A 72,089-nucleotide genomic window follows, 5' to 3' on the forward strand; every position below is an offset into this window, starting at 1 on the left:
CTCACACACACACAATCATAAAAAGACACATATTCATACGCATATAACATCTCATAAACACACATAATGTACACATAATGTACACATACAATCATACCACACAGACGGGGACTCAAATGCACACTCATACAAAACTCACACACATACTGTACATATACTGTACATGCACATCAGAACTTCTACTGGCAATAAATTAGTTGCTCCATCTGTTTTCTGTCAATCAAGAACGGCAGAAGTTTTTGGAATGCCCTTAAATAGCAGGAACAAAGAGAATAAAGGTCTATACAGTCATGTTCACGTTCTAAAAGTAACTCAAATTGTAAAAAACATGGATAATCTGTTATATATGAAACTATCCACTGCTTTTTGTCGGCTACTTGATGCATGTTTGTATCAAATGGAGAAAAACTTACACAGATTCTAAAAGCTGGATTCTTAAAAGTCAGTAACTTGCCCATTCTGCACGAGAGGCATAAAGATTGACTTGCCAATGGCGATGAATTGTAAACTCATATTTATGACTAAGGATTTTCGGGAAAACTCTATTTGATAGATTGATTCCATCATTCCCCTTGATTCCTGCACTCCCCTTGATTATAGCATTCCCCTTGATTATAGCATTCCCCTTGATTACAGCATTCCACTTGATTCTCTTCTCTTTTTTTCTGAGGACAGTGACTGCTCCCTGAAGTTGAAAATGTTAAGGCAAATGTCAAAGGAGATCAATGGTCGTCCATGATTCATAATGTGTAAATCCAATCCTCAATATATTTGCTGTAAGACAGAGTCTGGTATATCCGGTGGTATCTGGGGGTCAGTGCCCCTTTGGTCCTTCGATGCCCATCATGGTTGCAGGGGTGTGTGGGGTGGGGAGTTGTATCAGTATGTGCCTATTCTTATCCTATGTTTTAATATACCTTTGATATCACCATACCAAAACCTAAGTGCTCTGAGATGCCTTTATCCTAGTAAAGAGTCTCCGCTTACACTCGCATCAACAAGGTGATGGATTTTCATCCTGTAAAAAAACAGCTGTATTACTATAAACGTAATAAAAGTCCAAATAAGCCTGATTGTAAGAATGTCTTGGATATTGGGGGCGGGGGGGGGTTGATCTCCGGGAATGCGACAAGCCAGAGACCTGGCTCGACTGGCACCAAACCCAAATACCTTTGCCCACCCCTCATCCTGTCTCTCTCTCTCCCTCATCTATCCTGGGGGATATGGAGTGGGCCCAATTCCCCCCACTGCCCCTCCTCCCTTTCCATAGCCTATGAAATGGGAGAGCACCACTCTCCACTTCCTCCGACAGGATCAGCGCTCGGCTCGGCCCCCGGACGAGACTACATTCCTGCCCTCAGCATACTGTTGCTGTCCGGCTGTCACACCAGGCGGCCAGAATAGCCCTGTGACGTCCGCCCTGGTTACTAGAAAACCACCCTGTCCCGGGAACCGTGGGAGCAAGGATACACAAGACAACATCCCTGGCTCAGATGTATCCCTATCTAACGCTGAGGGGGTACAGTGGCACTCACTGACACAGATACATGACATACCCACGTAGACAGTAGACAGAAGTGCGCACACACACACACACTCTCTCTTTCTCTCTCCAGAGTTGTTATTGTGACTTGATGAACAGAAACAGTTTGCAAAGTGCATGCATTGCCAATTAAACAATGTGCAGCCATCAGTTCATAGAAGTGTTGAGTTGTATTTAAACAGAGTAATATGATTGGGGGGGGTGACCTGGTGACTGGGGCATGACCTCCAACTCCATTGAGTGGATCAGTACAGTACGTAATGTACAATAGCAGCAGCACCATGCTCCTAAAGACACTATGGCACGAGAGATACTGTCCAAGGTGGATCTGTTGTTAATTGCTTTTCCCCAGATGGCATCTACAGAAAGATCCGCTTAACACAGATTCTCAACTCTTCGTTCATATTGGAGTTATCAAAACAAATGAACAAGGGTTTTCCACCAGCAAACTGAGGCCTCTTGGGACTGGAAGGGAAGCGTCCGAGGCAGCGTGATGTCAGTTTGTTCTTGTTGCACATGATGCGAGTTGACTGCAGCCCTGCATTTGTCAGAGAAGGTGTCTACTCTGGAGTCAAAGTGCCACAGCCCAGATTGACACTCATTAGTGAGGGCCTCTAAGCAAGGGGCCTGTGGGGAGCATGAGGAGGGCAGCGGGGTGGGCAGGTGGCGAGGGGGGCGACAAGGGCGAGGGGCCACATCCCACTAAAAATAAATGATGCAAATGATTGATACAGAAAGCGGCAGACTGATAAAGACAGATGGATTGGGAGGTGGGCTGGGCAAGACCTCTGGTTGGCAAGCTGTTGTCAGTTGGAACGCCGCTTAAAGCCACCACCACATGCAGATCATCGTCCCAACATCCCCTCCTTACCCCTATGCGCTGGTTGTGTTAGACCACTCCCAAGCACAGCCCCCCTCTGTCTCTTGCCACTCACATACCACACACACACACCAACGCCTGCCCCAGCCGCAACCCAGGAGCAAGTGGAATGAGCAGGGCCCGCCAGACCTGAGGCAGAAACACACACATACTGTACACACACACAGCACTGTGTCCTGGACCCTTGTGCTCTAACCCTGCTGCACTTTCCATGGCTTCACAGCCAGAGCCACATGTCCATCATTGTATTTGTGCACCAGCTCAAGTCATTCATTACGCCTGTCTGCAACTGTCAATCATTCAATCAATCATAACATTATTTCAGTGATTGTAAAATCAGGCCCCCCAGCACAGGCTAATAGCAGGTTATGGAGAAGTGGGCAGCTTATTTTTATATTATGCTCAGAACTAATTTCCTTCAAAAGTAGCTAATTGTACAATTTATGGGATTGTTTTCAATGAGACAAATATGACAGTCAGAATAAATGCCTGGAATAACTGCATTGGGCAATTTTCAGAGAACAATGTATTTAAAAAAATAAATACAAAATTCCTCTTTTTCTCCCATGGTATCCAATTGGTAGTTACAGTCTTGTCTCAACGCTGCAACTCCCATACAGACTCGGGAGAGGCAAAGGTTGAGAGCCATGCTTCCTCTGAAACACAACCAAACCAAGCCGCACTGCTTCTTGACACAGTGCCCACTTAACCCAGAAGCCAGCCGCACCAATGTGTCGGAGGAAACACAGTACACCTGGCGACCGTGTCAGCGTGCACTGTGCGTGATGGGACAAGGACATCCCTGCCGGCCAAACCCTCCCCTAACCCGGATGACGCTGGGACAATTGTGCGCAGACCCCCCATGGGTCTCCCGGTCGCGGCCGGCTGTGACCGAGCCTGGACTCAGAATCCAGAATCTCTGGTGGCACAGCTAGCACTGTGATGCAATGCATTAGACCACAGAGAACGATGTTTTAACCATTATTGGACACTAAAAAGCTTTTTGAAAAATAAATCTCATGTATGACATGAAGACCACAGAGAACGATGTTTTAACCATTATTGGACACTAAAAAGCTTTTTGAAAAATAAATCTCATGTATGACATGAAACAAAATGTGGACATTTTTTGTTAGGGTTTGTTTCGTTGTTTTTGTTTTAAAGAATGGATACACAATCCAAACCCTTTATGGAAATGACACTGCACACCCTCATTTCCTATAGGGCTTTTAAGAACATCCTGAGATCCTCTCCTCTCGTGCCCTCAGTCCTCCATGACTCCCCAGTCTGCCAGCCAGGGCCACTGGGTCTGCTGCCAGCAGGGTCAGCCCTGTGTGACCCACCCAGGACTCTCACCCTCTCTACCCACCAGCACCACAAAAGGAGAGAAAAATATCAAAGCACAAGCGTATTAAGACGCAGTTTCATTACAGGATCTAGTCTCTGGTCCCCCTTCCTGGGCCCCTCAGAGCATGGCTCTCCCAGACTGTTTTCCCACAGTGATCCTTCCTGGGTCCCTCAAAGCATGGCTCGCCAAGGCTGTTTTCCTACAGTGATCCTTCGTGGCCTGGGGCTAAATATACCAGGCACTGGCAGGTTTGTGTCAGGGCCGTCTGAACTGGATCGAAGGGGAGAGTGAGTGTGGCAGGGTCAAGACCCTGTGCCATGTGTGTCACCACGAATGGATGGGTAAGGAGAGGGGGAGAAAAGGGAGGCGGGGAGGCAGGCAGGTCTGGAATCAGTGTTGTATATACAGGTTGAAATGGCTGATGTTGATGTTGCTCATAGTGTTTGATCCAAGTTTTGCTAGCTAACTGATATCCGCACTGAGATGAGAACAAAAAAATAATTTTGAAACATTTGAACCATTTTAGCCTCAGATTAGCATTTTATGCCTAATCATGTCACATGTTATGCTCTGAGATTTCATTAAAATTACTTTGGTAGACTGCATACATTTCCTTGTTCCCTTAGGCTCAACTATAGTTGAAGTCGGAAGTTTACATACACTTAGGTTGAAGTCATTAAAACTCGTTTTTCAACCACTCCACAAATTTCTGGTTAACAAACTATAGTTTTGGCAAGTCGGTTAGGACATCTACTTTGTGCATGACACAAGTAATTTTTCCAACAATTGTTTACAGACAGATTATTTCACTTATAATTCACTGTATCACAATTCCAGTGGATCAGAAGTTTACATACACTAAGTTGTATGCGCCTATAAACAGCTTGGAAAATTCCAGAAAATGATGTCATGGCTTTAGAAGCTTCTGATAGGCTAATTGACATCATTTTAGTCAATTGGAGGTGTACCTGTGTATGTATTTCAAGGCCTACCTTCAAACTCAGTGCCTCTTTGCTTGACATCATGGGAAAATCGAAAGAAATCAGCCAAGACCTCAAGAAAAAAGAATTGTAGACCTCCACAAGTCTGGTTCATCCTTGGGAGCAATTTCCAAACGCCTGAAGGTACCATGCTCATCTGTACAAACAATAGTACGCAAGTATAAACACCATGGGACCAGACAGCCGTCATTCCGCTCAGGAAGGAGACGCACTCTGTCTCCTAGAGATTAACGTACTTTGGTGCGAAAAGTGCAAATCAATCCCAGAACAACAGCAAAGGACCTTGTGAAGATGCTGGGGGAAACAGGTACAAGTATCTATATCCACAGTAAAACAAGTCCTATATCGACATAACCTGAAAGGCCGCTCAGCAAGGAAGAAGCCACTGCTGCAAAACAACCATAAAAAAGCCAGACTTCGGTTTGCAACTGCACATGGTGACAAAGATTGTACTTTTTGGAGAAATGTTCTCTGGTCTGATGAAACAAAAATAGAACTGTTTGGCCATAATGACCATCGTTATGTTTGGAGGAAAAAAGGTGAGGCTTGCAAGCCGTAGAACACCATCCCAACCGTGAAGCACGGGGGTGGCAGCATCATGTTGTGGGGGTGCTTTGTTGCAGGAGGGACTGGTGCACTTCACAAAATAGATGGCATCATGAGGGAGGGAAATGATGTGGATATATTGAAGCAACATCTCAAGACATCAGTCAGGAAGTTAAGCTTGGTCGCAAATGGGTCTTCCAAATGGACAATGACCCCAAGCATACTTCCAAAGTTGTGGCAAAATGGCCTAAGGACAACAAAGTCAAGGTATTGGAGTGGCCATCACAAAGCCCTGATCTCAATCCTATAGAGAATTTGTGGGCAGAACTGAAAAAGCGTGTGTGAGCAAGGAGGCCTAAAAAACCTGACTCAGTTACACCAGCTCTGTCAGGAGGAATGGGCCAAAATTCACCAAGATTATTGTGGGAAGCTTGTGGAAGGCTACCCGAAATGTTTGACCCAAGGTAAACAATTTAAAGGCAATGCTATCAAATACTAATTGAGTGTATGTGAACTTCTGACCCACTGGGAATGTGATGAAAGAAATAAAAGCTGAAGTAAATCATTCTCTCTACTATTATTCTGACATTTCACATTCTTAAAATAAAGTGGGGATCCTAACTGACCTAAGACAGGGAACTTTTACGAGGATTAAATGTCAGGAATTGTGAAAATGTATCTGTTTAAATGTATTTGGCTAAGGTGTATGTAAACTTCCGACTTCAACTGTATGTTTTTTGCGTAAATGAGCCTCTCATGCGAAATATGTCTCCTGCCTTAATTGCCGTTACATCTACTGAATCAAGCATTGACCATCATGGCATTATGCTATGCATCAAAATCAACATCAATCCACAATAAATGTGTCATCAATCAGTTTGTGAGTGTCAATGTGAGGAAATATGAGAGGATGGATGGATGAGGGGACAAATCAAATGTTGAGACTGGAAGGAAATAAGCATGTGGATTGTCTGAAAGCGTTGAACATGAGGGCTGGAGGAGAAAGGATGAATTATTGAGTGAACAGACAGACAGCGCCTTTGTCTGGAAGGGGAGGGGGGAAATGGAACCCTCCACAGTTTTCATCTGAACTGACAGCATCTAACACCTTGTCCACTGGGATTTATGACATGATAATTAGGCATTAGATCTATTCAAAATGGCAGCTATAGTGTACATCCCATAGCATTGAAAATGAAGTCAGACGTCCAGCTTGGCACTAGCCTCTGCCTGCCTTAGGTAAACTTACTGTATTACTCTGTTTGTATGGATGTAATTTCATGAAGTCAGCTTCGTCCACACCACTATGAAAGTGACTCCAGTGATGAGGATGCTATGAATTAGTGGCTCATCTCTTTGACTCCGCTTGTTTTCGGGGCTTCGAAAGCTGTTAACCTCGTTGTTTACTCTTTAATTGAAGCTGTCTTGAACTCGCTGTGAACTTACTGAAATATGCCGAATCAAGCTAAGTGACTAATGTGCCCTGCTTTTCTTTGCAGACTCTTGTTGCCCTGGGTGAATGGAAGGGAGAGGAGAGTGCAGAGACAACCCAACACTGGAGGCTGCTGGAGAACTCTGGGAGAGATACACTGCCTGGACTTAGTGTAAGGGGGCACAGGAGTTGTGTGGTTCATTCAGCTCTTCCTCCTCCAGATACAGTGGACGTGCTAGAAGCCATTGTGCAGGTAATAGGGTAGGGGCCAGTACTGTGTTCTGGACACATATCAGACACATTTAAACCTCTACCAGTGAATGACTCAATGAACAACATGAAATCAACAAACTCTCAGGATCCCAACATTTGACATACAAGAATATCCTCTTTTCAGTGTGTCTCCTCCATCAATGATAGTGCGGCCCTTCTTCTTCTGCATCACTCCTTTCGACACTCTCATGTCTTCATTTAGCAACGCGTCTCTTTTCTACCACCTCTCTGCTTCTTGCCCTGTCAGATTGAGACCGGCCAGATCTTCTTCATCTAGCTTTGTTTTGACTGCCGCACAAAAGTGTAGACAAACTGGAAAACTATTTTCCAGAGCTAGCGGCCAACCGCCATGCTTCCACAGCCACACTTCATTCTGTCACGCCTGCTCCCGCTCCCCCTCCCTGGCGCTCGAGGGCGCCAGGCTGCCCAGCACTACGCACTCCTGCCACCATCCTTACGCATCCCTGCTCCCCTCGTCACGCGCATCAGCGATTCATTGCACTCACCTGGACTCAATCACCTGTGTCATTACCTCCCCTATATCTGTCTGTTCCCCAGCTCTGTTCCCCATTTCAGCATTAATTGTCTATGTCTTTGTATTACCCGGTTCTGAAGCTGTTCCTGTCCTTTTCCATGTCTGTGTAAATGAAATGTTCACTCTCTGTACCTGCTTCTCATCTCCAGCGTCGGTTCTTACACATTCATGATTTCGATCGTATATTATGTATTTTGGGGGCAACTTAAGCATCCCTACTTGGTTTGCTATCATTCCAGATTCAGTGTTCTCTGGTTCACCTTAAATCAGTTACATGGTATTGTGAGTGTTCACCTTGGCCCGGCTGACCCCAGGCCTGTACTTAGGGGTCAGCGTGGACGACAGGGGCGATGATTTCTTAATGCAGTCAGTGGGCCCGGCTGGGTGAACTGTGGATGTACTGGGAGGGTCCATCTTTCTGTGCATTTGGGGGGTGCAGGGGAAGTGAGACGCATGGTCCCTGTAAGGGAAGACTGAGACTTACTGGCAGTGTTTTGGAATGGGGGTCGCTCTGTGCCCCCGGAGCAAGCCAGAGGAATGCGATGAAGTGCACAGCTGCCCCGTCCCATCAAACCACAGGCACTGTACTGTCTGAGGAGCAGGACCTTTCATGGATAGATTTTAGGGCCTGGGATGCATCATGCACAGTTCCGTATAGGAGCACTTCCCGGTGATAAACACTCAAGCCCCTCAAGGTGGGATACAATTCCTTGGCATTTGGAAACTAGGCTTGCTCATCTTACAGCATAACGTTTCTGATCCTGCAGGTGTATGGCATTTTTAGGGAGTAATGACTCTCTATATATCATGGTGTACCAGTCAAGCTTGCAATCAAGCCCTCGAGCAACCTCCAGGACATTGAATGAGATGCACTGTCTGAGAAAGAGGCATCACGTACTGTCTGCACCCCGGGAGCCATTTTTGGCCCACCACAACTTTTTTTTGCAGCCCTCTTTGGAACATTGGAACCTTTTTTTTTTTTATGATGATGAGGTGCTAATCATGCCTTGATGTTTTAGCACCTATAAATGGGATTAAGCCATCTAATCACAGACTGTGTGTTTAATCTTAGGTCAACTGATTTAGGTTGACTGGTCCTACAGCTGGGTCTGCTGAGTGTCCACGGCGAGCACAGAGGTCTTTGTGACTGATCTCTGAACAGTTTGCTCCAATGTTAGCATTTCCAGGCTGAAAGGTCACGTCTGGAGTCTGGGTGTGTGAGGGCAGCTCTGTGTGCTTGAGAAGGTGCAGGCAGATGTCTGTGGCTTAAAAACACTCTGGGTGTTTATGGGGGTGAGTCAGAGTTCACGGGCTGATCAGAGAATGAGCACTCTCCCACTAGCCATCACAACACTGCCCTCATCTTACGCAAGCGCTCTCTGATGGCAAATGTCAAAGGGCCGCTCCATAACAATGCTTTTAGAGGCCATGTCAATGGCCACTTTTCTCTGTGAAACCACTGGTGAAGCAAACATGGCCTCCAGCTTTCTTTAATTGAACTTATTTTCTAGGCTAGCCATGTGTGAATTCTTGAATCAGGACTTTCCAAAATTATTTTTTCGAGGCCAATCCATAAAGTATGCTTGTAAATACTTGTTAAGTCATGCCATAAAGACAACCTTTATTTCAAATACTGTGCCAAGAATGCGTGGAAAGTGTCTCTTATTTAATGTCAAAGAATTGTATGGATCGTCTGTCACAGTTGTCTGTTTGCAACTGCAGGGCCGGCATTGCCCAGCCATGGCTGGAGCTCGATTACTGAGGGAGAAACCAACCCGGCATTGATTACCATCTAATTATAAACTAAGGAAGTGGCAACTTGTTTGTTTCTAGGGTTGCAGTGAAATACATTTTCACTTCTCCAAGAGTTCATGTGATATTGGGTGTGAATGCCGCCGAGTACTAAGTGCTATCTTCTCCTCTCTCACTTCTTCTCGCTCTTTCTCCCTATCCTTCTACTCCCTTCACCACTTAATTTGGCCTCCCTCTGTTTTCACAGCCTCGGTAGGTGGTGCCTCCTGAAGCCTCCTTTCACACTCCGCATGGAGATTTAAATAAACATATGTTGCTTTAATTAGGGCCCCGTTGCCACGGCGCACCCAGAATGGAAGGTGGTTCTCCAGGAGCCGGTTGAGAAGCATGTGTTGCCGCTAAGTCCTTCTAATCAGAACCATTTGCAGAGCGATTACGAGGAGCTTCCCGCTTCTGCTTTCACACCTGCACCGCACCGCCTCAGCAGAATCAACACACCCAAACACAAACCGAGACTTCATCACATTCTCACAGCTGCCATGAAACACGCACCAATGTATCGGTTTATAACACAGTCATACGACGATGTGACACCTGTCGTAACGTTATCGACAGATTACAACAACATTCGTAAGATTTATGTCAATTGACATAACCCTGGGATTATTATCCATTTAATGTTGAACAAAGATTCTAATTCGTCATCCTTCGTAGGGATGGTGTGCCAGGTGTAATAACTACAGGGTTTTTATTTGCTCCATTCAAGGCTTTTGCAGGAGCTTCGAAACCAACTGCAAGTGTGGTGCACCACAAGTCAACATTATGATTCACACAGGCTACAACTGATTCATTGATTTGAGATCCATGTGGGTCATACTTGGGAGGCCCACCCACATTGGTGAAATGCCAAGGCACTAGCATTTATGACTGGAGGTTATGCACTCAGTGGAAAAAAGTTGACACCGAACACATGGATAACAACTATATTATAGAGTTTGACAGAATTCTGGAAAGCAGCGGTCAAAGCAAGTTTCTGTTTAACGCACATAAACTAGATTGTAAGCAAGTGTTGTCAACTGAGAAGCATGAATTATGGAGTACAGTTTGACATAGTGTACCGTGTTGTAGTCCTCCGTCTAGGCATCATACTGCCCATTCATGTTCAGTGGGGGTTGTGGGCACTTGTTCCCTTCCTCTCCGCACTGAGCCAATGGGGGCATGATACAGACGGAATCAATGTATCCGCCTGAAGGCATAAGGACCGTACTGTTGTCAACAGTTTTGTAAATGTAATTGCTGTGTCTTGTAACCTAGCTTTAATTCAGTCTTTAGTAACACGGTAGGCTTATACTACTATAAATGTTATGTTATGGGTAACAACCAAGCGTTCAACCAAGTTCATTGATCATTTGAGGTGTCGACTAATCTATCAGTAACTTTTACGGTCATGTAACCCTTTGGGTAGATATCTTCAGAGGCCACTCGCTAATGTCCGATGTGAGATATGTAATACTTTTCACAAAAATGTGTCACTGTTATGTCAAGGCGCTAGATGACAATCTTGATAAAGATCTGGATTAACCAGCTTACTCCACACCGGAGAGTAAATCATTCAGAGGTCTAGCACTTCTAATGTTAAATCTGTCAGCCCACGGAAGTCTTTAAAAGGCTTAAGGTCCATTCTAGCTTCTTCGATTGCCAGGTCAAAGACAGCTTTTAACTGCATTTTGACCAATATATAGTAAGTACATTTCTGGGAAATAGGGCCAAACAAATATCTGAAATAATTTGTCCACACATAAAATGTGAGGTTAGTGCCTTATAATTCTGTTGGTCTGTTTGCTCAGATCCAAAACCGATGAATATGTTGAGAACTAGCACGTGGCCTGTTTGTAATTGTTAGAGGATCAAATGAAAGCTGATTGTGCACACCAAGGTAATGTCCTGGGGCAACCTGCAGTAGGATGACATGAGAGCAATGCAGGAGAAATGGTGGCTCTGCCCCGGAGGCTCATGGGTACGCCTGGCTGGCCTGGCCGCTGTGTTGCTCAGACTGTGGCCCTCTCGCCATTCGTGTCAACAACGATGACTTCAGCGGCGTGCCCTTGTGAGCTCACCTTGCTAGGAGAGACACAGGAAGTTAAGATTAGAGCAATGACAGTGTGGAGTGGGAGAACTGTGTCATACCTGGACTTGGGGGATTTCGGTGTATTTGTGTGTGTGTGTGTGTGTGTGTGTGTGTGTGGAGGGGGGGGGTCAATACCCCTGGAGTTATCTGTTTTATCTGTGTTTAACATAAAGATCTTCTCTTCGAGCAGATTTAACAGAAGTTGTGTCTGTGTTCTTGGAACGCACAGGGACAGTTGCTGGAGTCAGTCATAGACAATATTTCAGTCATCTCAGTCTCTATTTCATCTTGTACACTATTCTCTAGTATTCTTCACTCTGCTACTGAGCTAATACATTTATTGTAGCGGTCAGATCCCATTATTTTCACTGAATTACTAGAAATAACTCCCTTCTTTGTGAAATCAATGCGTTTATGTGGTTCATTTGACAGCAAATGTCAGAGATTTGACCAATTTAAGTCCAAAAACAAAACTGTTAAACATTTTAAAAGTCAGAGTATGAAGAACCTCTGGACTATTATGTAATCAAATTTTATACATCCCTTTTCAAGCAATCAATAACTGATCATGATCAGGCTAATTTAAATGCATCACGGTGACAATGACTGGTATTAGATTACTGCAAATGTATTCCTCTACAAACAATATTTGTAAAATTTTCTAAATCATGATTGAGTCAATATATGAAATACATGTGATATGCATTAATTTACAAAACAAAAACATTTTAGAAATGTATTTTTTTTAAACATTACAAAACTCTGAAACTTTTGTTAAATTGAATCGTTCACACTCGTTCTGTTACCCGATTAGACTATTTTTCTAAATTAAATCCAAACCTTGTGGGTGTGCGGATGCTTTTATCAACCATCCCTCTGATGATGACTAAAACATTGAAGAAAAAAAATTGCGTTTAATTAAAATGTTGCATGTAGGCTAAGGTAAGAAAGTTGGTTTAAAGTCAGAGACGGAATTGAGAATGTATTAATCAGTCTGGTGTCAGTGCGGTACAGAACGTGTTGCGCACGCCAGTGCACGCTGTCTCAGTTAACCAATGCGTTGTAAATGGTTGATATTTCAACGTTTGAATTATGACAACATGAAGGCCAGAAATGTGCATTTGTTTATATCTAAAGGTTATTATTAAACGAAAGACTAACCATTAACTTGTTTTTGTTTGTTTATTTGTTTGTTCGTTTTTAAAACAAAAGGGCAAAAATATTGTGGGCCAAAATCAGAGAAGAGTAGGCTATCGAAGAATAGGCTCACAACAGTTAGGGTATGACTATCTTATGAAGTTATAGGAATAATTTACATCTGATTAACAATATGCCTATATATATTAATTATCTGTTTAATTTCTCTGTATGCTGTATTCAAAATGACTAATTTATCATTAGGCTATTAGACCTAGTACAGTAGCATTATAGTAGGTTACTACTAAGTAATCATAATAATATTGTTGATGTTGTTATTATTATAATAATTTTCATTATAGTATTATCATTGCCCACCTGCATCTGCCACTACAATAAAATATTGAGTTTATTTTGATCACATGCAATTCCAGTAATCAATGGACTGATGCACCTTATTATTTATATTTCCTAAAACGTGTTTATGACCTTAAGTAGCCTAAAGTGAGAAAACGTTGCACTCACAACCATTTCAGATAGTTTAACAATTGTTTATCGTGTTGTCCGCTTAGTTAGAATATATGAGCGCGCGAGCAAGTCCTTGGGAAATGGGGAGGGTCTTTGCGAAATTCAAGCCTATCACGTCCAGCTTCGGCATCAGACCCACCTCCAACCAATTACTAATCGCAAAATGTATATATCATAGGTTAGGAAGCAGGGCATGTGTTTGAGACACTGGTAGGGACTCTTGGAAAAAAAGACAAGACAATTATTTTCGAAGGATAAAGATAAAATCATTAACCCGTGACTTTTACTAAAGTATTACCTATTTCTTGATATATTGAAATTGAGGGTGCGTTTTCCAGAAGTCGATAGACCTATTGTTCTAGGAACTTTAGAACATGTTATTTAGTTATTGGGTGAACAAAAAACGGTAGGTGGACGAAATGTTGAATTTTGTGCCTTTATCTCAAAATCGTTAAACGCGCTTTCATTCCACTCGACTTGAAACAAAGGGGCACGGTGAACCTATGACATTGCGCATACACTGAGACTGGGGCTGCACATGGGCGGCATAGGTCCCAATCTTTATCTCAGTATGTTGAATGGGACTGATACGCAAACCTTCGGAAAAGACACCGATATCAACAATCACCTTCAACGCAGCAAGGATTTAGCGGAGTTCAAAATGGGAATTCAGGACACCAGGTTATATTACCAAGACGCAATTCAAAACGGACAAGACGGGTTGGTACTGCCATACCACACAGACCAAACTGTGGCAGGTTTCGGAGCACAACCCGGGAGGTTTTACTCACCAACTCCCCTCAATAGCTGCCACTTCAGCAGTGTCAGGTCGCCAACTAGAAACGGGATGGGACAGACTTATTTACCGACGGGAGGCGAAGGTTTCTCGACAACTAGCAAAGAAGTTTACCCTGCCTCTCCAGAGAGTTATTCCGCACCCTTTCAACACGGGTACCCTCGCACTCCACTCTACCCATTACCTGGGCTACAGGTGTGCGGGAAGACGCAGGCTCTCCTCAACAACTATCCTCTGTGGGCGAAGTTCCACAAATACCAAACGGAAATGATCATAACGAAACAGGGACGGTGAGTAAAAATGCAAATTCCCTCAGAGGGAAACGTAATTGCCGGTTTATTATAAGCCTATAACATCTTATGTAGACACCAAATGACAATAAACTGGGCAGACGTCAGTTCAAAATGTATTTTTTTGGTTGAGTTTTCAACTAACGTGAATTCAACATGACACCATGACAATGGATATAAGCTAAACGTTTATAAAGTAAAAAAATCCCATTGATGAACCCCCCCCCAAAAAAAAAAATCCCATTGATGATTTTTTGCAAATCCAATCAGTTTTCCATGTTGATACAACATCATGACACGTATTGTTTTCGGTTGAAATGAGGTGGTAACGATATTAATTCAACCAGCAAAATGTGTTAGTTCCATAGGTACTGTAGGCCTAGGTCAGTTCGGGGCTAAAAGTTTTTGACAGGTTTCAAGGCATGAGCACATGTGAGCTAATCATTGGTGAGAAGTTCAGGGAAAGTTGTTCCTTAGTGCATTGCTCATGTTTTCTTCAAACTCATTCCTAAACATTGTATGTGTAGGCTACATAATGTTGGCCATATCAGTGTGTGCCAAACTGCCAAAGCCGAGTATGTCACACGAAAATTCATTGGGCCTATAAGAATGAATCCAGACACGGCATGAGGGTATTGACCCGCTACAGACTAACAAAGTGCTCAAAAATATTCAGGCTTGTTTATTAGATATTAATTAATATGATGCACAAAACATAATCATTTACATGTTAAACTCGCTGGCTATTTTAGTTGTTGCTATTTGCCCATAATGAAATCTGCATGCTATTTAAGCTTAACTTTAAATAAACTCCAACATTGTGAGCTTCTCACATATTTTTCTAGTTTTCCTTTGCATATTTTTTTTATTGTATGTTCTAATTGATTTAACTTGTGCGACTTATCATGAACATTTTAGGCAAAGCAATCCAAGTTCTCATGCGCTGGTTTGAGTCCAATGTGCTATGATGAGGAGCTTAAATACTAGCCACAATATCATGGAAATATTGTTGCTGGAAAACATTATGATACTTCAGCCTGACTCCCTGAAGTGCATGCCGAGTGTATCACCACGCTGGCATAACCCCACCGTCTCTAATTTAACCATTTTCCTATTTGTTTCAAATGCAATTTTGTACTGCTACAATGGTAAATATGAAAATAAAACCTTATTCCAAATTAAAAGAACACCACCACCTCTCTGTCATGGTTTAAATCAGTGACAGTTGGTTCAGGTTCTTTCAATCGCATTCATCTCTCTACTCGAAACATTACTATCATGATTGTGTAGGCCTACAGTATGTTGGTGCTTGCCTCTGTGTTTGTCTGTGTGTGTGTGTGTGTGTTTGTCAGTTTTTGATATAACCTCTCCTGGCAGATAACCCTGTGGAAAATGACAGTCTGGTCATGGTCATCTCGGCTCATATAATTAAAGTAATTAATGCATATCTTAAAATACACATATTGCCGTGCCCCCCCCCCCCCCCCCCACACACACACACACACACACACACACACACACACACACACACACAAACACACAGAGGCACAGGCAACATACACGCCTACATAATCATGATTATTAATGATTACATGCACATTGAATTGAAATACTGTATGTGTAAACAGACTTACCACCAAATAGCTACTCTCATTATATAATTTTCCACTGATAGTGAAAGAAAAGTATTGGAGCCATTGGGTTCTGCAATGCTACTCACTTCCAATGGAACTTAAATGGAGCCAAGTGAAAGGGTGAGAGAGAGAGAGAGACATAGAGAGAAAGACATAGAGCCACAGAGAGAGACACAGAGAGAGAACTCATAAAGAGACATAGAGCGACCCAGAGAGACAGAGAGAGACATAGAGACTCAGAGACTCAGAGAGAGAGACTCATAAAGAGACAGAGAGACTCAGAGAGAGACATAGAGAGAGAGAGACTCATAGAGAGACTCATTATAGAGAGTGAGACATAGAGAGAGCGACATAGAGAGACTCAGAGAGACATACTGTAGAGAGAGAGACAGAGAGACTCAGAGAGACATACTGTAGAGAGACATAGAGAGACATACTGTAGAGAAAGAGACATATAGAGAGCACGCAAGTGCACGCAAGAAAGAGAGAGAGAGGGGTGTGGGGTGAAGGGCAGAGCAGGCACCAGCGAGGCTTCAGATGGCCATACACAGAACAGTGGTGCTAGGCACCTTTTGAAGTCCAGGAAGGAAGGCAAGCTGTTTTTTTTTCTCTTTCTTCACTCACACCTCTTCTCTGGTACAGTTAAGAGTATAGCGAGTGAGGATCCCATTCCCTCAGAAGAACAAGTCTGGCCTTTTGAAATGTGCAGCAATCCCTAGGCATGCAGCAGGGGCAAGGGTTCTCCTGCTCTTTTCAAGTGTTCCTGTAAGACAAGACCAATTAATTTAACATTGGCTTGGCCCAGCCTTCTCCACCACCACTGACTCTGTTTGACTCATGGCAGTGGCAATGGAACCGTATCTGTTGGTGAGATGTTTCTATTGATTGTGATAGTGGTCCACCATGCACTAAGATTGCTGATAGAAACATAACTGAGGAGATGATGTTAGGTGTTGGTTCTACATGATTGGAATTTAACCAAGACATGCATTTTTAGCAATAACTGCATTCAGCCATTGTTAGGTTTCAGAAACGTCTCTTGTGAAAGAAGACATGAGCATTATGTTGTTGTGTGCTTTTTGGATTGTTGTAGTGTTCCAATTTTGAATACTCTCTAATTTGATGACGTCTCTAGTTATTATTGATCTATAGCAAGGTGTGTTCTTGGACGGAGATATGATTGAGTAAGTTCTTACAGTGTAGGCAGCCCATTTCAGAGGAAGAGTTCTACCCTAACCCGAGACTCACAGGAACCATGGAAACCTGCTCAGAGAGAAAATACATCTCTGTCTCTCTGGTTCAATGAATCTATGTAATGTTGTGAGAAACACATCAAGTGTATATTTCTCACTTAATATGTTCCAAAAAAAACATTTAAACATACAAAATTGTAACTATGATCAATCAATCACAATGTAATTAAACCATTGTGTTTTGACTGTTTATAACCCATTTATAAATAAACAAGTAATGAACACGCCTCGAATAGAGTACGACGACGAAGGATAAAGTAGAGTTTTTGTTGATTGGTTTTAAGTGTCTTTGGTCCTATAAAAGTACTATATAAATCCAATGTTTGTAAAAAATAAAATAAAATACAATTCAAGTTCATGGAGTAATACTATGTTGGCCATTGACACTGTAGCAGAAAGGGTTGGACGTTTTAGGCTTTTTGGTTTATTTACTGTAGCTGTCGAGGTGTTTCTGAAAACTGGGGTTAAATAGAAATGCACATAAGCGTTTGTCGAGATATAGCAATCAGTGTCTGTCAACATCAAGTGCAACCTAGTCTGTGTCTGGGTAATGCATATATGCTCCACCTCTCTCTCTCTCCAGTGAAGCAGAAGTAGGACTGTTTCAAGGTTTTGGTGTCATAGGCTTTTTAAACAACTTGTCACATCCTGTACAGATGTTGGTGTGTGCATACATAAAATATGCAGTGTCTTGCAGAAACCTCTAATACCAACTTTTCAGAAGGAACTAACCCAAGTACTTCCTATATGCTCTGATGTTTAGGTTCTCATCGCCTCTTGACAGATGTCGAGAATGGGGAGCATGTCAGGCCTCTACAGTGTGACCATTTTACTCACACTGTAGTAAAATAGTTTAGGAGCACTAGTGCGCCAATACATTTTTTATATCCAAAATAATTTTCATTGTGCTTCTAAATTTCTTTGTGTGCGACTCAATTTTAAAATTTCGGCGCACACGTGCTACTTGTAAAAAAAAATATTTAAAAAAGTCAGCGTAGCCGTAGAGCCCTGCATGTATGGTGGCATCCACTCATAGAAACCTTTGATTTGAAGATCAAAATAAAGTATGACATCATTTACTATTCGTATTCATTTGCATCACTGTCAATGACATACTTTTATTTTGAAGGCAAACCGCAAATTCCACTATTGTGCCTAATCCTTATTGTGGCTAGCTTCACAACACATAAGCTAGCTGGCTGCTTATAACGTTTGCTTTGGGCCACAGGGTTAAGTAGCTGGCTAGCTATTTATTTTAATGAACTGAAGTTCAATTTCAATAGGCAAACAACAAGTGGCAACTTAGCTAATACTTACTCACAAGGATTCCTAAATCATTGCTAAGAATAATGAAAATGACTGCAGTTTCTACTGGTCATTGTTTGCAGGCTGGTTGTATTGGTGCTAGCTAGGTACCAAGCTAAAGCTAGCTACCCAGGAAGTTGCGGTCGAACAAATGATGCTTTATTACCAACGCGGTATTGTAAACACATCGTTCGTGGCCTGTGTTTGCTTGTTTGCTGACTTTTCTTTACAGCTTTGACAGTGCTACTGTATCTTTTTTGACACGCAAAGACCCAAACGGCGTTCCATAGTATGTATGTCGTGAAGCTGATAGCAGTGAGGCTATTACTGTGTAACTCCGGTAGGGCAACATCTGAAAAATAGAGCACTTGGTAGTGTTAACCGGTGCTCGACCAGTCGGCGAAAGCCAACATCACCCACGACAGAGAACGGTTGATTGTCAAGGCCAATGAATTCCATTATCTTGGCTTTAATGGATTTCGCCTTTGAGTTGTCTCGCTGAAATGTTGTTACTCTTTCAAATAACTGCTTGACTTGTTGATTGCTCGATCCACACAGCAGACATTATGGGCTAGGTTAGGAAGGCTGTGTGTTGCAAGTATAGCGCCAAATTTTACGTGGCGTCTTTACGTCATGTACCTTCGTTATGTAGGTATGCACGTCAGCTTTGACATCGGTTTTGCACATTGGGCGTTAAACTAGACATCGATTCCAACAACATATGTTGTTGGAATATATTCTGTGTATTTTAATTACTGTCCAGCCAGTATCAAAAGTCCAATGCAAACAGTATATTATCAATCATATCTTCATAGTGTATCAAATAACATCATCTGACTATATTCCTGAGCTGCTGTTCGGTTTTCTGTCTACACAAAGGTTCTCTATACTGTACCTTGATCCGTTGGATAGAGAATAGGTGCCTATAAATAGTGTGATACTCTCCTTGTGTCCAGCAGCAGCTGTAGACTGGCATGTTTTCATCACCGATGATCAAGTGTACATGTGTGGTGACATAAACTGGACCTGAACTCCTGTCCTGTTGAATCAGTGGGTGCACTCAAGCAGAAAAGTCTTCTCCCCTGTGAATATGCAGTCACTCACTGTCTTCTGCTTCACATCCCCAGGACAACCCCCTTTCTCTTTCTCTCTCACCCAGCCGATGTTTGTCATTGAGCTTTGTTTTTCCAAACTACACCCATATGTTGAATGATTGGCTGTCTGGCAAGTATTTGACTTAAATATGCTGATTTAGTTAGAACAGGTACTACCTGTGGCACCACAGTCCCTATCCTACCAGACAGGTTTCGGCTAAAGACGTAGTGTAGGAGTCAATAGACATGGAATCACGGCATGGCTAGACCAGTCTGTGGCTGTCCACTCTCAGGCTCTCTGCCTTTCAGACTCAGCCAGAGAAGTTTCCAGATCTCATCCTGCATAATCAATAATGAAAACCCCTGAACCTCCCCCACATCTCTGTGGCTCGCCCTTTGGTTTCCTCTCGACAAGTACTGATTTCCTATAAAAGGCCTCAGTTTAAATAAGTCTGACAATATCAGTGAAGGAAAATGTCAGCTATCAGTGTTCTTGTTTTCTGTTTTCTCTCATGGGTTTAGTGCGGTTCCACTCATGACTCAAACAGTGCCTGTGTCTGTTTTCACTTATATTAAACACAGACACGGAAGGAGAAACCGATCACCTGTTATGTCCTAGTGAGGCTAATTTGTAGCTGCCACAATACTTGGGTTTCAAAGAGAATTGGGATTGATTGTTACACTGGACTGCCCATGATTCAGGTAGACATACTGCTATCCAACAGTGTGGAGATTTACTGTAAAAGTCAAAAAATATCATCACCCAATTTTATTTTGACTTACCAAAGGGTATGATGTGTGTAAGGTCTCGTGTGGGTTTTGTCAATGGCACATTTCCTCGTGCAGATATGACAGCCTCTTCCATCTTGTCACATAAAAGCATGCAGAACAAACACAAACAAAACAGATTTTATAACAATGTCACAACCTAAGGTGGTTTGTTTTCTGAATACATTTTAATATATTATATAGTATTCTGGCACTGATCCTTTGGGTTCCCTAATGTCTGTCATTGAAGAGGAGAGGTTAACGCTGTCTCAGCAGAGTACAGTTTGCCTTGACTAATTGACTGTGGTATTGAAATCTGTGAGATACACACATATGCCATGCACACACACCCCATTGGAGTATGAGTTACCCTCCAGAGTGGATGCCCTCTGCACCCCCCCCCCCCCCACACACACACACACGAACAAACAGTTGCCCCCAAAAGAAATGTCTCTTTATACACCTCACTTGTTTTACACTGCTAAATGCTGAAAGAGCTTGAGGGTCGAGCAGACTGAATTTAAATGAGCTGACTTTATAGGCTCACACCAAGTGGAAAAGGTAATGCCCCTTCTGTCATACCGAGGTAGACAGGGCTGTCAGTGTAAGAGGCAGAGAGTAGCTCTCTCTTGATCTCTGCTATAGTATTGTAGCATTACATACTTTACCATGGTTTCATTTAAAGCAACCTACATATAACCCTATAAAAAGTAAGTGCCTTCAATACCAATTCTGAATATTATAGCAGAAATTGCCTTGATATTCTCGCCATAGTAGTCAACCAACAAATAACCCTCTAAAAGGTAAGCACCTTCAGTATTAATGATGAATATTCTAGCAGAAATTGCATTCATGTTCTCACCATAATAGTAATTTCCTGAGTTGGCTAGTTGGCGGTGGAAGTGAGAGTATCTAGAAAGGAAGTGTGTTTTTAGCATAAGCTTTTTGAACCATTAAGGAGTGGGCACAGCCTTATCTGATCAAGTATCTACCTTCACTAGAAGCACACTATCTCGGCCTATGTATTGCGTTGGAAGTGCTATACAGCTATAGCCTCAGGTACAATGAAGTATGAAAACAGCGGGCCAAAAGCATGCCGCAAATATTTAGCAACACCTATTACCCCGTGCTTATCTCAAACAGCAGCAACCTGCAGTATCATAATGAAGACATATACAGCCTAGTGTAAACTGATATGTATAGTGTATATGCCAGGGCGACAAAGGGCAAGGGGTTATAAAATGTACACAGGCTTAGAGACCGGGAATCCACTCCAACAGAAAGTAATCCTGTGGTTGTGTTGTGCCATGCTGCCCCGGTAGCCTTGTGTGTGTGTGTGTGTGTGTGTGTGTGTGTGTGTGTGTGTGTGTGTGTGTGTGTGTGTGTGTGTGTGTGTGTGTGTGTGTGTGTGTGTGTGTGTGTGTGTGTGTGTGTGTGTGTGTGTGTGTGTGTGTGTGTGTGTGTGTGTGTGTGTGTTTACAGTACATTATGTATGTATGAGTGTGTTTTTCCTGTTTTTGGACAAACTTTACCCTCCATTCCCCCACTGTATTGCCTTGGGACAGGCTGACCTCCCCGTTACCTCCTCAGTGACTGCCCCGGTGATCCAATCAGTTCACCAAGTAAAGCTCCAGCAATCAGACGCTGCATTCTGGCCCATCTTTTATTAACAGCCATATTAAATATTCACCTCCACTACAACACCCTGCCCCCCCCCCCCCCCCTCTCCTATCACCCCGCTCTGCCCCTCAACCGTCTGACCTCACACAGAAGAAACACACACAGAGCTTCTTTTTTTTTTTTATCCCCTCTATCTTGCTCGATGTTGTTTCTGATAAAGATGCCTTGGGATTGGTTCAGATTGTAGTACAATTTGTAGCTCGAAGTAGATTTCGTCATTCTGATGGTAGTGTTGTAAAGCTGTCAAGTCAAGAAATGTTAATGTATTTTAATTCCAATTGTTTGTACTGTGTATATCCACATTGGCATAATAGGGGTAAAACGAGAACACCACACATTATAAGGTTATTAGAAAGAGCAATACAGTATCATGTTTGTGTTACTTCATGGAATAATTCCACTCAAACTATATTTTGCTATTTGTTTCATTAGTCAACTGTCCCAAAGTCTTTTTGACTGTATCAACAGTGGACTAATCAAACAAATACCAAGAAATGCATTTTTGAGTGGTATTTTACTTTCAATTAAAATCTCGCCCTGTAAGAATGTACTACAGTACATCTCTTTTATTGTATTTGAACCAAATAGATCTGCCTCTTCTCTCATCTGACCATAATGTATTTCTCCTCTCGTCTACTCTAGGAGGATGTTCCCCTTCCTGAGTTTCAACATCAGCGTTCTGGACCCGTCAGCCCACTACAATGTGTATGTGGACGTGGTCCTGGCTGACCAGCACCACTGGAGGTACCAGGGAGGCAAGTGGGTCCAGTGTGGCAAAGCAGAGGGCAACATGCCAGGTATGATTGTATTCTAATTAAGCAATAAGGCCAGAGGGAGTGTGGTATATGGACAATATACCACTGCTAAGGGCTGTTCTTAAGATAGACGCAACGCGGAGTGCCTGCATACAGAGCTTAGCTGTGGTATGTTGGCCATATACCACAAACCCCCGAGGTGCCTTATAGCTATTATAAACTGGTTACTAACATAATTAGAACAGTTCAAAGTAATGTTTTGTCACACCCGTGGTATACGGTCTGATATACCACGGCTTTCAGCCAATCACTGTTCAGAGCTCGATCCACCCAGTTTATAATATTGCCACACCACACTCTCTGTCATCCATACAGCTCCAATCAATGGCATACAGTGGTACAATGAGTGAATCCCCAATACTCCTCCAGAGTAGCCTTGAGAGTTAGAGCATCAATTTGAACTACCACACAGCACCGCAGTCATCAAAATAGGTCAACCTGTGTCATAGCAGGTATTGTGGCTGTGTGGCACCGGACTTATTACAGTGTAGTAGTGATAGATGTGGTGGCGGGTTAGAATGTTGTTGTGCCGATGTTAACTGGAGCTGTGATTGTGTAGTATGGCATTTGCTTGTAAATGATTTGTGACGCATTTATGTAGGCTTATGTAGACTTAGAAAGGGCTCATGATGGCTTCATTGACGTTGTTACTAACTCTTTCCCATAGGGAACAGGATGTATATGCACCCAGACTCTCCCAACACAGGGGCTCACTGGATGAGGCAGGAGGTGTCGTTTGGCAAGCTCAAGCTCACCAACAACAAGGGCAGCTCCAACAATGTTGCACAGGTAACAGATGCAGTATGCTCAGAAACTCATTTAAATATGTCATAAAATCCTCATGTTTTATGTTGTTGCTTTTTTGCTGTTTGTGTGTTTGTTCAGTAGTTTGAATATTTATCCACATTAGATTTTCTATTGATGGTGCTTTTGATCGTATTTCATGGTCGTCATAGTAGGGGTGCTATTTATATATATATTTGTAATAATGACAATTACAACGGTACTGAATTAACACTTTTATTTTAACTTAATATAATACATAAATAAAAATCTATTTAGTCTCAAATAAATAATGAAACATGTTCAATTTGGTTTAAATAATGCAAAAACACAGTGTTGGAGAAGAAAGTAAAAGTACAATATGTACCATGTAAAAAAGCTAACGTTTAAGTTCCTTGCCTAGAACATGAGAACATATGAAAGCTGGTGGTTCCTTTTAACATGAGTCTTCAATATTCCCAGTTAAGAAGTTTTAGGTTGTAGTTATTATACGAATTATAGGACTATTTCTCTCTATACAATTTGTATTTCATATACCTTTGACTATTGGATGTTCTTATAGGCACTATAGTATTGCCAACCTAATCTCGGGAGTTGATAGGCTTGAAGTTATAAACAGTGCTGTGCTTCAAGCATTGCGAAGAGCTGTTGGCAAACGCAGGAAAGTGCTGTTTGAATGAATGCTTACGAGCCTGCTGCTGCCTACCACCTCTCAGTCAGACTGCTCTATCAAATACCAAATCATAGACTTAATTACAATATAATAAACACACAGAAATACGAGCCTTAGGTCATTAATATGGTCAAATCCGGAAACTATCATTTCGAAAACAAAACGTTTATTCTTTCAGTGACATACGGAACCGTTCCGTATTTTATCGAACGGGTGGCATCCATAAGTCTAAATATTGCTTGCTAAAATTCAGGCAAATTAATTACAGTCTTTGTCAGGAATAAATGGTCTTCACACAGTTCGCAACGAGCCAGGCGGCCCAAACTGCTGCATATACCCTGACTCTGCTTGCACAGAATGCAAGAGAAGTGACACAATTTCCATAGTTAATATTGCCTGCTAACATTAATTTATTTTAACTAAATATGCAGGTTAAAAAATATATACTTGATGTTTATGGTTAGGTACATTGGTGCAATGACAGTGCTTTTTTAGCGAATGCGCTTGTTAAATCATCACACGTTTGGCGAAGTAGGCTGTGATTTGATGATAAATTAACAGGCACCACATTGATTATTTGCAACGCAGGACAAGCTAGTTAAACTAGTAATATCATCAACCACGTGTAGTTAACAAGTGAATATATTAAGATTGATAGTTTTTTATAAGATACGTTTAATGCTAGCTAGCAACTTACCTTGGCACCTTGCTGCACTCTCGTAACAGGTGGTCAGCCTGCCACGCAGTCTCCTCGTGGAGTGCAATGTAATCGCCCATAATCGATGTCCAAAAATGCTGATTACCGATTGTTATGAAAACTTGAAATCGGCCCTAATTAATCGACCATGCGGATTAATCGGTCTACCTCTAGCATATATACACACTGCTTTCGGAATGTATTCAGACCCCTTTACTTTTTCCACATTTTGTTACGTTACAGCCTTGTTGTAAAATGGATTTAGAAAACAATTATTGTCAGCAATCTACACACAATACCCCATAATGACAAAGCGAAGGGAAAAAAAAAATACATTTTAGCAAATGTATTAAAAATAAAAACATATACCGTATTTACATAAGTATCCAGAACCAATTCTGTGAAACCCTGTTTCCATTGATCATCCTTGAGATGTTTCTACAACTTGATTGCGGTGCATGTCAGAGCAAAAACCAAGCCATGAGGTTGTCCGTAGAGCTCCGAGACAGAATTCTGTCAAGGCACAGATCTGGGAAGGGGACCAAAGAACACATTGGCATCCATCATTCTTAAATGGAAGAAGTTTGGAACCACCAAGACTCTTCCTAGTGCTGGCCGCCCGGCCAAACTGAGCCATCAGGGGTGAAGGGCCTTGGTCAGGGAGGTGACCAAGAACCCGATGGTCACTCTGACAGAGCTCCAGAGTTCCTCTGTGAAGATGGGAGAACCTTCCAGAAGGACAACCATCTCTGCAGCACTCCACTAATCAGGCCTTTATGGTTGAGTGCCATATGGAAGTCACTCCTCAGTAAAAGGTACATGCCAGCCCACTTGGACTTTGCCAAAAGGCACCTAAAGACTCTCTGACCATGAGAAACAAGATTCTCTGGTCTGATGAAACGAAGATTGAACTCTTTGCCTGAATGCCAAGCGTCACGCCTGAAGGAAACCTGGCACCAGCCCCCACATTTACATAAGTATTCAGACTCTTTACTCAGTACTTTTGTTGAAGCACCTTTGGCAGCAATTACAGCCTCAAGTCTTCTTGGGTATGACGCTACAAGCTTGGCACACCTGCATTTGGGGAGTTTCTCCCTTTCTTCTGTGCAGATCCTCTCAAGCTCTGTCAGGTTCGATGGGGAGCGTTGCTGCACAGATATTTTTAGGTCTCTCCAGAGATGTTCAAATGTGTTCAAGTCCAAGCTCTGACTGGGCCACTCAAGGAAATTCAGAGACTTGTCCCGAAGCCACTCCTGCATTGTCTTGGCTGTGTGCTTAGGGTTGTTGTTGTCCTGTTGTTGTCCTGTTGCTAAGGAGCAGGTTTTCATCAAGGATCTCTCTGTACTTTGTGCCGTTCATCTTTGCTTCGATCCTGATTAGTCTCCCAGTCCCTGCCCTTGAAACATCCCAACAGCATGATGCTGCCACCACCATGCTTCACAGTAGGGATGGTGCCAGGTTTCCTCTAGATGTGACGCTTGGCATTCAGGACAAATAAGTCAATCTTGGTTTCATCAGACCAGAGAATCTTGTATCTCATGGTTAGAGTCCTTTAGGTGCCTTTTGGCAAATTCTAAGCGGGCTGTCATGTGCCTTTTTTTTTTCATGTGCCGTCTCCCCCGATTGTTCAGTTTGACCGGGCGGCGAGTTCTAGGAAGAGTCTTGGTGGTTCCAAACTTCTTCCATTTAAGAATGATGGAGGCCACTGTGTTCTTGAGGACCTTCCATGCTGCAGAAATCTTTTGAAACCCTTCCCCAGATCTGTGCCTCGACACAATCCTGTCTCGGAGCTTTGTGGACAATTCCTTCTACCTCATGGCTGTTCTGTTTTTAATTTTTATAAAAAAAGTGAAGGGGTCTGAATACTTTCCGAATGCGCTGTGTTTGTGTATATATAAATATATATTTGTATTCTCACAAATGTAGTGCACTGGGCCTTTACTAGTCCTGTATTAGCAGACCGATATAGCCGTCTGTAGCGCGGACAACACATTTGTTTCAGCGCCACCCCCCCCCCCCCCCTCCCTCCTTTGACCCAAAATTCTCAGCATCCCCCTCCCCCCACAGCGAAAAATATCGCAGCACCCCCACCCCCAAACTACTTCCTAAGGCTATGATGGTCGTAATGCTCTTCTATAACTAACTCTCCAGTGCTGTTGCCTCCTAGATGATCGTGCTGCAGTCACTCCATAAGTACCAGCCGCGACTGCACATCATTGAAGTGAAAGACGATGGTTCTGAGGACCCCTTCCTCACCACCAAGGCCCAGACCTTCATCTTTCCGGAGAACCAATTCATCGCTGTCACAGCCTATCAAAATGCAGACGTGAGTCACCTCGCCTGACCTCAACAGCTCATTGGGCTTTCCCTTTTCCATAGCATATCATAGACAATTATAACTTAATTAGAAATAGAAGTATACACGCACAAAGGTGCCAAAGCAGAAGACTTTCCCACGATAAGAAAATAAACTGTGTGTAACCCTCATGAATTATTTCATGCAGTCAGTGATCTCTCCCTCTCTCTCTCTCTCTTTTTCTAATGCGTCTACGCTCTCACACTCTCTCTCCAACGATCTGTCTGTCCTACCCTTGCCACCTCTCCCATCCTGTCTCCTGCTATTTCTTACACAGATCACTCAGCTGAAAATAGACCATAACCCCTTTGCTAAAGGTTTCCGGGACAGTTATGACACGTGAGTATGCCAGAAAATAACTGAATTAATAAAGAGAAAACAAAACCCTGCTCTCCAGAGGGGCCTCTCGTCTTGAATGAAAATGTTTAAAGCCGCTCTATGTCTATACAAGCAGGCGCTGAGGCACAGTGCTCACACACCTACTCAGTCCTACTGTATCGACACTAGATATCTGCAACTGATATATAATGTAAAATTGCTAACGCTAGTAGGCCTACGTATTTCTATCTCACAAAGATGTGTTGATATGAGTAGGCGTTAGAAGCCTTATAGTTGATTGAGAGATATTTTTGGCTTAGGTTTTGCCAGGAAGTAACACCTCCCCTGCCTAGGCTGTATGCACCGCCTGACACGGACCGCCTCACCCCATCCCCCAGCGAGGGCCAGCAGTTTTTGGCGGGGACCTGCTACACACAGGGGTACCTGACGGACCAGTACATGAACCCGCTGCCCCAGAACCGATTCTACAGCCGGGAGCACATGGCTGCCATGGGCCAGCAGTCCAAAGACCCCTCAGCCAGCCCCCACAGCCGCTGGTACCTTTCTCCCCAGCAGAGTGTCGCCTCCAACCGGCTGGACTTCAACACCTACGAGAGCGACTTCGCTAGCAACAGCTTCTACAAGCCCTTTCCCCTGCAGACGTCTGCCCACCATGCGCTGGGCTACTACGGGGACAGCCCCTTCGCCTCTGCCAGCGTATCCGTCTCGGGAGCCTCCTCAGCGGCCTGGAGCACCAGCCGGCCCTCCCCTCAGTACCTCAACCACCCCCACCCCAGTAAAGCCGGCCCCAGTCTAGGCTGGTTCAGACCCGTGTCCTCTACCAACTCCTCCTCTTCAGGTCATGCCAGGCTCCACCCCCCATCCCTGCTAGATCCGCTCCGCCCCCCACTACAGGACAAGCCCAAGGAGGCGGGGGGAGAGGACCCCTGGCTGGAACCCCCCTCGGTCAAATCAGTGGACTCGGCTGACTCCGGCCTGTTCGAGAGCGGGGTGGAGAGCAAGAAACCGCGAGTGTCGCCCTACGCCTCTAGCACGGAGAACTCGCCACCCACCCGCAGTGCGGAGGTCTGTGAAAAGGACAGCAGTAGTGACGCTGGCTACTACGGCTTTTATACCCACTGAGCCCCCCACCCACCACGTAAATACCCTCTCCTAGTGTCCTACCCGATCCTATTTGTGCTTTAGTATCTCCCACATGGCCGTGTGTCTCTGCCTGTCCAATGAAGTCATGTAATGGCGCTGGACTGAAGCTCGATTGGCTACGGAAGTCCAACAACAAAGGATGAAGACAAGTCAGATATCTTGTACCTCAGCTATTTTCACACACATATATATATAAACTTTACAAATAGAGTAGACCCCTCTATAGCCCAAAAGTGTGGCTACTCTACTCATAAGGCCCTCTCTTTGTGTGTTGGCTACGTGTTTCAGAACAAGGACCCTTTGAGGTCAGACACTAACACTTTGAAGGTGACTGTCAAAGTGTGTGAGGGCCAAAGAGCCAAGGCGATTTGACTGGGTCCACTGACACTGCCCTAGAGACACGTAGACACAACGACACGCAGACCTGTGACTTAAGTCTTTCTAACGTTTGGGGATTAGAAAATAAGACGTCTGCACACCTGCTGACAGACCCCTGCAGGGACTGTCCGGTCTTCCCACGTCACACACACACACACTTACACAATCGCCCACACACTTTCTCGCTCACGCACAGACATTTCTCTATCCCCCCTACTCCTTTAGTATATGATCACAATCACATGCCTCAATGTATTAAGATGCAGACAAGACTGGTTGCATGTTAATAACATAATTGAATAATTTCTGGCTTGTCCTCTACTGTCTGAGGAGATTGCAACTCCCCCTTGTGACAGCAGTGACAAACTGCACGCTGAGGGTCGAGCACACAGGCGAGAGGCCAGAGGTCAGGTGTCAGAGGTGTGGGGGACCTTAGCCATCTTGATCTGAAGTGGCAACGCTGATCAGCCTCAAGCCCGACGGGCCAGTCTTCCTCTGGTCTTCTGAAGCCTACAGCAGGTCTGTCATTTAGAAATATTGGCCATAGCAGCCAATAGGAGTCGCCACTCCGAAAGACTCACAACACAATGGAATTCAACATATCTCACAGACACTCTGGAGGCAACTACAATAGCGATTCATTTGAATTTGTAAACGCACAAAGGGAACCTAAATCGTTGGATGAATTTACTCTCAGGCTTCCATCCCAGACCATTTCAGGGAGCTGCGTTCGGTATTACAGGGTCAAAGTTTTTGACGGTTTCACTGTAACAGAGGTCGCCCTCTGTGTGATTTAAATCAATCTGAAAGTGTCCCCGTCACCACACAAATAAAGACCACAATCAATAACTGCATTAAAAAGGGGGCCACTCGGACAACACACACTGGAAATCCTTACTAACAGAGAGCTGGTAATGACACACACAAACACACAGACACAATCATAATGCCAAAAGCCCATTATATGGCCTACACAGGGTAATGGTAATATAGGGTAATATTTGTATTTATTTATTGGATTTGATGACCTCTGTTGCTTCTCCATTTCCACCCACCCCGATACCAGGCAAATATGTATCCTAGGGCTAAGAGAGAGCCAAACAGACAGGGTACATGTAGCCTATGTATTGTCACTCCCAGGCTTGGTTAGGGTGACCTGACAGACCGTGTCCACCCCCAGACGTTAGGTTCATCATGTCGTGACAAAGGCGCAGCTTCCTGGCAAGGTGACAAGAGATCTATAGAGAGAGAGAGAGAGAGCCTCCAGTCTGAGCTGATCAGAGCCCTGGCCTTCACAAGGTGCTAATGACCACAGACAACTATTGGGTGACAGGCAGCCACTCACTCAGAGGACCCTGGGATCGTGGTGGTCTTGAACCACGTATTGCTGGGTTTGTGTGCTCCAATTGCAAGGCCATCAGAAAAGAGACAGGAATGTAATCAAGGCAAGACCTCGTTATTGATCAAACTTCTGTAGCTAAAGTATATGATTACAGTATATGATGCACAGAGGACAGACATGGTATAATTAGCACTTGGTGAGTGACAGGCCAACCATGAAAACATGACTCATAAACACAGTCAACCACACACACTGGAAGGTGACAAACACATCCACTTAAAAAAAAAGAAGAAGAAAGGTCTGTGTGTCTAGTCAACACTGCTGGCTGAGATTGAATATACTTAATGTAAGATATAATTGTATAAAAAAAACATACATATACAGTATACTAGATGTTAATTTTGTTGACCTCATCAAAGTGTTTTTATATTATTCATTCATGACTTGTATACAGTAGGTGCCAACTTTCAAAAGGAAATTCTGCCTTTTGTGTCAGGCTAATCAGTGATTCTCTGACAGATATTGGAGCAATAGGATGGAAAAGACAATCAGGTCTGTGGTATGGCAGAACTCTATATTAAATATGTTCGTAAACAGAAAGACATCCTTCAACGGAACTAATCTTGACTGCTGTGACACCATCACAATGCAATAATACTGCAGCACAGTAAAGGTCTCGCACATGACATTGGACTGACTTTGTGTTTTTAAACAGGGAAAGGGAATAAACTGGAACTTGAAAAGTCAAGCTAGATGTTTTCTTACGTGGAATCTTATGCTGGACACTGTACAAAAATATTATATTGCTTCCTGAACATTTTTGGTTTTACCCTTAAGCAGTTTAAAAAAAAAAATTTTTTTTAAAGGACGAGGTTTCTTAGTATATCTTAACTTAAAAATTAAGAGTTATTTCATAAGAGGTGGAGAGTTATTTACGTTATTTAAGTGCAATTATTTATAAGGTGTTCAATATGGCAAGAGCAATTAAAAACGTTGGTTTGATCAAATGCTATGAAAATGTGCTGACATTTGACTCTGTATCTTTTTGTATGTTATACTGGCACTGAACCTGCACTAACATGACAGCTCGTGTGTCTCTGTTGGGGGAAATAGAGAATTCTATATGTGTGGTGTGGACTCCTCAGGACTGCCACCTAGTGGTCATCTCACTCCTTACAATGAGCAAAACAAACCCAACTCGTGACAATAGAAATCTTCCATAAACACTCCATAACCGATGATGATTTTCCATCCTTTAACGTTCATGTCCTCTATATCAGAATAAACCTGTGAATGGGAAATGTAGTCCCCTGGGATTGCTATTGTGTACAGAAGTAATGATGACTTTAAAAGGCTTAGAGAATAAGGGGTAGACTTGAAAGTTCAAATTCTCCATCCAACATTGGATAGTGAATCATGTTCATTTGTGTTTAATGTGCACTGTTTGTCTTGGAGTAGGGCACCTTCCATTCTGTGAGATGAATTATCCTCACGTTTTATAGAGGTGTATAAATCATCATTAACTCAATCGGTCCGAGGAGGCTGGAAAGGGATACAGACTCAGATGATTCAGGAATGCAGTAGAGAAATGCAAAATATTGTGTTTGATTTATTCTAACGTAAAAAAAGACTTGAATGGCAGAAAACAGAGGGGGAAAAAATGTTATTTATTAAAGGTGGCTTACGTGTGTATTGTACTGTTGTTTTTTATTCATGAATTAAAGTTTAACTATCTTAAATCACAACTGTTTGGTTTGATATCTCATTGAATGTAAATACAAACTATTGAATAATAGCCATATATCCATTGTACTGTATATTACACATGTTGATATTAAGTCTAGTTTGATTTTAATTTGATTATACTCATAATTCACCATTATAAAAAGTACCTTAAAGCAGATTAATTATGATGAATACAGTACATTCAGTTCCCACTCAACCAGTTTCGACTTGGTAACCCCTTTCATGAGAAATATCTTTAATCATCACAATAGCATTATTAGTGTTAACTAAAATCACAAATCAAAAGCACAACACTTACATTATAAAAAGTAATTTATGTGCAAGCTAGATGACATAGAGAGAGACAAGTTATAGGTTACATTCCCATGTCAAATTGTTTGACTTACTAAAATTAACTCTTGTAAAAGAGAGGTATTTAATACACTAGTGCCACTGAAATAAATATGATTCAACAATAATTCATAAAGGGTCGTATCTTAACTTAAGATCCACTCACGTAACTAAGAATCATGCCTAGATTTCTTTGGGAGATTTATGTGAAAATGTTGAGTGATGAAACACAAAAATCGAGTTAGGATTCAGCCCAGAGAGTATAAAATACACATTTCAAAATATACAATCTCTGAAGATTAGTCCACAGTAAATGTTTTCTTGACCTGAGCAAATGAACCGCACACTTCCACCCCTCGAGGCCGCTCAAACTCAAACTCTGGACCGTGAAGCCAGTTCCACTGCTTGTTTTCATTGATCCCCTCTAATCAGGGACTGATTTAGACCTGGCACACCTAGTGGTTGCAATTAATTATCAGGTAGAACAGAAAACCAGCAAGCTCCGGACCTCGTAGGGCAAGAGTTGAATACCCCTGCTCTAGACAGTGTTTCTCAACTCGAGTCCTCCAGTACCCCCAAACAGCATACGTTTTTGTTGTTGCCCCGGACTAACTCACCTGATTCAACTCATTCAGGGCTTTGATGATTAGTTGACAAGTTGAGTCAGGTGTGCAGAAATGTGTATTTTTGGGGTATTCGAGTACTGGAGTTGGGAAACACTGCTCTGGACAGCAAATGCATCTTGATAGAAGAACAAAAATGTACACAAACAATAGGGAATGATCGTAACTACATTGCAGTGGACCATACAAGTACCAGTAGAAATGCATTAGAAAAATGAACAAAGTCTCTCTTTATCCTTCTCAGGTGATGGATGCTACACTTTCAGGGAATTCTGGGAACTATTTTCAACTTGACTGTTCACTGTTGACTGTTCAGTGGATCCAAGTAGTTTCCAGACTTTCCTGGAAGTTTCCTTTGTCTTGGGAGTGCATATATGGTGATGATAGAAGGTGGGCTTCTCAGGACAGTTCATCCATGCCTTCATCAAATCCCACCACGTATCCTCTGGGTTTCAATACAGACTTGGGTCATTTTTGTCATTTGATTCTCTCAGGCCACCAAATGGCCCCCGTGCGTTTCTTCACCATAGTTCCAGGTTGTTTGTGTTAGCAAACCCCGGGTTCTCTCTGAATTTCCAATAGGTTCCGTTGGTCAGCCACACATCCCTCCCAGAGGAATCCACAGCTTTCCTGAATATGGAAAATGAACAGAAAATGTAAATCACTGAAAGCATACCTTGAAGTTAGGGCTACAAAACTGTATTTTTTTGGTGAAGTATTATCCTCGACATAAGACGACACACTGATTGTTATTGCTTCAGTATCACTGAAGGCTAAAAGAGCAGGGACTTACTTGAAGAAGCGTGGCTTGTGCTCTTGTCCTTTCTTAGCCAGTTGTTTCCTCCGCTCCCTCTGCACGTCCTCCACTTCTTCTTTAAACTTATCACAATCATCCACCCTCCCATTCTCCAGCATCCTGAGGAAAAGTAAAACCTCATAAAACAACGCTCCAGTTCATCGAACCTATCACATCGTATCTACAAGTCAGGCCCTGAATATTTCCTGGTTCAAAAATGTAAGGCCCTATCAATATAAAAACATGATTTGTAAAATTGTTTAATAATGAATCAAGCCCTCCACGGACCATTGAGGCACCACTCACCTCTGGTCAGGGCGAAGGCGTGAGTCTGTGGGGGGCAGAAGAGGCTTCAAGCCTGGGGTGAGCTCATTCAGCTCCAGTGCGAAGTTGGAAAAGCCGTAATACAGGCAGTAGTCCTTGGGCTGGGGATCTGCACAGTGAAAGAAGCCAATGAGGTGAGCTACAATAATGAGCTGATGTAACCACAGTCTCAAACCACAATGGCTTTAGTTAGCATACCACTAACCACCTTATCATGCTGAAACATGAGGTGATGTCGGTGGATGGATGGCACGACAATGGGCCTCAGGATCACGTCACGGTATCTCTGTGCATTCAAATTTCCATCGATAAAATGCATTGTCTGTAACTGATGCCTGCCCATACCATAACCCCACCGCCACCATGGGGCACTCAGTTCACAACGTGAACCAGCAAACCGCTAGCCCACATGATGCCATACACGCTGTCTGCCTTCTTCCCGGTACAGTTGAAACCGGGATTCATCCCTGAAAAGCACACTTTTCCAGCGTGCCAGTGGCCATCGAAGGTGAGCGTTTGCCCACTGAGGTCGGTTACGACGCCGAACCGCAGTCAGGTCAAGACCCTGATGAGGATGGCGAGCACACAGATGAGCTTCCCTGAGACGGTTTATGACAGTTTGTGCAGAAATTCTTCGGTCGTGCAAAGTCCCAGTTTCATCAGCTGTCGTGGTTACACGTGGTAACAGCTCTGGTGGACATTCCTGCAGTCAGCATTTTAATTGCATGCTCCCTCAAAACTTGAGACATCTGTGGCATTGGGTTGTGTGACAAAACTGCACCTTTAGAATGACCTTTTACAACTTGGTCTTTCTAAATAGGCTTCCTACATACTAAATATTTTTAATCAATGGGCATCGAACATAATGAGTCCAATTTTCTTTTACAGGAGAAATAAAGCCCTTATAGAAGATTTATGTTTTAAACTCTCTTTGAGTTTTTTCCTTGTGTGGGTGGGATACTCACTTGGCTTCCAGATACACTGCGGAGTGGGAAAAGTGTCACAGAAGATGCCCTCATGCCACAACCCCCCAAACCGGTGGATAACACTCCCAGTCTGGTCCAGCACAGTGCCCTGCACCTCGTTGTTGTTGGTGTCCGACCCCCAATAGCGGGACTTGACAAAGGTGATCTTACAGGTGCATGCGTTGCTGTTGAGGTTACGGATGATAACCTCCCCATAGTGCTCCAGGTAGCGCTGCTGGCTCAGGACATTATGGACACAGGTCACTACTTTGTTCCACTCATAGTGGTCCCCGAACCTGTAAGAGTGATTGAAGGTAGAGCATTTCACATTTTCATTTCTAACAGCTTGAGAGAGCAGATAGTAAAGAAATGGCCACCAGGACCAAACAATTACCTTGGGAGAGTGACGTTCACCATCCCTGTTGGCATGATCTCCAGTGACTTTCCCCAGAACTTATTCTTCCACCGCTGGTCTGTTCAGGTGACATAAATATGTTGTGTTCCATGAGAAACATTATTGATAAAAATGTGCGATAGTATAGTTACAAAAAAAATCTTAAAATGGTTCAAGACAAATGTTAAGACGCTTATTTTATAATCAAGAAATCTCACCCTGCCACAAGGAGAAGTTATCTGAGTCTGCGTGACATGCAGAGATGGGGGGATGGTGGCAAACCTGATGAAAGACACTAATGGTTTAGTCTGAATCTGACAGAACTAGTCTGACCTGGTCACTCGTCATTTCTGCTGAGGGATGTCAGAGAAGGTTCAGTCCTCCTACCTGCTCACTGATGTAGCGGAAGCCCTTGTCCTCTCTCAGACATTCATAGGTCTCCCCCAGGAGTGGATTAAAGGGCTTGTAGCGGTTGCGGTAGTGAGCCGTGGCATAACCAGAGATGGCAAAGGCACCAATGTAGACCTGCACAAGAACAGAGAAACACCTTCAGTCTTCTAATCTAACATACTGCAGCTGTCGTTACGTGGTTTCGTTTCAATCCTGAGGCTCAATGTATACTGTATTCTAGCATATACCTTTGACAGAATGGAAAATCTTTATCATAGTTTATTGATGTGAAAAAATGCTGCTACTTTGAGCACTTTCCCATTCAGTGTCTTTAAGATGTATCTAAAAGCCGTACATCCTTTGCGTTACCAAATTTTGAAGACACATACTTTAATGTATATTTTTATTTTTATTTACCATCCTCTGGTAGGGGTCCTGTGTGTTGTTGGCAGTGTCGAGCAGCTCGGAGTACTCCAGCTCCTCACACAGTCTTTGTATCAGGTTGATGGGCTCGTTGAGAGCTGCAGGCATGGAGACACGGGACAGGTCCTTGCCTATATTGTTGTAGAGGATCTGCATCAGGCCCACATGGGCATTCTCTGGGCAGTGGGCAGGCAGAGTGGTACGGCGGCCGGTGTTCTTGGGCACGACGCTGTTGGGAGCCTTAGAGATGCTGGCACGGTACTCACGAGTGGCCGAAGCTGTGGGGAAAATGTATAAATGTTTCAATACATTGAAAAACAACATATTTATTTATTTATTTATTTTACCCCCTTTTTCTCCCCAACTTCGTGATTTACGATCCTGTCTCATCTCTGCAACTCCCCAACGGGATCGGGAGAGGCGAAGGTCTAGTCATGCGTCCCCCGAAACATGACTCACCAAGCCGCGCTTCTTTACACCCGCTCGCTTAACCCGGAAGCCAGCTGCACCAATGTGTCGGAGGAAACACCGTTCAACTGACGACCTAAGTCAGCCTGCAGGCGTCCGGCCCACCACAAGGAGTCGCTAGATCGCGATGAGCCAAGTAAAGCCCCCCCGGCCAAACCCTCCCCTAACCCGGACGACACTGGGCCAATTGTACGCCGCCCTATGGGACTCCCGGTCATGGATCGAACCCCAGGCTGTAGTGACGCCGCAACACTGAAAAACTACTTCTAATTGATATGTGTGTGTGTGTGTGTGTGTGTGTGTGTGTGTGTGTGTGTGTGTGTGTGTGTGTGTGTGTGTGTGTGTGTGTGTGTGTGTGTGTGTGTGTGTGTGTGTGTGTGTGTGTGTGTGTGTGTGTGTGTGTGTGTGTGTGTGTGTTCACGCTCACCATGGCCCTCCTCAGGTTCAGAGTTGCTGGTGGTCCTGTCGCTCAGACCAGACTCGTCAGACTCAGAGGAGCTCCCATTCAGGACGTCGTCACTCGCATCAAAATACTCTGCTGCAGAGTCTGTCACTGAGGGCGTGCGGCGGGACTGGTTCCCAGATGCAGTCTAAAGAGAGGGGAAGAGTGACGAACAATAGACACCATGAGAAAGACCGCAAAACAGACAGAATCGGGAGGAAAAGCACTCATAGGTCTATTGTAAACCAAACCTGTCTCCATGAAGGTGTGTACCCTCACCTCAGCCAGTGTGGTTGATTGGTGGTAAGTGTCCTGCAGTCTCTGACGCTCCTGGGCCAAGGCCTCATGCACAGACTTGAGGGACGTGTGCACTGATGGGGACAGGAAAATCAAGATATACACATTTAGCATCAGTAGTAACAATAACACCTGAAGGCAAAATGTGTTAGTGTGTGTGTGTGTATTTGGCTCTGACCTCTTTGGGACAAAGTACAGATGTCCTGCTGGATCTTCTTGCCTTCAGCGGAGGTGTTGGTGGGAGGGGACAGCTGGGAGCAGACGTAGTCTGGGATGGAGGGTACATAGTCTGGGAGGGAGGGGACAGACGCACCCAGTTGGGAAGAGCTGTTCAGGTGACTGGAGGACAGCTACAAAATTGAGGAATGGTGAAGAATGAAAAAGTAGAACAAACAGAATAACCATTTTCTACAGTAGTTGTCAGTCACTGATTCCCCACATTACAGAGATGTTAAATATGTTTAAATGTAGATGGAAAAGGAAGGAGAGCTGTGTAAAAGCCATGCAATATAACTACTATGGAAGGCTAAAAGCTAGCGTCAAGTTCTAGGAGCATGTATGTCCTACAAGGTTTTAGCCAAAACAAATGTCTTATTTCTCAAACTTTTATCACAACTACAACATGCAAACTTCCATCTGATAGCAGTGTTTACTGTAAATCGTTGCTTTACTCTGTCCCTAAAGTTACATCTGATTTGATGTTTTTTTTAATTATTTTTTAATTATTTTTTTTTTAATCTTTATTTTAACAGGGAAAACAGACTGAGACCTGGATCTCTTTTACGGCTGTGCCCTGTGTAAACATGTTGACATGTACAGTTTTAGACATACAGACAAGAACATTTCAAAACATACACAATTCAACAGAAACAATCACAGACAACATCATATTGATCCTCCATAAGCATTTTAAAATGGGCAAGGGACACCAGAGTGTCTAACTTAAGTTGGATCTGCAGTTTGTTCCATGAATAAGGTGCAAAGGAACTGAAGGCAGTCCTACCCAACTCTGTGGAGACCGCAGGAGTCTCTAATGTAATCCACATCTGTGATCTGGTTTTAAAATTAGTACATCTTGTGGAAATTAATGATGATATATATGGAGGTAGTTTTAAAAGAAGTGCTTTATAAATAAACAAGAGAGCATGTTGCTCTCGCCTCACAGATAGAGAGACCCAACCCACATGTTGATATAGGATACAGTGATGAGTTCTGTAACTATCACCCGTGATAAACCTGAGTGCACAATGGTAAATAGCATCCAGTGGTTTTAATGTGTTTGCCGATGCATGCATATAGATAATATCACCATAATCTAAAACGGACATAAAAGTAGCCTGCACAATTTTTTTCCTATTTACAGAGGACAGACAAGCCCTGTTTCTGTAAAGGAATCCTATCTTGAATTTGAGCTTTTTTCCCAATTCAGTAACATGTTTTTTAAAAGAAAGCCTATCATCTAACCATACCCCTAAGTATTTATATGTTACTTTCCATTGTAAACAAATATACCCCTTTGTCTATATTTGACTGTCTGGACAACATGGAAGAGCTAAATTAGGACTAGTTGTTCCATGCTTTGGCAGTCTGCCTAGTGTCATAGTCGGGACTCACCGATTTTGTAATCCCACGAAAAGGCTTTGGATTAAAAAGAAGCCTAAAAGTTATCAGGGGATTGGGTTGGCTAATACACAAAAGCAACATATTATATTCATAACAGATTGGTTAGTGGTACACAATCACCTTTAGGAATTTCAGGATTTGGGGGATTTAAAAATATCTGCACATTAGTACCAAATCCATTGGAAAATTCACTGGAACAATATCCATAAATCAAAACTAAAAGGTGAGTCGAAAATGTTCCTAAATCACCTTCACATTTAATCTAAGAACCACAGCTAAAACCAAATGCTTGAAACGTTACAAACCTGTCTTACCATTCCGAGGGCCTCCACTCTTGACATTGTGCGTGAGTGACCCCATATCTTGCCAGACCTGGACTTCTTGGGTTTCTCAAGGGAAAGATTCTTGGTGGAATTAAAAAACAGACTCAGCTTAAATCACTGAGCAGGCATCCCATTGTGCACAGACATGAATTCAACGTGAAATCAACCCAAAATTGCACTCTGTCATCTGTCATTGGATTTAGTAGTTGGGTGAAAAAAATATGAAATTCCCTTTTCAACGTCATCACGTTGAATGTTTTGGTTGAAATGGCGTGGAAACATTGTTGATTCAACCAGTTTTTGCCCAGTGGTATAAGCCAGTTGTCTCATTACATTACTAAATTCAAGCATGTCTCACACCCTTGTCCTGCAACTCACTGGTATGCCCATGTTCCAAAGTCACCCCTAGCCCCTTGGGAAAATGTGTAGACATGAAACATCTGGATAAGTGTTGATATTTGATCCTAGCCCATGAGATGTCTGGGGTGGAACCATTACCACATTGCTAAACCTATCCTAGGAAGTTTTGGTTTGGCACCGGGCCGTAACGGTGTTGCTTCATCTCACCTGCATGCTGATGATGCGCTGCAGCTCTCCATTGGTGAAGGCTTGCTGCCCCCCCTCCAGTGACTGCAGCCTCTGGACCAGCCGGTTCAGCTCAGACAGGTCCAACTGACAACAGTTCAGCTCTGCAAAAACAATACAGATGCTGTTAGGCCAGGTCCAAGAACAATTCTACTGGGGAGTTAAGACCTGGACAAAAACACTTGTATCTCCTAACTGTGGTCGTCCGTGAAGTACCATTCAGGAGAATTAGGAGCTAGAGATATTGTTTGCATGAGTACAAAAAAATCCTATATTTATACATTTGGCAGAATGGCGTCGAAGGAGATGGCTGCCGTTTTACGATCCCATAACCAATCGTGCTATTGTGGATGTTTTTTTGCGTTATTTGTAACTTATTTTGTACATAATGTTTCCGCCACCATGTCTTATGACCGAAAAGAGCTTCTAGACATCAGGACAGCGATTACTCACCCCGTACTGGAGGAATACTTTTTCTTCAATAAGTCGGACGGGAAGGGTTTACTTCAGACGCCCGACAAGGCCCTCTTCCCCGTCATTCGCAGGAGAAAGAGACGGAGGTATCGGGGACGAAGGTCCGGGTGCCTTGTAAAGGATCCGTTGCAGAGAGGGTAATCTACCTTTATCATCAGTCCTATTAGCCAACGTACAATCAATTGATAATAAAATAGATGAACTACGATCACGTATATCCTACCAACGGGACATTAAAAACTGTAATATCTTAAGTTTCACCGAGTCATGGCTGAACAACGACATGAATAACATACAGCTGGCGGGTTTTAAGCTTTTTCGGCCGGATAAAACAGTGGCCTCTGGTAAGACAAGGGGTGGTGGTCTATGTATATTTGTAAACAACAGCTGGTGTACGAAATCTAAGGAAGTCTCAAGGTTTTGCTTGCCTGAGGTAGAGTATCTCATGATAAGCTGTAGACCACACTATTTACCAAGAGAGTTCACATCTGTATTTATTGTAGCTGTCTATGTACCACTACAAACCGATGCTGGCACTAAGACCGCACTCAATGAGCTGTATTTGGCCATAAGCAAACAGGAAAATGCTAATCCAAAGGCTGCGCTCCTAGTGGCCGAGGATTTTAATGCAGGGAAACTCAAATCCGTTTTACCTATTTTCTACCAGCATGTTAAATGTGCAACCAGAGGGAAAAAACTCTAGACCACCTTTACTCCACACACAGAGATGCATACAAAGCTCTCCCTCGCCCTCCATCTGGTAAATCTGACCATAAATCTATCCTCCTGATTCCTGCTTACAAGCAAAAACTAAAGCAGGAAGCACCAGTGACTCGGTCAATAAGAAAGTGGTCAGAAGAAGCAGATGCTAAGCTACAGGACTGTTTTTCTAGTACAGACTGGAATATGTTCCGGGATTCTTCCGATGGCATTGAGGAGTACACCACATCAGTCACTGGCTTCATCAATAAGTGCATCGATGATGTCGTCCTCACAGTGACCGTATGGACATACCCCAACCAGAAGCCATGGATTACAGTCAACATCCACACTGAGCTAAAGGGTAGGGCTGCCGCTTTCAAGGAGCGGGACTCTAACCCGGAAGCTTATAAGAAATCCCACTATGCCCTCCGACAAACCATCAAACATGCAAAGCGTCAATACAGGACTAAGATTGAATCGTACTACACCGGCTCCAACGCTTGTGGGATGTGGAAGGGCTTGCAAACTATTACAGACTACAAATGGAAGGACAGCCGCGAGCTGCCCAGTGACACAAGCCTACCAGACGTGCTAAATCACTTCTATGCTCGCCTCGAGGCAAGTAACACTAAAGCATGCATGAGAGCATCAGCTGTTCTGGACGACTGTGTGATCACGTTCTCCATAGTCGATGCGAGTCAGACCTTTAAACAGGTCAACATTCACAAGGCCACAGGGCCAGACGGATTACCAGGACGTGTACTTTATGCATTTGCTGACCAACTGGCAAGTGTCTTCACTGACATTTTCAATATGTCCCTGATTGAGTCTGTAATACCAACATGTTTCAAGCAGATCACCACAGTTCCTGTGCCCAAGAACACAAAGGTAACCTGCCTTAATGACTACCGACCCGTAGCACTCACCTCTGTAGCCATGACGTGCTTTTAAAGGCTGTCATGGCTCACATCAACACTATTATCCCAGAAACCCTAGACCCACTCCAATTTGCATACCACCGCAACAGATCCACAGATGATGCAATTTCTTTCCCACCTGGACAAAAGGAACACCTATGTGAGAATGCTATTCATTGACTACAGCTCAGCGTTCAACACCATAGTGCACTCAAAGCTCATCATTAAGCTAAGGACCTTGGGACTAAACACCTCCCTCTGCAACTGGATCCTGTACTTCCTGACGGGCCGCCCCAGGTGGTAAGGGTAGGCAACAACACATGTGCAACACTGATCCTCAATACTGGGCTCCTTAGTGGTGCGTGCTCAGTCCCCTTCTGTACTCCCTGTTCACTCATGACTGCATGGCCAGGCACAACTCCAACACCATTATCAAGTTTGCCGATGGTAGGCCTGATCACCAACATCAATAAGACAACCTATAGGGAGGAGGTCAGAGACCTGTCCGTGTGGTGCCAGGACAACATCCTCTCCCTCAACGTGATCAAGACAAAGGAGATGATTGTGTACTACAGGAAAAGGAGGACCGAGCACACCCCATTCTCATCGACGTGCTGCAGTGGTTGAGAGCTTAAAGCAGATTGAGAGCTTAAAGTTCCTTGGTGTCCACATCACCAACAAACTATCATGGTCCGAACACACTAAGACAGTTGTGAAGAGGGCACGACAAAGCCTATTTCCCCTCAGGAGACTGAAAAGATTTGGCATGGGATTTGGCATCCTCAAAAGGTTCTACAGCTGCGCCATCGAGAGCGTCCTGACTGGTTGCATCACTGCCTGGTATGGCAACTGCTCGGCCTCCGACCGCAAGGTACTACAGAGGGTAGTGCGTATGGCCCAGTACATCACTGGTGCCAAGTTTCCTGCCATCCAGGACCTCTATACCAGGCAGTGTCAGAGGAAGGCCCAAGCGGTACCGGAGTGCCAAGTCTATGTCCAAAAGACTTCTTAACAGCTTCTACCCCCAAGCCATAAGACTCGTGAACAGCTAATCAAAGGACTACCCAGACCCCTCTTTTACGCTGCTGCTACTCTCTGTTTATTATCTATCATGTACATATTACCTCAATTACCTCGACTAACCGGTGCTCCCACACATTGACTCTGTACCGGTACCCTCTGTATATAGCCTCACTATTGTTATTTTACTCCTTCTGTTTAATGATTTGTTACATTTATTTTCTATTTTTTACTTAACACTTTTTTTCTTAAAACTTCTTAAAGTATTGTTGGTTAAGGGCTTGTAAATAAACATTTCACTGTAAGGTCTACACTTGTTGTATTTGGCGCATGTGACAAATACCATTTTTTTTAAATATATTTGAAAGCCCTAACAAACAATTTTTTAAATATATATTTTACCATTATTTAACTAGGCAAGTCAGTTAAAAACTCTACAGGATCGGTGTCCCCCCTGCGGGACGGTTGAGCTAACGTGCGCTAATGTGATTAGCATGACGTTGTAAGTAACAAGAACATTTCCCAGGACAAAGACATATCTGATATGGGTAGAAAGCTTAAATTCTTGTTAAAAACAAATTCTTATTTACAATGACGCCCTACACCGGCAAAACCTGGACGACACTGGGCCAATTGTGCGCCGCCCTATGGGACTCCCAATCACGGCCGGTTGTGATACAGTCTGGATTTGAACCAGGGTGTCTGTAGTGACACCTCAAGCACTGAGATGCAGTGCCTTAGACCGCTGCGCTACTCGGGAGCCCTGAGTGTATATAACTATAACATATTGGGTGTACTTTGTATACAAGATAAGAGTGCAGTACCTTCAGCACAGCTGTCTGGGTCATGAGTCTGTTGTAACCAGGCTGACACCTTCCCATTCACCCCAGGGTTGACCGAGGGAAACTCTGACAGTGTTGGTGCAGCTATCTCACCCATGTAAGAGCCTGTAGTGCTTTGGTAGTGTTGGTAGGAAGACTGGTATACGGACGAGAGAGAGACGGACAGACAGAGACAGACAGAGACAGACAGACAGACAGACAGACAGACAGACAGACAGACAGACAGACAGACAGACAGACAGACAGACAGACAGACAGACAGACAGACAGACAGACAGACAGACAGACAGACAGACAGACAGACAGACAGACAGACAGACAGACAGACAGACAGACAGAGAAGAAAGAGAATCAATACAAAACTATGAACCACCATCACTGCCAACAGAGACTGGATCTCTACAAAGAGAATTTACCACGTCCTGCATGCCGTTCCGCTGTGCTAGTCCAGCCACACTGGTGCCCTGGGACAAGGCCTGGAGGAAGCCATTGTGCACTTGAGCAGCCTCGTTCTTCTTGAACATGCGATGGGCACTCAGCTTGGTCACCCAGATGTAGAACAGGTCATGACTCTTGGCCTAGGAGACGAAAGAACAGGAAGAGTGGTGTCAAGTTCATTTGAATTACTACAGGCATCTAAAAGTAATCCCAAAAAGATAATCCAACTCAACTGTTCTTCAAATTAACCTTGGACAATACTCAACTTAGTTTATTAAGTTATTTAATCATAATGTACACTGCCGTTCAAAAGTTGTGGGTCACTGAGCAATGTCCTTGTTTTTGAAAGAAAAGCACACTTTTTGTCTGTTAAAATAACATAGAATTGATCAGAAACACAGTGTAGACATTGTTAATGTTGTAAATGACTATTGTAGCTGAAAACGTCAGATTTCTTTATGGAATATCTGTATAGGCGTACAGAGGCCCATTATCAGCAACCATCACTTCTGTGTTCCAGACGCGTCACAAGTCCTCAACTGGCAGCTTCATTAAATAGTACCAGCAAAACACCAGTCTCAACGTCAACAGTGAAGAGGCGAATCTGGGATGTTGGCCTTCTAGGCAGAGCTGCAAAGAAAAAGCCATATCTCAGACTGGCCAACAAAAAATTAAGATGGGCAAAAGAACACAGACACTGGACAGAGGAACTCTGAGTCGGAGTCGCCTCTTCACTCATCCCGGAGTCGCCTCTTCACGTTGAGACTGGTGTTTTGCTGGTACTATTTAATGAAGCTGCTAATTGAGGACTTGTGAGGCGTCTGTTTCTCAAACTAAACACTATAATGTACTTATCCTCTTGCTCAGGGCCTCCCACTCCTCTTTCTATTCTGGTTAGAGCCAGTGTGTGCTGTTCTGTGAAGGAAGTAGTATATAGCGTTGTACGAGATCTTCAGTTTCTTGGCAATTTCTCGCATGGAATAGCCTTCATTTCTCAGAACTAGAATAAACTGATGAGTTTCAGAAGAAAGTTATTTGTTTCTGGCCATTTTGAGCCTGTAATCGAACCAACAAATGCTGATGCTCCAGATACTCAACTAGTCTAAAGAAGGACAGTTTTATTGCTTCTTTAATCAGAACAACAGTTTCAGCTGTGCTAACATAATTGCAAAAGGGTTTTCTAATGATCAATTAGCCTTTTAAAATGATAAACTTGGATTAGCAAGCACAACGTGTTTGGTTGCTGATAATGGGCCTATGTACACCTATGTAGATATTCCATAAAAAAATCTCCCGTTTCCAGCTACAATAGTCATTTACAACATTAACAATGTCTACACTGTATTTCTGATCAATTTTATGACAATTTTTTTTTTTTTTTCTTTCAAAAACAAGGACATCACTAAGTGACCCCAAACTTTTGAATGGTAGTGTATGTAGCATAGTCAACAAGCTAAAATAAGGTAAAAGGGACGGGGCATACCTTCATGTGATATAGAATGTCTCCTGCATCCAAATTGATACGATTGGATTTCTTGTTGATTGACATGACTGCAAGGCTGACATCTAATGAACCATGGAGCTTTCCCCTTGTGATCTTTAAAGTAAAAAATAAGTGCTTTCCATTATTAATGGGGAGATTTTCATAATTGAACTAAAATATATAATTAAGGGAATGTGCACTTACATCTTGTTGGGTTTTGGAATATCGCAAGATCCCTGTTTCCAACACAAAGTACCTCTGAAAGTAGGATAAACACATGAATTAAGGCCAAAATGAACTAATTTCCAAAATAGTGATGAATGGACAGTTTGCTGACCTTGTGCCAGCCTTTCAGGGGCCATTTTCTCCTCTTGAGGAGGTATCCTTCACAGATGCCTGGGATGGTCAGGTCCGGGGGGTTGTCACCTGACGTCACGTCCACCTGAAGGTCGTCCATCACCTCCCAATCTTTAATGTTCTGAGGGTGAGACAACACCATACCAGACACATCAACAACCATCTAGAGACAGTCCTGTTGTTTGTGAAATGTTAACATCCAGTTTGAAGTTTTGTTTGGATATTTGATATTTAAACAAGTGCAGGATGGGCCTAAAACTCCTAGAATTTAATTCATTCTGTCAGTGACTGTAAATGTGTTGATTGTTTATTGAATTTGTTGATGTTGTGTCATTGTGACTCTCTCTTGGTGGAAGAGACATACTCACCCGGGAGTGACGGGAGGAGGCAGTGCTACTGCTCCGAGAGTGGGTGGGCTTGTTGCAGGTGGGAGGGGTCTTCTCCAGGCCACTCATCAGCGATTGGCTGCGGTTGAGCGTGGCCCCGTAAGGATTTTGAAATGATTCCATTTTTGAAATTATGTCAGGCTTCCCTCCCTTGTGTTATTGGTAGATTTTTCCAGTGAGACTGTCCTGCTACAAACTCCCTGTCATCTCAGGAGGGTATGGGTCTGAGAAAGAAAGTAAACACATGAAACGTGAGCAATAATCAAACAACCTTTACAGGGGGGAAAAACGATGACTTATGAGGACAACACAGACACTGTACGTGGAAGGTTTTGAAATAGTTGTTATTCAAGAGGATCTCAATGGCATCTCAACAGAGCTGCATTCTTGGCCGGAAAAGAAAAAGAACACTAAAATCCTATGCACCCTTACCCCAGAGGTGTCCAACACTCCCGAACACTGACACGAATCTGTCAAACAAACTAAACTTCGGAGAACTTGAGGGGACTCACTCTAATCTGGTTCCCAGAGAGATGCTTCACGTGAACGCATAGCCTAGGCTTACCTGGATCGTACTGGATCTAGCTTGTTCACCTCAGGAACGACTGAATTCTGTCAGGAAACAAATACTCTCTCACTAAAGACAAATCTAGGCAGTGCTATAATTCTGCAATAGTAGCCAGCCTCACCTCAACTTCTGGGGTAGACCAAATGGGTGTGGAAATGGACTTGCGTGTAGCTTTTGTTGAGTAAGTTGCACATTATGAATTGTTAACTGGACAATTGTTTGCTGCAATGATGTGAATAAGAGGCTGAAGAGACTCTTCGCCATGTTTGATTCACAAATCTCTTATCTGAGGTCGTTGCATGAAGATATGAGGCCTGTATTCATAACTTGTCAGCAGGTGTTATTTCTAAAATACTAAAACCACATCAAGGTCTTGGCAAATGGTTTCAATGGGGGCTTGTGACAGAACCTGAGATCCCTCTCAGCCTTGAACTACAGGTATTTGTGCCACTGAGCTATTTAAGATCAATGTCAGATTTCCCATCTAGTGTAACAACCATTTCCATTTCAATATACAGTAAAGGAAGAGCCATGATATCAGAGGCCATTGCCTGTAGGTTGGTAAGAGTTGTGCTCACTTCCTCCCAACAGGCTGGGAATCTGAGAACAGGATTAGTAACCTTCCTTCTAATTGGCTTAGCCAAGTCTTTTTTTTAGCAACACCCCACCTGCACATGCAATAATGACATCACAAGGCAGAGAACACTGAAGCTGGTGGTGACAACAAAACAAAGTTTGAGGCCTATGTATGGGAGTGCTAGGACTATGCTAAAGTTACACATCTACAGCCATCAAAAACACAACAGATGATGTGTATTAGGCTGTGAGGCTGTGTGTCCATGTGCACCCATGCAGGCTTGGCTTGGATTGGTGTTACATGTGATGGTTGAGGACAGAGGTAGGGATGGGTGCCTCTCTGACCTCAGTCAGGAAAGCATGTGGCAGGAACAGGATAATGAGATTTGCTGCTAGCCAAGCTTCAAGCTTGCTTACTCAACACAGAAAAATACCCAATTACAGTGCATGCTCATGCTCTGTGTATTGCCTTGCAAGGCATTTTTAAGCGGGCAATTTATCCATTGGATTATGAATACTATGTGGAGATGTTGAATGCTAGGTGATGTTTATGGTTTACATTTGATCACACCAGCTATCTATACGTTCAAGGGACCACTTCCAACTAACTGAATCAATTTATTTTATTTTGACAGGGAGTCAATGAAGGATGAAGGATATGTCAGTCAAAACAGCCAAATAGGCCTACACGATCTAAACGTGAATCGATTCACAATTGCAAATATACACGTCCTGACGTATGTCGCACCCATAGTAACCTTACTATAAGGTTATTATAGAAAACAAAAAAAATTACGAAAACGAATCATGAAAAAACTATTTAGTAAACTGACATAAAATAATTAACAAACCCGTTTTAAAAACTAAAACTACACTGAAACTATTATCTTTGACTCCAAAACTAACTAAAATAAAGTTAAAATCATGAATTATGTTCGTATACTACATGGACACACCCGGCCTGCACAGCTGTGTAAGGGAAAACTGGAATATAACATTGCGGATAAAGTTTGGAATGACAATTTCATGTGTACGACATCTAAAGAGCTGCATCACTATACTGAGAGCTTTGCCGTCTCTAAAAGGACGATTCACTGTTGGGGTAAGTTTCTCAAAAACAAGTAAAATCTCATAAATGGTGTCTGGACCCTTCTATAACATGCCATTTACATCAAAAATAGAGATTTGGTTGTAAAAAAAAACACAACTTCTCCTTTAGGCCTCGCCTTTTAATGCTTGGTGTTGTTACGGAAATGTACCCACTAATACGATTTACTTTGTGCATCTACGTCATCTCGCTGAGTCTACCTTTATAACTAACCAAACCTATGACCTGACCCATCACCTTATGCATTACTGCCCCACAGTGGCAAGAAGTTAAATCCTTAAAAATACAAAAACGATAGGCCCATAACGGAGTGGCTGCGGTTCCGGATTTTCAGGAACCCGAATTGCTGTTGCTAAAAATACGGAGATTTCTACGCAAGCGGGAACCACTAGTCTACCTCCTTTCAGCTGCTGCTCAGTGCTGTCACTCTGAGTTCACAGATAGAACAAGGAGACAGCTGTTTCACCGTATGTATGGAGTGAGGTGGCACTGGGCCGACATGCTGATGATTTTCTCACCAAAGAAAAGTCAGATCTCAATAAAGTTTTCTATTCCCAAAACTATTATCTGTTGCAAACAGAGCACCCTAAGTTTTGTAGACGTAACCCTTTGCCAAAATGTTGTTTTACAAGGAGTGCAAGGGTGAATTTAGTTATTGTATACGTGCACTTCACAGAGAAGGCGTTCCCTAACAGAAATATGCAAATACGTGCTAGAACACGCCAATAGGATCTCGCTAGCTCATGCTTGGCTCTGCCCACCTCCTCGCTTATTCTGCTCACTATGCTTAATTTACTCCCATTGAAAACGACACAGATGAACTATCTTGGGTTGGTTATAAATATCTTTGGTGACTCCGCTGCCGCTTGAACACAAATCAGTTCGAACAAACTTCCCACTGGGCACAAACTGGTGGAATCAACGTTGTTTCAACGTCATTTGCCAACGTATTGTGGCATGGAATCTACATGGAAATACATTGTACCTTCAAAGGGGAATTAAGAACTATTCTACTGCGCTGATATACTGTGTGCGTTATTTAAGCAATAAGGCCCGAGGGTTGTGGTATATGGCCAATATAACCCCTTATTGCTTAATTCTAAACTGCTTCAGCCCTGAATGCTGATTTGCTGACCGTGGTATACAGTACATTCAGAAAGTACTCAGACCCCTTCACTTTTTCCACATTTTGTTACGTTACAGCCTTATTCTAAAATCGATTAAATAAAAAATAAGGCTCAATCTATACACGATACCCCATAATGACAATGCGAAAACTGTTTTTTTTACATTTTTGCAAATGTATAAAAATAAAAAACGGAATTACATTATTTACATAAGTATTCAGACTGTTTGCTATGAGACTCTTCCTAGAGCTGGCCGCCCGGCCGAACTGAACAATCGGGAGAGAATGGCCTTGGTCAGAGAGGTGACAAAGAACCCGATGGTCACTCTGACAGAGCTCCAGAGTTCCTATGTGGAGATATGAGAACCTTACAGTATAACCATATCTGCATTTTTATATATATAAATCTGCAACATTTTGAAAAACCTGTTTTTGCTTTGTCATTATGGAGTATTTTGTGTAGATTGATGACAAGTTTTTTTTATACATTTTAGAACAAGTCTGTAACATAACAAAATGTGGAAAAAGTCAATGGGTCTGAATACTTTCCGAATGCACTGTATATATTTTTTATTTATATATTTTTTTATTCCGATTTTTCAGGGGGTGCTGCAGCTACTTCCTGTGGCTGTTCCCAGACAGGCAGTTAATAGCGATTTAATGTTTTTTTTTCATTATCATTGCAAACATTGGCTAAACAGGAGGCAAACTGCTGGCTATATGGCGGCATAACTATAAAGATTACATAATCACACAAAACGCTTATTGTTTTGCCCCATTGCAATGTATAGACTGCGTCTTGCTTGTGCCAGCTATGGCAATATCCCTTACAACAGCCTTCATATATTTTTCGGGAACATTGTTAAAAAATATGAGGCAAATATAGGCTACATCATCATATCAATCAAATTGGTTGAGTGTTCAGAAGAGGTTGAGTAGAGAAACGTGAATTTGTGTGCAAAATAATAAATGCGCAGAACGTGACTCGGATCCTTAGATTTGAGAAATCAGTTTCCAGAAGGGCGGGACGGGGGCGAAAACTCTGTGTTCAGAGCCCCAGCCAACACATAAATGGCTCCTAGCCTCCATCGCATAGGCTACTTTCTGTCCCTACTAAAACTAAAACTGACATTTAATAATATAAAAAAAAGAAAATGAAATGTTTTTATAAAACTTTAAGTAAATAAAAACTAGTAAAGTGAATCGAAAAACTAACTGAAACTTAACTGAATTTAAAATAAAAATCTTAAAACGAATAGAAATAAAAACAAATATAAAAACACCAAACAAGGCCTCCCGAGTGGCGCAGTGGTCTAAGGCACTGCATCGCAGTGCTAGCTGTGCCACTAAAGATTCTGGGTTAGAGTCCAGGCTCTGTCGCAGCCGGCCGCGACCGGGAGACCCATAGGTCAGCGCACAATTGGCCCAGCGTCGTCTGGGTTAGGGGAGGGTTTGGCCGGCAGGGATGACCTTCTCCCATCGCTCACTAGCGACTCCTGTGGCGGGCAGGGCGCAGTGCACGCTGACACGGTTGCCAGGTATACAGTGTTTCCTCCGACACATTGGTGCCGGCTGGCTTCCGGGTTAAGTGGGCATTGTGTCAAGAAGCAGTGCGGCTTGGTTGGGTTGTGTTTCGGAGGACGCACGGCTCTCGACCTTCGCCTCTCCCAAGTCCGTACGGGAGTTGCAAAGATGAGACAAGACTGTAACTACCAATTGGATACGACGAAAATTGGGGAGAAAAAGGGGTCAAATAAAAAAATATAACACAAAACTATAATAACCTTGATACACACTATGAAAGTCGAACATTCCGACTGAAGCACGTTTGCTCACAATCAGTTGGAAGTGCTTGTGTCTAAATGCAAATTAAAAGTCCTGCATATCACCTGTTCTGTGAGGTGTGACCGCTTATAGCTCTATGGGTGTTGTGAGGGACAGCTCTGGTGGGCTAGTCGTTGGAGCGTATAGGAGAAGATGGCGGAAACAGTTTTTTTTTTTTACTCCTAGTGAGTCGAGTGAAGATAATAGCACAGAGAGTGAGAATGAGTGGGTTACAGTGGCAAAGAAGAAGGGAAACAAGAGAAGTCAAGTTGTGATGGAAACTAGGAAACCCCTAGACTCATTTTCTTTATCCAAGTGAGTGTGTTGGATCAATGCTACCTGGGAAATCCATTTAATGTCTCGAGGAAAATCGGGTATGTGTTGGAGGAAAGTGTGGAGTTGGTGAGAGTCACAAGTGTGTCTGCGGAGCACCCTCAAAAAGATATCGGAGTGGAAATGTTTCCTGTATGGATCTTCGAAGCAGGGCGCATATCAAGGAGGCAGAAGCTGTAACTGAAGACATAGATGGAGTGGTTGGTGCATGTCGACTGACCCGTATGGTGGATGGAGAAAATAAATTAACTTCATCCATACTACTGTTCTTTGATGAAGAGTCTCCCCCTATTCATATAAAGTTAGGATTCATGAAATACCATGTAAGAGCTTTTGTGCACAAGCCCCTTCAGTGTCATTAGCGCAAAATATTTGGCCATGTGTCAAGTGTGTGCAGAAGGGAAGAGTATCATATGCCAGATGAAGTGAAAGGCTGCAACTGTGGAGTCGAACATAGACCCAAATTCCTGGAGGGTGAAGGAGACCGAGGTGGCAAGAGCAAGGTGTGTTCATTGTGTCTCCTATCTGGAGGAGGTGAGAAGAATGGAAGGAACGAGTGGTGGGAAAGAAACAATGATAGTAGAGCCACCACGAAGAGTGAAGGTTTCTCATCAATCGAGGGATAGTGAAATGCTACATGTTAAAAAGGTGGACTTTGTATTATTTTATTTCAATGGTCATAAACTGTACAGCACAAGCGGAGAAGAGTCAGAGAAAATTGGAATCATTGTGAATGCAGCTGAACGTTTATTGGGTCTTTGTGATTTCACAGCTGAGGCCTTGCAAGAAATCCAGTCGGTGAATGTTTTGCCCTCACAGGCACCTTATTTTTATTTTTAAAAAATTAAATGGGGGGGATGGAATATGATTGAATAAGTGAGATGGGTTTTGTTTGTTGACGTGTCTATTTTATATTTTGGATGATGCCATTTATCTCCCTTTCCCTCAATGGATTTTTAATTATACCCTGTCCAGCTGGTGGCAGTAATACACCATTAATTTTGGATGCCAACAGCACTGACAACTGGTAAAGAAAGAGAAATATTCTGGCTTGTAAGAAACATTTACACGATTTTGCACTCCAGTGTTTCAGGCTGTATGTAACCAATTAATTGTGTTTTACAGCCCGATTAATCAGACAGGTTGGTGATTTGTCTCGTCCATGGAAATACGGTTGTGTGGGAATCGTGTCAAAAAGGTGTATAGTAATTTGACCTTTTATATTATAATTTCTCAGTGTAACGTTCCAAAGGTTTACTAAACCGTATCGCAAACCCTTGGGACTTTTGTACACATTGGCAGAAACTGTATTTGCTCTGGCGTTGCTCCCAATTGTACTGGGTTGCAAAAAAAAAACAGTCTGCGGGAAGCCAGAAGTTAAATAAAATTCCATTTCAACTTACTGTGCCTGATGGGCAGAACGATTACTTAAAACGGCGGGAATTTGAGACAAAATATCTCATGGAAATTATTATTAAACAGATTTTCCAAACGCGAGTCTGTTGTAGACCCACTTTCTCTGTTTACCTCATGTCAACAAAAAAAAGTCCCCTACAAGGCCATCAAATGAAAGGCACTCATTCAATATAATTTTTGGGGGCCTAAAATAAAACTGGTCAGTTTGTCATTTTCATGCGGTTGTAGAAATGACATGTTCAGCTACTTAAGACATTGGTCGCGTTCCTGTGCTCAGATGTTGCATGCATCAACCAATGGTTGCATGCCACATCATTGACTATGTCATTGACTGACAGATTGCTATAGCATATGATGTGGTTAGCTGATATGTAAAATACCTATCCAAGCGTTGTAAGATCTTGCATGTGCCCACGCCTGGGCAGAGGAACGCGCCCATATACAGTGCATTCAGAACGTATTCAGACCCCTTCCCTTTTTCCACATTTTGTTACGTTACAGCCTTATTCTACAATGGATTAAATAATTTTTGATGAGACAAATCCTCACAATAACCCCTAATGACAAAGCAAAAACTGTTTTTTAGGAATTTCTGCACATTTATATACAATTTTTTTAACCTTATTTACATATTCAGATCTTTTGCTATGAGACTCGAAATTGAGCTCAGGTGCATCGTGTTTCCATTGATCACCCTTGTGATGTTTCTACAACTTGATTGGAGTCAACCTGTGGTAAATTAAATTGATTGGACATGATTTGGAAAGGCATACACCTGTCTATATAAGGTCCCACAGTTGACAGTACATATCAGAGCCAAAACCTAGCCATGAGGGAACTGTCCGTAAGAGCTCTGAGACAGGATTGTGTCGAGGCAAAGATCTGGGGAAGGGTACCAAAACTTTTCTGCAGCATTGAAGGTCCCCAAAGAACACAGTGGCCTCCATCATTCTTAAATGGAAGAAGTTTGGAACCACCGAAACTCTTCCTAGAGCTGGCCGACCGGCCAAACTGAGCAATCGGGGGAGTAGGGCCTTGATCAGGGAGGTGACCAAGAACCCGATGGTCACTCTGACAGAGCTCTAGAGTTTCTTCCAGAAGGACAACCACCTCTGCAGCACTCCATCAATCAGATCTTTATGGTAGAGTGGCCAGACGGAAGCCACTCCTCAGTAAAATACACATGACAGCCCACTTGAGGTTTGCCAAAAGGCACCTAAAGGACTCTAAGACCATGAGAAACAAGATTCTCTAGTCTGATGAAGCCAAGATTGAACTTTTTGGCCTGAATGCCAAGCGTCACATCTAGAGGAAATCTGGCACCATCCCTACGGTGAAGAATGGTGGTCATAGCATCATGGTATGGGGATGTTTGTTAGTGGCAGGGACTGGGAGACTAGTCTGGATCGAGGGAAAGATTAACAGGGCCAAATATAGAGAGATCCTTGATGAAAACCTGCTCCAGAGAGCTCAGGACCTCAGACTGGGGTGACGGTTCACCTTCCAACAGGACAATGACCGTAAGCACACAGCCAGACAACGCAGGGGTGGCATCGGTACAAGTCTCTGAATGTCATTGAGTGGCCCAGCCAGAGCCCGGACTTGAACCCGATCCAACATCTCTGGAGTTGTTGGATCGGCCCCGTCGATGATAATGGGGGCGTGCTCAGTCCACCTTTTCCTGTAGTCCACAATCATCTCTGTAACAAGGACTAAGGAGATGATTGTGTACTACAGGAAAAGGAGGACCGAGCACGCCCCCATTCTCATCGACGGGGCTGTAGTGGAGCAGGTTGAGAGCTTCAAGTTCCTTGGTGTCCACATCAACAACAAACTAGAATGGTCCAAACACACCAAGACAGTCGTGAAGAGGGCACGACAAAGCCTAATCCCCCTCAGGAAACTAAAAAGACTTGGCATGGGTCCTGAGATCCTGAAAAGGTTCTACAGCTGCAACATCGAGATCATCCTGACTGGTTGCATCACTGCCTGGTATGGCAATTGCTCGGCTTCTGACCGCAAGGCACTACAGAGGGTAGTGTGTACGGCCCAGTAAATCACTGGGGCTAAACTGCCTGCCATCCAGGACCTCTACACCAGGCGATGTCAGAGGAAGGCCCTAGAAATTGTCAAAGACCCCAGCCACCCCAGTCATAGACTGTTCTCTCTACTACCGCATGGCAAGCAGTACCGGAGTGCCAAGTCTAGGACAAAAAGGCTTCTGAACAGTTTTTACCCCCAAGCCATAAGACTCCTGAACAGGTAATCAAATGGCTACCCGGACTATTTACATTGTGTGCCCCCCCACCCCCCCAACCCCTCTTTTTACGCTGCTGCTACTCTCTGTATCATATATGCATAGTCACTTTAACTATACCTTCATGTACATACTACCTCAATTGAGCCGACCAACCAGTGCTCCCGCACATTGGCTATCCGGGCTATCTGCATTGTGTCCCGCCACCCGCCACCCCCTCTTTTACGCTACTGCTACTCTCTGTTCATATATGCATAGTCACTTTAACCATATCTACATGTACATACTACCTCAATCAGCCTGACTAACCACTTTTTTATTTTTTTACCTACCTATTGTTCACCTAACACCTTTTTGCACTATTGGTTAGAGCCTGTAAGTAAGCATTTCCCTGTAAGGTCTACACCTGTTGTATTCGACGCACGTGACAAATACACTTTGATTTGATTTGAAATAGCAGTGCAGCGACACTTCCCATCCAACCTGACAGAGTTTGAGGGGACCTGCAGAGAAGAATGAGAGAAACTCCCCAAATACAGGTGTCCCAAGCTTGTAGCATCATACCCAAGGAGACTTGATGCTGTAATCGCTGCCAAATGTGTTTCAACAAAGTACTGAGTAAAGGGTCTGAATACTTATGTAAATGTGATATTTCCTCGGGGAGGGTTAAATAAATTTGCTAAAATTGAAGAAAAAAAAACGTTTTTTTGCTCGGATTATGGGGTATTGTGTGTAGATTGATGAGGGGAAAAAACAATTTAGTCCATTTTAGAATAAGGCTGTAACGTAACAAAATGTGGAAAAAGTAAAGGGGTCTGAATACCTTCCTAACGCACTGTATAGGTTCGAACCTAGGTTTTGCCTTTTGAATTAGAAAAAATTTAATTAAACAAATGTTTTACTTCTTCCAATGACTTGCCAAACCTCGGTCTGTTCTGTCGAGTCTGCTTTGCGACGCGTTCCTGGAAGTATCGCGATGTTGTGCCTTTGGGATTGAAAACTCTGATGCCACTGTCTGACAATTGCGTGAGTGTACCACAGACAGGATGAAGGGGGTGATCAAACAAGTGAGTAAATTTCCTATGTGGTTAAATAATACAAACTACTTGTTATTCTCAAGAAAGCACTATGCAAAAAGGCATAACCTTGGGCCTCATCACAAGGGTTAAATAGGGGCAAGGAGGCTCTTATCTAAAGCCCATTATGAATTATTGTCCCACACAACTTGACTCATGGTCTGAACTGAACAAAGCCATTTTAAGCATGGCACAAGTTTAAAATGTGTGATTTTTTTTGTTCAACCATCATCTATTGATTAAACATCTCATTCATAGCCATAAGATCCTAGTCTGATTAATGATGTGCTTAATGAAGTGTTAAAACAAATGTATTCTATAATAGCCAAATCTATAATTATCTGATATTATTGCAATATTTATGTCCAATCGCAACATTTTGAAATGGGTCAACCCAATAAATACTGTAGCTTGTTTTGGTTATGTGGTTGTTTGTTTAGTTGGCTAAAGTGGACACGTTGAAATTGGAATTCATATACAATTCTTGGAATTTCCCTTTCCTGAAAAGTCCTTTCATCAAACTACACATTCCATAAATGCAAATATCAGTCTGTGTGCTTACCTGAAGTTCATGTGTGACCACTCTCATCACGGTAATAATTTTTTCTTCAAATGTCCAACAAACTTTGTGATTTCCCATTTGTTTGTCAAATCACAGAGCCTCACCATATCGTTGAACAATGGCTTTCTCAAAAAATATGCGGGAAAAACAAGAAATGCCTTCAAAAAGTGTTGTAGAAACTGCCAATGACGGCTTCCCTGTCCTCACGCAATGAGCAAAATGCGCATCCCCCAAATCCATGGAGAGCTGTGCCACTGCGCATTGTGGCCAGGGCATTATCCGCATTAGCCTAAGGAATTAGATGTGCTTATGGGGTGTTGCTAGACATGTAGACCTGACAATTTACGGTGCACCTAGGCTTGTCTGACCCTATATCTCCATTGGATAACTGCATGTTTACAAGAAATGTAAATCAAGTCTCTTCAATGTTGTTCTGCAGCACAGAATACACATGATCCAATGTTTTGACATGATGTAAAAAGCTATTTTCTATAGTTAAATAAGAAATTCAAGAGGGCTATTTGAACAGGATACTTCATGTGATATAGCACACACACATTCAATTAATACGCAACCCTGTGGGTTAGTAGGGCTTGCCCTGTGACAGACTGCTATTGAATTGAGATGAATATGTTAGGTTCTCTCCCACAAACCCAGAATAGCAGCGGTAATCGGTAATAGACTGACCCAGATGAACATTCTGTAATCCTCAGATTAGCATTTGTCAGGATCTCCGAGACCACTTGTGTTTATTTTGGCTAGCCTGATTCTCATTACTATTGCAACATGCATGACTCTTGGTAATGACTTTTGCAAATGTCTACTCAGATTTTGATATATTAAAAAAGGATCACCCCAGACGATGACCTCTTAACCTCTTTAACCAAGTAGGTTGGTGCGTTTACTTTTTTGCTGGAGCAGCAATGAGAGGTGGGCGGGGTGGCGCTGCAGCATGGAGGCTGTCTGAGGGGTCATCGTGGTCAGGCCTCTCACCAGCTCTCCCTGGACCAGGGTCACTGACAACAGCTTGGCATAGTTCAACACCCCCTGCTAATTCAGCAATGTCTTCCATATACGGGCCCCTAATACAGTGGGAGGAAAAGTAAGACATTACACAATTGCTTGTATTATAGTATCTTCACGGAAGTCATGTAATACAGTTTTGCTATACTGGTAGTAGAACCATCAGATTGTACTTACCCAATAATACCACCTGGGGGCTGGTCCTCAAACTCAGAAACATCTGCTTCACCTTTGGCTCTTTACTAACAAATATAACAGTCTGGCCATTGAATAGAGGCCCCATGTTAATGTAAGGGCTGTCTGGCAGGTAGGACCTCATCACCTGTGGTTAAACAATGTCAAAAACGTCATATTAATGTCACGCGGGACTAGGTGGGTGCAGGAATCAGGCGCAGAGAGAGTTCCACTGGGGGTATAGTGCTCTTTAATAAGGCACACACAAAATATAAGCCCAACAAATACAGGGCGCGGACATATAACGTGACAACCCAAAAACCACAGGGTGTCAAGAGAAAGAAAGAAAATACACCTCAGCCTACAATGCACACACGTAACAAAATAAAGACAATCCCGCACAAAACAAGGGCGGGTCTACCTACTAAATATAGGGAAGCTCATTAACCGAAAACAACAGAAACACAGGTGAAACTAATAAGACAAAACAAACAGACAAACGAAAAAGGGATCGGTGGTGGCTAGTAGGACGGTGACTACGACCGCCGAGCACCGCCCGAACAGGCAGGGGAGCCAACTTCGGCGGAAGTCGTGACAGTACCCCCCTCGTGACGCGGGGCTCCCGCAGTGCGCCACCACTGGCTTCGAGGACGACCCGGAGGGCGAGGCGCCGGGCGATCCGGGTGGAGGCGGTGGAAGTCTCTCAGTAGAGAAGGATCCAAAATGTCCCCCACCGGAACCCAGCATCTCTCCTCCGGACCGTACCCCTCCCAGTCCACGAGGTACTGTAGGCCCCTCACCCGGCGTCTCGAGTCCAGAATGCCACGTAATGTGTACGCCGGGGACCCCTCGATATCCAGAGGGGGTGGAGGGACCTCAGGCACCTCACCTTCTTGAAGGGGACCAGCCACCACCGGCCTGAGGAGAGACACATGAAACGAGGGGTTAATACGGTAATACCTAGGAAGTTGTAACCTGTAACACACCTCGTTTATTCTCCTCAGGACTTTAAACGGCCCCACACACTGCGGCCCCAGCTTCCGACAGGGCAGGCGGAGGGGCAGGTTTCGGGTCGAGAGCCAGACCCTGTCCCCCGGTGTGAACACGGGGGCCTCACTGCGGTGCTGGTCAGCGCTCCTCTTCTGCCGTTGTCCCGCTAACCTTAGCGATTCCTGGACGGCTTTCCAGGTGTCCTTGGAGCGCTGTACCCATTCCTCTACCGCAGGAGCCTCAGTCTGGCTCTGATGCCATGGGGCCAGGACCGGCTGGTAACCTAACACACACTCAAAAGGGGACATGTTCGTTGAGGAGTGGCGGAGGGAGTTCTGAGCGAGCTCAGCCCAAGGAACATACCTCGCCCACTCACCAGGCCGGTCCCGGCAATATGACCGCAGAAACCTGCCCATATCCTGGTTTACGCGATCCACCTGCCCATTACTCTCGGGGTGAAAACCCGAGGTCAAGCTGACCGAGACACCCAGTCTCTCCATAAACGCCCTCCAAACTCTGGACGTGAATTGGGGGCCCCGATCAGAAACGATGTCCTCAGGCACCCCATAGTGCCGGAAGACATGGGTAAACAAGGCTTCCGCAGTCTGCAGGGCCGTAGGGAGACCGGGCAACGGGATGAGACGGCAGGACTTAAAAAAACGATCCACAACGACCAAGATCGTAGTACTTCCCTGGGACGGGGGAAGATCGGTAAGAAAGTCCACCGATAAGTGTGTCCACAGCCGTTGTGGAACTGGGAGGGGCTGTAACTTCCCTCTAGGCAAGTGCCGAGGAGCCTTGCTCTGAGCGCACACCGAGCAGGAGGAGACATAAAATCTAACGTCCTTAGCCAACGTGGGCCACCAGTATCTCCCTCTAAGACTCCGCACTGTCCTCTCGATGCCAGGATGACCCGAGGAGGGGAGAGTATGAGCCCAACGGATTAGCTTATCCCGGACCCCCCCCCCCGGCACGTACTGAGCCCCCGCTGGACAGTTAGGGGGGCCGGCTCTAACAGTGAGGCTCTCTCTATCTCCGCGTCCACCTCCCATATCACCGGTGCCACGAGACATGAAGGTGGAATGATGGGAGTTGGCTCAACGGACCGCTCCTCGGTATCATAGAGGCGGGACAGCGCGTCGGCTTTGGTGTTTTGGGAGCCTGGCCGGTACGAGATGGTGAACTGAAACCGGGTGAAAAACATGGCCCATCTAGCCTGACGCGGATTTAGTCTCCTCGCTGCCCGGATGTACTCGAGATTACGATGGTCAGTCCAGATGAGAAAAGGGTGTTTTGCCCCCTCAAGCCAATGTCTCCACACCTTCAGAGCCTTGACTACAGCTAACAACTCACGGTCCCCCACGTCATAGTTTCGCTCCGCCGGACCGAGCTTCCTCGAAAAGAAGGGACAAGGGCGGAGCTTGGGTGGTACGCCCGAGCGTTGGGACAGCACGGCCCCGACCCCCGCCTCGGACGCGTCCACCTCCACTATGACTGCTAAAGAGGGGTCCGGGTGCGCCAACACGGGCGCATTGGTGAACAGCTCCTTCAGACGACTGAAAGCTCTGTCCGCCTCTGCTGACCAACGCAAGCGCACCGGTCTTCCCTTCAGCAGTGAGGTAATGGGAGCAGCCACCTGACCAAAACCCCGGATAAACCTCCGGTAGTAATTGGCAAACCTTAAAAACCGCTGCACCTCTTTCACCGTGGTCGGAGTCGGCCAATTACGCACGGCTGTAACGCGGTCATCCTCCATCACCACCCCGGAGGTGGAAATACGATAACCCAGGAAGGAAACGGCCTGTTTGAAGAACTCACATTTCTCCGCCTTGCAATACAGGTCATGCTCCAGCAGTCGCCCAAGTACCTTACGCACCAGAGACACATGCGCCGCGTGTTTGGCAGAGTAGATCAAGATGTCATCGATGTACACTACCACTCCCTGCCCGAGCAGGTCTCGGAGAATCTCATCTACGAAGGATTGAAAGACGGCTGGAGCATTTTTCAACCCATATGGCATGACGCGGTACTCATAATGGCCAGATGTAGTACTAAATGCGGTTTTCCACTCATCTCCTCCCCGGATACGCACCGGATTATACGCACTCCTCAGGTCCAGTTTTGTGAAGAAGCGCGCCCCGTGAAATGATTCCACCGCCGTAGCGATGAGAGGTAGTGGGTAACTAAACCCCACTGTGATGGAATTTAGACCTCGATAATCAATGCACGAGCGTAAACCGCCATCTTTCTTCTTCACAAAAAAGAAGCTCGAGGAGACAGGTGATGCGGAGGGCCGAATGTACCCCTGTCCCAGCGATTCAGTAACATATGTCTCCATGGCTACTGTCTCCTCCTGGGACAAAGGATACACGTGACTCCTAGGAAGTGCAGCGTTCTCCAGGAGGTTTATCGCGCAGTCCCCTCAACGATGGGGTGGTAATTGGGTCGCCTTCTTTTTACTGAAAGCGATAGCCAAATCGGCATATTCAGAGGGAATGCGCACGGTGGAAACCTGGTCTGAACTCTCCACCGTAGTCGCACCAACGGCAACTCCTATACACCTGCCTGAACACTCCTCTGACCACCCCTTAACGATGGTCCCTGTCGCCAGGAAATCACCGGGTTGTGCTGAGCTAGCCAGGGAATTCCCAACACCACTGGAAATGCAGGTGAGTCGATAAGGAACAGACTAATCTGCTCCTTATGACTCCCCTGCGTTACCATGTCCAGCGGTACCGTGGCCTCCCTGACCCTTCCTGACCCTAATGGTCGGCTATCTAAGGAGTGCACGGGGAATGGTAGGTCTAACGACACAAGGGGAATCCCTAGCCTTAACGCGAGCCCCCGATCTATGAAATTCCCAGCTGCGCCTGAATCGACTAGCGCCTTATGCTGTAGAGAGGGAGAAAACCCAGGGAAAGAGGTTAACACATACATATGACCGACAGGAAGCTCTGGGTAAGTCTGGTGCTGACTCACCTGGGGTGATCGAGTAGTGCTCCGCCTGCCCTCCCGACTCCCAAACGAGTTTTTCCAGCACCGGTCGGCCATGTGCCCTCGCCGACCACAACTGGTGCAGGAGGACACTCCTCCTCCGGTCCCCCTTGAAGCTGCCCCCCCTAACTCCATAGGGATAGGTGCAGGAGGGCTGGGAGGTGGAAACGACAGGACCTGTTCCGAACGTCCGCGGGCAGCCAGCAGGTTGTCGAGACGGACGGCCATGTCAATGAGTTCATCCAGAGTGAGGGTGGTGTCCCGACACGCTAGCTCCCTGCGGACGTCCTCCCCTACAAGGCTGCATCGGAAATGGTCTATTAAGGCCCTGTCGTTCCACCCTGCTCCTGCGGCCAAGGTCCTGAACTCCAGGGCAAAGTCCAGTGCGCTCCTCGTCTCCTGACGCAGGTGGATGAGGAGCTCGGAATCGGCGGGTGAACTCGGGGTAATGATCCCTCGCCGAGTCTGGACCATTCTACACTGCGTTGGCCCACTCGAGAGCTCTTCCAGTCAGACAGGAGATGAGGGCGCTCACGCTCTCCTCTCCGGAGGGAGTAGGACGAACGGTCGCCAGGTAAAGTTCCAGTTGTAGAAGGAAACCCTGACACCCAGCCGCCGTTCCATCATACTCCCGTGGGAGCTCCAACCGAAGAGCCCCGGAGCCGGATGCGGTAGCAGGAACAGGAGGTGCTGGAGGAGGGGGTGCTGGAGATGAGGTGGGAAGGCCACTCCTCTCCCATCGATCGATCCTCTCCATCATTTGATCCATAGCTGAACCAATCCTGTGGAGAGCACTGGTATGATGGAGGACCCTTTCCTCCCTCGATGGGAGAGGAGATGCGGCTGCTCCTGCTGATTCCATAACTGGTGCGGGATTCTGTCACGCGGGACTAGGTGGGTGCAGGAATCAGGCGCAGAGAGAGTTCCACTGGGGGTATAGTGCTCTTTAATAAGGCACACACAAAATATAAGCCCAACAAATACAGGGCGCGGACATATAACGTGACAACCCAAAAACCACAGGGTGTCAAGAGAAAGAAAGAAAATACACCTCAGCCTACAATGCACACACGTAACAAAATAAAGACAATCCCGCACAAAACAAGGGCGGGTCTACCTACTAAATATAGGGAAGCTCATTAACCGAAAACAACAGAAACACAGGTGAAACTAATAAGACAAAACAAACAGACAAACGAAAAAGGGATCGGTGGCGGCTAGTAGGACGGTGACGACGACCGCCGAGCACCGCCCGAACAGGCAGGGGAGCCAACTTCGGCGGAAGTCGTGACAATTAAAATCTTTCCAAATGCAAACGGCTATACAATTTGCCTCAAAGGCACAATATAAATAAACTTGATGTTGATGCCATGCTAGTAGAGCCTGTGCTTGAGAAGCAGAATATCTTCTGAATTGGTGGCGTTGTTTTGGATCATAGCGATCATCTTACAGTCCTGGAACACCGTCTGCAATTCCTTCTTCAAGAGCAACACCAGGCCACTTTCTTGTGAATAAACCAGGACTCATAAATCAGTCCACATCTCGATACCAGCTCACATCACTACTATTCCTAACTGACCGGATGCTATTCCTAACTGACCGGATGGAGGAGCTCTCCTTTCAGCACTACACAACTATAGATGTGTGTTTGTGTGGTGCTGAAAAGACAGCTCCAGTATGCACACGAACATTGACAGGTTTCTTGTGCTTGTTTTTGAGTTATAAACACATGCGCTGGACTTCACTGACCTCCTGAACTGGTTTGACGTGGGGGGTCAGAATCCCTGGGGGAGCCGCAGGTTTGGGTGAAATGTATTCAGTGACAGTCATCAGCTTCTGTTTGAGGATGTGCATGGACTTCTTGTGACGTGTGACTGCCTTAGAGCCATGCTGGACACTCTGCATCAGGGGCAGCCATCCTGTAGACACACATGTTACATTAATAAGGTGTTTATTGTGTGTTTATAAAGGAGGATTTCTTAAAAAATAATAGAGGTTAGACAGACTGAATCTTATATTTAACTAGGCAAATCAGTTAAGAACAAATTCTTATTTTACAATGAGGGGCCTACCCCAGTCAAACCCTCCCCTAGACCAATTGTGCGCTGCCCTATGGGACTCCAGATCACCGCTGGTTGTGATACAGCCCGGGATTGAACAAAGGTCTGTAGGGCTCCTGAGTGGCGCAGCTCAGGAGCCCTACCGTTCTATGCAGGCAATAAAACCTGATAACTGTGTTGCATTGGATAAAAGTGTTCACTTGTGTGTGCATGTGCATACATTCCAATAATACAGTATATGATGTGAGTGATACAATACAATCCATCTTTATGTCAATGTGATTATCTTTGTACAGTGATGGTCTTGGCTCAGGTTTGACATCAAAGAAAGGATGTATATGGTGGTAGTGTACAGAGCATTTTGCACATCAAGCTTTCTGTAACAACCTTCCACCCAAGAGTAAAGCATGAAGTTGCAATTCGTTTTTTCTCCAGGTGTATTTTTAAAGACTGTTGTTGCAATGCTCTGCTTGTTACAATGTAGCCATGCACTTGCTGAACAGGTACTTGCTACAATGTAACTAGCTTTTTATGTAACTAGCCGGTGTAACTAACTAATGACGGCTAGTTAGGAAGTCATAAGGTGTAAACTGTGTACAACCGAGGACATAGACGCGTGCTCCAACAACATGGTTTGACTCGACATGTAGCTGTATTCATTTAATAATGTAATTTTCTCGAAATCTAAAGGAACAACCAAGATTCGAGCAAATGTCTTAACTAGTTGAACATGTTATTTCTCCAACCTCGTGCAAATTACAAACTGACACGTTTTCATTTTCGTTCCAAAAAATATTTGGTTTTACGGCCTGTATATGCGTAGTTTAAATATGCGTAGTTCAGCGCATAAGCTTAGCTTGCCACCTATTTCTCCTGGAGAAGCAGTTTCTGCCTCTCTTCATACAGTACTGTTTTTGGATACAAAAGCCAGCGAATGTTTGCGTAATATTTTACGTGAGACAGTGAACGTGATTACGTCAGTCAGGCTTTGCGTGGTTGTTGTACAAGCATGAGGCGCATACCCAGTTGCAGTACATTAAAGAATATCAGTGAAATAGGTCAATACTTTCATTCCCATGCCTCGTTGACAGCTTGCTGTCGAGCCTTATTTTCTCAGTCCTTTTGCACGACATCTACGAGTGATTCTACAACCATGGATCTCAGTGGCATGCGGAAAAAATACAAAGGAGACGAAGAGGTGAGAATAAACAAGATTTTTTTTTTCTTACATTCTTGTTATGGCACAAGCTACCTCACTTACCCTTCTAATTTGGGTTGAATGACCGTAAAGATGGCAATGGCAAATGCAGACACTTGCATATTTCAGCGGCACAACAATGCCTACCCAGTTTGCCCACATTGTTTCAGTGGTGTATTATTTAGCACTGTTTTGGAGTGTAAATGACGTTGATGACCCCAACATTTCCATCACATTGCAAGTATGATATGTCAAATGTAAAATCTGCTTACAAAGCTGACTTTGCTTACGTGCAACGTCTTGTGATGTAATGAAGGGGCATCTCCCAATAGCTCCACCACTGGCGAAGGGAGCATAACGGCCCTATAATATACACTATATATGCAAAAGTATGTGGACAACCCTTAAAATTAATAGATTCCGGTATGTCATCCACACCCGTTGCTGACAGGTGTATACAATCGAACACACAGCCATGCAATCTCCGTAGACAAACAGTGGCAGTAGAATTGCCTTTCTGAAGAGCTCAGTGACTTTCAACGTGGCACCATCTTAGGATGTCACCTGTTATTGTGAAGTGGAAACGTCTTTGGAGCAACAACAGCATATCTGCGAAGTGGTAGACCACACAAGCTCACAGAACGGGACCGTTGAGTGCTGAAGCGCGTAGCGTGTAAAAAATCTTCTGTCCTCGGTTGCAACACTCACTACCGACTTCCAAACTGCTTCTAGAAGCAACGTCAGCACAAAAACTGTTCCTCGGGAGCTTCATGAAATGTGTTTCCATGGCCGAAAAGGCACACAGAAGTCTAAGATCACTATGTGCAATGCCAAGCATTGGCTGGAGTGGTGTAAAGCTCACTGCCATTGAACTCTGGAGCAGTGGAAACGCGTTCTCTGGAATGATGAATCACGCTTCACCATCTGGCAGTCCGACGGACAAATCTGGGTTTGGCGGATGCCAGGAGAACGCTACCTGCCCCAATGCATAGTGCCAACTGTAAAGTTTAGTGGAGGAGGAATAATGGTCTGGAGCTGTTTTTCATGATTCAGGCCCTTTTAGATCCAGTGAAGAAGGTTTTAACAATACAGCAAACAATGATATTCTAGACCAGGGTTCCCCAACTGGCAGCCCGCGGTCTGAATTTAGCCCATTGGTGGTTTTATTTGTCCACCCAAGTTTTCTGAGAAAATAAATAAATACATGTTTTGTTGTTAAACATATTAGACTAAAAACACCTGGAAATCAGCTAAAAAATGATTTTACTTAAAAAAATCTGTTTCCAAGTAGTCCCACGCATAATAGAGAGAAATGTGACCATATACAAATGTAAGCATGGTTTGAAATCATTCTGTTTTAGTCAAACATGATACTGTATATGTTTGGGCTTCTTGAGGTCAATTTGCCATCAACAAATGATTGTAAATATGTTCCCGGCCCCCCGACCATCACCTCAAGAAAAAATTGGCCCGTGGCGGAATCTAGTTGATGATCCATGTTCTAGACGATTCTGTGCTTCCTACTTTGTGGCAACAATTTGGGGAAGGCCCTTTCAAGTTTCAGCATGACAATGCCCCCGTGCACAAAGCGAGGTCCATACAGAAATGGTTTGTCGTGATCGGTATGGAAGAACTTGACTGGCCTGGACAGAGCCCTGACCTCAACCCCATCTAACTCCTTTGGGATGAATTGGAACACTGACTGCAAGCCAGACCTAATTGCCAAACATCAATGCCCAACCTCACTAATGCTCTTGTGGTTGAATGGGAGCAAGTCCACGCAGCAATGTTCCAACATCTAGTGGAAAGCCTTCCCAGAAGAGTGGAGGCTGTTATAGCAGCAAAGGGGGGACCAACTCCATATTAATTCCCATGATTTTGGAATGAGATGTTCAACAAGCAGCTGTCCACATACTAGAAAAGAGAATTGTGTCACCTCTAGTCATAACATCTTTATCATCTACAAAGTTATGAAGGTTCACCTCACTGCATACACCCCAGTAATTGGAGTGATATCAGAAATGTATTGAAGATGTCATAATAGACATTTCTCAAAATGTATTTCCTTAAATGTCCAAGTCTGCTTATGTCTTCAATGTAATGTGCATTTTGATGTAAAAGTGTCATTATATTAACATGTCGTAGTGCTTTGAGGAGAATCAGCTCGTGTCTCTGGACCCCATCAAGCAGTTTGGAGATTGGTTTGATCAAGCCACGAAATGTCCTGAAATTGGAGAGCCCAATGCAATGTGCATCGCCACATCCACTAAGTGAGTACCCCCATAAGTACTCCATTAAACACAATGCTTGCTTCTTAAGCTCAAATTGTAACACAATTTCTATCAATCTGCTTATTTCTACGTGAAGAGAAGGACGTCCATCTGCTCGTATGGTCTTGTTAAAAGGCTACAGCGATGAAGGCTTCCGCTTCTTTACCAACTACGAGAGCCGGAAAGGTGGAGAGCTGGTTAGTGTCTGCTACTGTCACAAGGCAGGCATCTTCCTGTCCTCTCAAATGTATGTACTACTAGATTATGTCATACTATTCTTAGGGCTGGGCAGTATACTGTATTTTACAATATACCGATATTGATGCACGGACCGGTTTGGGATTTTACTTTACCTTCTATCACGGTTTTTGAATGTATGGTTTGTTAAATGTGATATGCCGTGTGTAACGTCAATTTTTATAGTTTACACCTTCTACTTGAGTCATCCTTCTGTCACTCAAGGGGCGTATTTGTTGTTGCTTGACCACGAGACACTTGCGTTCAGTCTGCATGGTCAATCCAGCACATGCAACAGTGTTGATGACAACGATGTTATTTCCACTTGTCTTCTTAATTTAAATCCACAAGCGTTCTGTAATTACACAATTAGTTTGTGTTACATCTGCAAACAGCTACTTTGTCTTTTCTTAGCACGTTTTAGCTAAATCCTGTTAGCCGCTAATCGCTAGTTAGCTGGCAGTGTGGGAATGATCTAAAATGAGTGCAGGAAATGCAGAAATTGATGGAAATGCAGGAAATTATTTTAGGTTGAAGTTAAATTGAACAGTATAAAACAATCAGAATGAAGAAAGACCCATTAAAATCATGTAGAATGTATGTGTTGCCACCGTAGCATCACGTACTACTCGTAAAGCAAATGTAGAACTTTTATTATTAAAAAAAAAGTCAAATAGTCAAATACCATCAAAACTTTAAAAACTACTGTGATATGATATTTTGTCCATATCGCCCAGCCCTACTACTTCTGTTTGCAGACTTTACTTTATCAGAATTTTTGATTTCCCTTCCGGTAGGACAGCAACCCTTACGCATGTCTGTGCTTTTACTGGGAGCCCATCAACAGGCAGGTATGTGCTTCATTTTACCTCTTAAAATGTAGCCTACTGGTCAACCCATTGTTTTAATATCTTCAAATATCTTAGATTTTTTTTTAAACACATTGTGACGTGGTTTTTGAATGAATTAACTAATGCAGGATGACACTGAATTTGCTGTACAGTAGTTGGCACTACTCTTGAGAATGTGTGTGTGCAGATCCGTATCGAGGGCAATGTGGAGAGAATCCCCTACCAGAGCTCCTGTGACTACTTCCACTCCCGGCCCAAGAGTAGCCAGATCGGGGCCATTGTGAGCAGACAAAGCACTGCCGTCCCTGACAGAAATGTGAGAACCAGTCCATGCTACTCCACTGTATTATTGCCTTCCACCATTGAGGGACTTAATTCCCTCAAAATGAGGGAAATTAATGAAATATGTTAAATCTGGGCAATTCCAGGCCAGGATAGCCCAAAAATATTTTGGGGTATTATTGCAGATTGCTCTGCCAATTTTCACACATGGCTATTTTAGGTCCTTTTTAAACCTATACATGCCTCCTGTAAGACCCTATGATCTGTGAACCGTCGATGATACAGACAACATCTTGGTGTCATTGTACTCCTTATAGTGTGCTCTAACATAATGGAGTATCTCTAGATTCAGATTTTTCTCTCTCACATGAATCTATTCAACATGAAAAATAATATTTCTAAAGTACCCTTTTTGATTTTGTTAATTTTATGACATACTCTACAAGTACATACAATTTTTAAGTTATTATTTTATAAGCATCACCCACACTGCAATGCAATGTTGTCGTCGGTCTCTCGTTATGTAGTGTTGCGTTGACTCTCTTGTCGTGATGTGTGTTTTGTCCTATATTTTTATTTAAATTATTTTTATTTTTAGTCCCAGCCCCCATCCCCGCAGGAGGCCTTTTGCCTTTTCGTAGGCCATCATTAAAAATAAGAATTTGTTCTTAACTGACTTGTCTAGTTAAATGAAGAAAGAAAAAATATATATTTTTGTGAATGTGCAATCCTAAAGGAGGGCTGGGATTGGTAATGACCTATAATATACATGTCTATACATTTGTCATATGTTCAATGGTACCAGAGAGCCCACTCTGGAAATTGTATGTGTTTGAAGAGGATATTATTCCAAACGATGTATCAAAAAGGGTACTTTTGAGATATTCATGTTGTTTATGTTGAATAACTGAATGTTAAACATTTTATTTCAGAATCTAGAAATACTCCATACTTGAAAGCACACTATAAAGAAGTATAATGACACCAAGATGTTTTCGTATCATGTATGGTTCACGGATCATAGGGTCTTACAGGAGGCATGTACAGTATACAGTTGAAGTCGGAAGTTTACATACACCTCAGCCAAATACGTTTAAACTCAGTTTTGCACAATTTTTTACATTTAATCCTAGTAAAAATTCCCTGTCTTAGGTCAGTTAGGCTCACCACTTTATTTTAAGAATGGGAAATGTCAGAATAATAGCAGGGAGAATTATTTATTTTAGCTTTTATTTGTTTTACCACATTCCCAGTGGGTCAGATGTTTACGTACACTCGATTAGTATTTGGTAGCATTGCCTTTAAAATGTTTATCTTGGGTCAAACGTTTCGGGTAGCCTTCCACAAGCTTCCCACAATAAGATGGGTGAATTTTGACCCATTCCTCCTGACAGAGCTAGTGTAACTGAGTCAGGTTTGTAGGCCTCCTTGCTCGCACACACTTTTTCAGTTCTGCCCACAAATTTTCTATGGGATTGAGGTCAGGGCTTTGTGATGGCCACTCCAATACCTTGACTTTGTTGTCCTTAAGCCATTTTGCCACAACTTTGGAAGTATGCTTGGGGTCATTGTCCATTTGGAAGACCCATTTGTGACCAAGCTTTGTGATGTCTTGAGATGTTGCTTCAATATATCCACATAATTTTCCTCCCTCATGATGCCATCTATTTTGTGAAGTGCACCAGTCCCTCCTGCAGCAAAGCACCCCCACAACATGATGCTGCCACCCCCGTGCTTCACGGTTGGGATGGTGTTCTTCGGCTTGCAAGCCTCCCCATTTTGTGGAGTGGTTGAAATTTGTGGAGTGGTTGAAAAACTAGTTTTAATGACTCCAACCTAAGTGTATGTAAACTTCCGACTTCAACTGTATGTCTTAAAAGGGCCTAAAATGACAACTTTCATCATGATAAAAAAAAAAGTGATACAAATGTAAAAGCATGTCAAACATCCTTCCTCCCAATGAAGTTTCTCTGTGAGAATTGCCAGAATCTGAGATACACAAAATATTTTTGGTCTGTCCTGGCGTGGAGTTGCCCATTTGACGGTTTTGTTTCACTCTGCAGTACCTGAGACAGAAAAATGCGGAGCTGGAGGAAAAGTACAAGGACACAGATGTCCCAATGCCTGACTATTGGTTAGTATTACTATCAAATCACCAGGAATTCTACATGACTTTGCCATGCCAAACCTGTGCAGTAAGTGGTCTTATCATGCAAGTCTGTTCTTGTTTTTGCCTGTCTTCCAACAGGGGAGGCTATATCGTTAAGCCTTACATGATAGAGTTCTGGCAGGGTCAGACCAACAGGCTACATGACCGTATTGTTTTCACACGGCCGAATAATGTTCTAGAAGAGCATCAACATCATG

At 43.8% G+C, this 72,089-nt stretch overlaps 3 protein-coding genes and 1 pseudogene across 4 annotated transcripts in view; 2 read left to right on the forward strand and 2 right to left on the reverse strand.

The window, feature by feature from the left end:
- Positions 1 to 13,287: 13,287 nt before the first annotated feature.
- LOC139581027 (eomesodermin-like) lies at positions 13,288 to 32,191 on the forward strand. 2 transcript variants are annotated; one of them, XM_071410328.1, is made up of 6 exons: positions 13,288 to 14,189; positions 22,566 to 22,720; positions 23,406 to 23,527; positions 27,059 to 27,217; positions 27,525 to 27,586; positions 27,886 to 32,191. In XM_071410328.1, exons 1-6 carry the CDS (start codon positions 13,642 to 13,644, stop codon positions 28,706 to 28,708), a joined length of 1,869 nt encoding a protein of 622 aa, XP_071266429.1. In that variant the 5' UTR covers positions 13,288 to 13,641; the 3' UTR covers positions 28,709 to 32,191. The 2 variants fall into 2 exon arrangements, with proteins under 2 accessions (XP_071266429.1, XP_071266430.1); XM_071410329.1 differs by having other exon boundaries at positions 27,919 to 32,191.
- A 7-nt stretch (positions 32,192 to 32,198) lies between these two features.
- On the reverse strand, positions 32,199 to 46,992 carry LOC139581026 (oxysterol-binding protein-related protein 7-like). Its single transcript, XM_071410327.1, has 20 exons — positions 46,780 to 46,992; positions 46,392 to 46,532; positions 46,259 to 46,312; positions 46,055 to 46,168; positions 44,550 to 44,711; positions 44,116 to 44,269; positions 40,161 to 40,282; positions 39,576 to 39,674; positions 39,262 to 39,285; positions 37,826 to 37,997; positions 37,630 to 37,721; positions 37,336 to 37,498; positions 36,435 to 36,718; positions 36,015 to 36,152; positions 35,846 to 35,909; positions 35,628 to 35,706; positions 35,234 to 35,529; positions 34,251 to 34,377; positions 33,942 to 34,064; positions 32,199 to 33,778 (listed from the first exon to the last, which is right to left on the reverse strand). The coding sequence occupies exons 1-20, from the start codon at positions 46,918 to 46,920 to the stop codon at positions 33,670 to 33,672; spliced, it is 2,658 nt and encodes an 885-aa protein (XP_071266428.1). The 5' UTR covers positions 46,921 to 46,992; the 3' UTR covers positions 32,199 to 33,669.
- Positions 46,993 to 58,522: 11,530 nt separating this feature from the next.
- Positions 58,523 to 65,530, reverse strand: LOC139581874 (large ribosomal subunit protein uL10m-like; annotated as a pseudogene).
- Positions 65,531 to 65,842: 312 nt separating this feature from the next.
- The window catches only part of LOC139581028 (pyridoxine-5'-phosphate oxidase-like), a 6,517-nt gene continuing 270 nt past the window's right edge, over positions 65,843 to 72,089 (forward strand). The window contains exons 1-7 of the mRNA XM_071410330.1: positions 65,843 to 66,082; positions 68,228 to 68,352; positions 68,450 to 68,549; positions 69,387 to 69,440; positions 69,628 to 69,756; positions 71,786 to 71,856; positions 71,971 to 72,089. The exon at positions 71,971 to 72,089 is cut by the window's right edge and continues 270 nt beyond it. Coding sequence (XP_071266431.1) covers positions 65,894 to 66,082; positions 68,228 to 68,352; positions 68,450 to 68,549; positions 69,387 to 69,440; positions 69,628 to 69,756; positions 71,786 to 71,856; positions 71,971 to 72,089 — 787 coding nt within the window. The 5' untranslated portion in view covers positions 65,843 to 65,893. The remainder of the gene's footprint in view (positions 66,083 to 68,227; positions 68,353 to 68,449; positions 68,550 to 69,386; positions 69,441 to 69,627; positions 69,757 to 71,785; positions 71,857 to 71,970) is intronic.

Source organism: Salvelinus alpinus, chromosome 7, assembly GCF_045679555.1.
Source record: "Salvelinus alpinus chromosome 7, SLU_Salpinus.1, whole genome shotgun sequence".
Lineage (NCBI taxonomy): Eukaryota > Metazoa > Chordata > Actinopteri > Salmoniformes > Salmonidae > Salvelinus > Salvelinus alpinus.

Bases quoted from the DNA above. Each gene is read 5' to 3' on its own strand.
- LOC139581026 (XM_071410327.1), bottom strand. From the start codon at position 46,920: ATGGAATCATTTCAAAATCCTTACGGGGCCACGCTCAACCGCAGCCAA. The intron at 39,286-39,575 runs GTTTGTAACGTT...TTTAATCCAAAG, and splicing joins CCCTCGGAATGGTAAGACAG to CCTTTTCGTGGGATTACAAA. The intron at 34,065-34,250 runs GTGAGTGGTGCC...ACTTTTCCTCAG, and splicing joins CGCCTTCGCCCTGACCAGAG to GATGCTGGAGAATGGGAGGG.
- LOC139581027 (XM_071410328.1), top strand. From the start codon at position 13,642: ATGGGCGGCATAGGTCCCAATCTTTATCTCAGTATGTTGAATGGGACT. The intron at 22,721-23,405 runs GTATGATTGTAT...TCTTTCCCATAG, and splicing joins AGCAGAGGGCAACATGCCAG to GGAACAGGATGTATATGCAC. The intron at 23,528-27,058 runs GTAACAGATGCA...GTTGCCTCCTAG, and splicing joins GCTCCAACAATGTTGCACAG to ATGATCGTGCTGCAGTCACT.